The sequence below is a fragment of the Manis pentadactyla genome, chromosome 19, assembly GCF_030020395.1.
Source record: "Manis pentadactyla isolate mManPen7 chromosome 19, mManPen7.hap1, whole genome shotgun sequence".
Taxonomy (NCBI): Eukaryota; Metazoa; Chordata; class Mammalia; order Pholidota; family Manidae; genus Manis; species Manis pentadactyla.
The window spans coordinates 27,142,406-27,214,494 of NC_080037.1; positions in this window are offsets into that span (position 1 = coordinate 27,142,406).

A 72,089-nucleotide genomic window follows, 5' to 3' on the forward strand; every position below is an offset into this window, starting at 1 on the left:
ACAATGTGGGCTCTAGCCTGTCAGTGGAGCTTGTCATTGATCCTTGAGGAAGTCAGCCAAACCCAGAAGGAGTGCCCTGCATGTTGTGCAGATCAGCAAACCACCAAGAGGGGCCTAGAGCATCTATTTGTAGCCTATGGCTGGCCACAGGTGATTAAGAGTGATTGAAGCACCCACTTTTGGGACATGTGTTGCAAGGATGGGTGCAGCAATTAAGAAGAAAATGGATGCAGCCCTGGATATTTCGACACATGGTCCAGCAGTGGCTGGCTGTTCTGGCACCTTGGGGAGAAGGCCTGGAAGCTGGCCTTCTGTGTATTCCTGGAGTAACAGCAAAGTGGCCCCCCCACAATCATGGTTATTTGCTTCTACAGTCCTTGTGTCCTGGATGTGCCCCCTGCTGCAGCTGCTGCATGATGACTGGATGAGCTTTCGATTTAATATATACAGGACTTTGAACCTAGCTGAACCCTCTGGATTGAGAATTACCATGATTGTGTTGCTGTTGTCAAGAAAAAATGCTTAAAGAGAGGACTGACTTTGTCTAATGTTTGGTAAAAGTTTTGTGAGCAATCTAGCATGGTTGTTAGGAATGAGTAAACAAGTATAGAAACACATTTTGTGCTTAGTGAGAGACTGTGCTGCAAAGTACCTTTACTTAATCTGCATAGGCTGAATCCTGTGGTTTAAGGATTATCAAGATTTTATTGCTGTTGCTATTGCATGTTATTATATTGGTCAGAAGAAGGGGAATGAGTAAATTGTAAGTCGAGATTTCTGGAGGGGTGGCCTGTGGGTAAAATTGTAACAGTTCCAGAATATTATCACCTGGCTATAGTACATCTACCTACTAATAGGCATTCAGAGGTGGAGAGAAGTGTGGCTTTCGTGCATTTGCATCATTCCTCAGGGGTGGAGAGAAGTTCATCTCCATATCAATAGTAATTATTTGGGCAAAGGAGGGCTTATCTGTACCTGAGAAGAGAGAGGAGGGCCAGTTTTGCTGCTGCTGCTGTAGTAGGAAAGAGAAATGGGCCAGACTGCAGTTTTGTAAGCAATAAATGGGTTTTAAACTTTATTTTTCCCTTTGACTATCTTGGTTTTTAGAGGTATTTTGCCCCAGGATTTCCTTTCCCCGGATTTACAATAATAAAATTGAAAGAAATTGAATATATTTATAACATAATCTTCTAGACAACTTCTAATCATAATACCTTAATTTTCATTTACGAATATTCAATTTGTGTTATGTACAACTCACTCTTCAAGTCTCAGATTAATCCATATTTCCTCTGTGAAGACATTTCATTTTTTTCTTAGAAAATATGACTATTAAGTTTTAATTAAAAATTTACATTATTATTTTTACAATAACTTGTAGTTATTTATTTTTTTGAGCAGTGGGGTATAAAGGATGCTTATATTCTTACTAGTAGTATAAACTACTGAGCCAGGAACCCTGAATATCAAGTATTTAGTAGAAAGTATATAATATACTCAACTTTCAAATTTACATACACTGATTGAAAAAATAAATGAGAAGTGGAATAATAGAGTAAAACTTGCAGGTGAATGAGATAAGAGCAAAATGTTACATAGAGTACTATAAGAAAATGAGTTAAATTAGTGGAATGTGAGTGGGAGAATAAAGGAGAATAGGTATTTATTCATGTAAGAGAGTGGACTTTAAATATTCCTCTAATTTATACATAAGATTATTTAATTCACCTTCAGTCCTTTTATCTCCCCCTACTTACTGACTCCTTCTCTTCCCAACTCTTGAAAAAGTCTTAACACTATTTAAGAAGTGCCTGAAACCTTGTACATTTTGTTGGTATAGGTGGATGCTCACAGACTGCTACAATAAGGTGATTTTATTAGGCAGGAAAATAGATATGAGTGGTGTGAAAAGATAATAAGGGCAGGAAAGTCCACTAAAAGACGCTCAAAGAGTTAACCAGTTAAAAATAAAAAGCTTGAAGGCCTGGAGTAACTTGTCCTGCAATGTTTGAATATTCCCCAGATAAAAGAGGGTACCTCAGCATAGCCCATGTCTTTATTGTGTCAATTAGAACATGCTATTGTAAGATTTACTTTAGCCTGCTAAAAGGCCCAACTTATTTTTTTACTTTACCCAGATGCTGCTTTTCCTCCTCCAGCCCTAATTAAGTAATTTACAACCTGGGCAGTTAACATGGCAAGCAAGTCCTGTCATAAACAACAGTAAAAGCAAGAAGGATTCCATCTTAAAGATAAGACTGCATTTTAAAACCCAATTAGTTGAAAAGTAAGTTTCTTAATATACTCACTAGCAAACAAACAATAACTCAACTCATCTTGGGGGCGGAGGACAGGCAGTCTTGTTTGAAAGCTCCCAGACTAAGATGCAGTATCTCAAAGAGGACTCAGAGCAGTAAATTCCTTGTGTTAAATTAAATCTGCACCCCTAGCCCTTTATCACATTCCTGAAAAATCCTCAAAAGGGGGAACCCTAAACCTTTCAGCACACTCCTCTCTCTGAGGTTGCCCACACTTTCTAAGTGCATAGACTTTCTCTCTTTCAATATGACTTAAAAACTTTCAAGGTGCCTCTCCTCCCTGAGGTCACCTGCTGCACTTTTTCTCTCTTTAAGTGACTTTAAATAAAACTTTTACGCCGCTTCACTACTGTGTCTCTGCCCTTCAATTCTTTGTTGCGGTGGGGACAAGACCTGAGGGAAATACACCACGTTTCCCCAACAATTTAACTTGAAAGTTCTTGCCAGGCCTAAAATCAGGATATAATCTCTATAGACCAGGGAAAAAGAGTTTAAATGACTTTTTAATGCTAAGGGGGAAAAGGTACACACACACACACACACACACACACACACACACACACACACACAGTTGGTTCTTTTGACCTTAGAAAAACCTATGGAGGTTGCATAATGAAGTCTATTATAACATGAACAACAGTTAAAAGGGCACTTATGATCCCAAATGACTTCTTTTGTAAAGGGATTCCATTGTCTGTTCTATGTTAATTACTCTTTGATTTGCTTGCTACATAGAAGATGGGCTTTTAATTCTGTAGACTTTCTATACTTGAACATTTAAAGAAAATACGGGCTTCAGATGTCTTTGAATTAAATCGAAACTGTTTGAAAAGGAGAAATTGATTATGTAAAGGATATTAATGAATAAAGACTATAGCTATGTGATATTTACCAGATATTTGATTAGTGTAAATGTAAGCATGTTTCCCAGACTGCCACCTATCGGATTTATATTAAATAGGATTTCATTTTCTGGGCTCAGTCATGGAATTGCCTACAATCCATCAATATTGCTTTGTCCTAGGGAATTCCTTTGTGTGTGTTTCTCAGAAAATATATCTTGAAACAAAACTTAATGTTGACGCTTTATTTATTGTGCATTAAAATCCCAGGACAGGAAAAAGAGTAAAAAGGAATAAAGCAGAGAAAGCTGGAAAGCAAACACAAAGTTGCAGGTTTCTGAGCTGTTTTTAGGGCAGGCTGGTTGTTAAGCTTAAACTAATAATCATCTACTCTCTCATCCATCACAGTATTCCCTTGTCTTTAACCAGTAACTTGGCTGGTTGGGTTACTTGCTGGTGGGGTGAGCTAGAACTGCAATGCCTTTGTTGGATTATATGGTTATTACCATTGTCCATTAACAGCTGTTACTGAGAAAGACATACTAAGTGATAGCCCAAGGGCATCTACTGGGCTGCAGACACAGAGCCTTTGCCCCATTTTGTATTTAAAACCCTCGATTCATTTTGCTATTTAGTATGAAGATCCCAGTCAATAATGTAACTCCTTTTATATATTGATAAATGGCCAAGTGGTATTTGATAAATGGAGCTCTGAGTGGCACTTGCAATTTCCAGGCAGTGACCTCTTACTGTTCCTTGTCAGAATCATTTACTTCTAGAAAACAGGATTCTAAGTCTAGCACCAATTAATGTTGCGGAAAATGAGGATCACTAATGGAGAAGTGAGTCTGTGGATGCCAGGGTCCTCTCCTTTGATATTCTCTCTTTAATATTATTGGGCACAGAGAACCATACATTGCCTCTCAACAATTCACTGTGTTTTCTACATTCTGAATAGTAGTACCCCAACCCCACATAGAGATATTCAAAAGGCAATGTCTTAGCTCAGTCTGGAATAAGTTGTTCCATCATTCTAACAGGGAATGTGCTTCTGGAAAAGATAAATGAATCCTTTGTCATGAACCAGTTATACCTTTTTTTCATTACTCTAAAAAAGGTTTGGGTCAGAGTGGACACAGTTTGTGCTCTCCTATTTAATTTATAACAACCTTATATAAAGCTTTTTAATGTGAAACTAATCCTCAAAATGGGTTTGTCCCATAATCTCCTCACTCTTCTAGTCCTTTTTGTTAAAACGAAAAGATCATCTTTTAAAGCTATCAAACCTTCTCAAAATCTACCAAAAAAAATGCACTGTTCCATTTTTTTTTCAAGCCATTTGCTGTACATCTGTGATAGTCATAGTTTTGGGATGGGATTTTAAAATGAAACCAATATTTACATTTTACCTACCTTGGAAATAAATATGGTGTTTTGTTTTTATTATTTCAAAAGTTATTAACATGATTTCTATTTTCTAAACTCACCATTTATATATTACATCATAACTGCCTGGACCAGCTAAGAACTGGAGTTCAATACTCTGCTTAAAAGTATCCTAATATTTTTATTTTAATCAGGATCACAGCCTTAAATTAGAAGTGAAAAAGCTCTGGTGATGGACTACTGCAGGGAGGGCAATGAATTCTCCTCTTTCCTAGTACATTTAAATAAAACATCACTTGGTTTATGTTTCTTTTAATGCCTAAAAGTAAATCACAATATTTAGGTTTCTATTTTTCAAAACCTTTTACAGACTCAATCTGATTTAAATTAGCCATTAGGTTATGTTCCATGAATAAGTAATAGATTTCTAAAACTATGAGTGGATAAGGAAATACAGTTGGTCCCTGGTCAACATGGGTTTGAACTGTACAGGCCCATTATATGTAATTTTTTTCAATGAATATGTTGGAAAAAAATTAAGAGTTTTGCAACAATTTGAAAAATATTTTATTTTTCTGTAGCTTCTTTTTGTAAGATACAATATATAATACATATACAAAATATGTGTAAACATGCTATTTGTAAGGCTTCTAGTCAACAGTAGACTACTAGTAGTTAATTTTCTGGGGAGTCAAAAGTTATTCATGAATTTTTGACTGCATAGGTATCAGCATTGCTAACCCATGCACAGTTCAAGGATCAACTGCAGTGTGTGCCCAAAGGTGCATTTTCTTACATATTATGCAAAGTAGCTATGAACTTAGTTTTATGAATATTAAAAATTGCTGACTAGATATTAGTAACTATAGAGAATATGATGTTGGTCTTCCAGCAACTTATATTTAAAATAAGACAACACCAGAAATCATCCCATTTTTATTTAATTATTTTAAACTTTTCTCCTAAGCTTTATGAAGTTTGGACATTAATCAAAAGAAATATTTGGGAAAATTTTGGGAATAATATTTTTATAGAACACAAATTTGCAAATCTGTTAATATAGGATTTAATGAATAATTGTATTAATTTAGAAGAAACAGCTTTGAACCAGCCATTGTTTCTAGTAATGTCATAGGAACATTTAAGAATTATATACTTTCATGGTGAAACAATGGTTTTTCTATATATTTAAGTAGATGCATACACTTTAAAGAAATTGGAATAAATGCAGAAGATGTATTTCCTAGTTGTCACTTTTATTTTATTCTCAACAAAACTTTTCCAATATTTCATACTTAGAAGTAATTACGCATGCCCATTATGAAAAAGGAAATGCTATAATGAATATTCCAATAAAAAACAAAATAGTCACATATATATGTAACTTAATACTTATGTTACAGAAAAACGAGACTAAAATAGCTCAGAATTTTTCCTCCTGAGCCTATAATTTGTTGAAGCATAGTTTTATTATGAAAAAGAAGTGAGTTTAGCCCTATGTTGTAGCAATTCAACAGGGAGTACAGTGGTTTTACCCCAACCTTTTGTTTTACCCACACAGTTAATGGAATTAGGTAAAACTGTGTTGACAGGAACATCCTAACTCTGTGCACTAAATTAATGATACTCTTTTCAGTTGTGTCTGATTTCTGCCTGGAGATTATCAATTTAAAGATAGGCCTAAATTAACCTTTGAATATGAGTTCATGGCTCCTTGCTCACTCTATTTCTTACATATTTCCCAATGTACAATTGTGACTCCGCTGATTCCTTAATGAATTTTGTTAGTTTAGTTATTCCTGTTGAACACAGGAAGTTGATATCTCAAAGACACATTGGACTTATTTAATGGAAGATTGCATGAAATAATCAGGGTCAGGGGAAATTATTCCACAATATCTGCCATCCCAATGTATTTCTGAGGTACATGATTCATGGCATATCTCAGGAAGTTTAGGACAAGTAATCTTTCTTTGTGTATTTCAAGATTGTTCTGTTGTGAACTGGCCTGCATCACTTTAGTATAAAATAAAAGTAGCCTGTGTTTAGCGATAGGTCTCTAAAATTTCTGCTAGATACTAATGAATGAGAGTTGAGGATCAAACCCTTGCACCATGCTGGTATTTGCTGAGCACACATTACATTTGTTGGCAAACTAGTATAAAACACTACATACACTCTGTTCCAGAGGCTTGATTAAAATAAAATAAAGAACTCTGTTCTTTATGCAATCTAACTAAAATTTACTTAAATGATTCATTCTTACAAGAGAAAAAGTATTCTACAGGCAAAAGTCTCTTATTTTTAGGATCAATATCAAGCTACCAACACTTTAATCTGATGTTTGGACACAGACAAGTAGTCATCCAGCTTTGGGTTTTATCCCTAAAATTACATGCTACCTAGCTTGCAAGATGTGTAAGCCCTGCTCATTCAGGAACAAAGAGTACTTCTAATTATTTTAAACAATTCATCTATATTATTAATCTCAACATAGAGATATCATTTTACAACTCATATTGTTATTTATTTAGGAAGCCAATAATTTCACAGTTGGATACCCATTCATTATGCTAAGCATATTAGCAAGTCTTCTTGTAACCAATTAAAAATGCAACTAAAGCACATGAAGTAGCCATATCTGAAATAATGAGCTTTCCATTTAGGATATTGGCAGACACTCCAGGCATATAAACTAACCTAATACATACGTGGTGGCACATAAAACCCATACCAAACACATATTTTTGTAATTAAGTATTTGATCACTTGTGATTCAGAATATAGCACAGAGAACTGGGTTTTTTTTTTCCTTTTACTTGAACTACATGAGGGAAAACAATCACGGGGCATGAACATTTAATATTAGTAAGCAGATTTCAAACAGAGAATTAAATGAATTAGGAAAAAATATATTCTAAGTATGCTGAGTTTAGAAAATAGTTTCTTTTACTTTTTATTTCAGAATGAGGTAATTACAAAGCTGGTCAGTTTAAGTCAAGAGTATATGACTAAATAGAACTGCAGCTAAAGTGTGCATTTGAGGCCTTAGAGGTAAAAAGAAGTCTTGTAAGGGAGCCACAAATATTTCCTTCTTAGAAAGTATATTTTTCTGTGCATTTTTATCAAAGACCAAGGAAGAACCTATAGTAAAGGGAGCAGGGAAATTGACATTTTGGAGAGAGAAGCATGAAATACTGCACTTCTTTCTATATAGTTAGTCCAGTTTATCAGTTTAATGAAGCAATCAGGAATTTAGATTCCACTTTTAGGAATACATAAATTCATATGACTGTAATGGCAGAAGCTATTTATCATTACAGAAATTAAGAGTGCCTCTTGTTTCCTCCATGAGTCATAGCAGAAGCAGGAAGAAAGTGATAAGACAACAATATAGGAAATTATCTTGATTTATTTCTATATAAATGTAAATATAAATGTATACTAAATGCATCATATATATATAATTTTTGCATATATATGTGTGTGTCTGTGTCTGTGTGTGTGTGTGTCTGTTTGTGTGTGTATATATGTCATTCTTTTTGAAAACTGAAGATGTATTTAAGAGATACTGAAGGGGGACTCCAGAGTCCTGGTGATGTTACCTGACCTTATCAATGACTATATATTTTACCTCAAGCAAGATCTTTAGACTCTGGGACTCAATGTCCATTTCAGTAAGATTGCAAGATCGCCCAGATTCTAGTATTTTTGATTCTCTTTATCTTCAATTTAAAATTTACTTTTTAAACTTTGGGCTTTCTGCAGATTATCATTGATGGTTGAAACTCAGAGAAAATAAAGCTTGGTATTCAATGATAGCTTTAAAATTGTTCCCTTCTTGGAGAGTTGTAGCTCCAGAAACATACAGCAGGAAACTATTGTGCTTTAGTTCCTACCTTAAGGAAGATAACACTTTGCTACTTCAGAAGGTATGAAATGTGATACATGGAGGTATGTAATTTTTCTTATCCAATACTGTTCTGTGGCAAAATGTAATTTTTAGGTTTTAACACTTTAAGTAACTGGATTTTTTATGAAAATTTGTATGTGCATATATGTGTATCTTATTTACACATATGTGAACTTGCAATTTATGGGATTATGTTTATTAAAGTTAGTATTAATTTTCTGGAAAGTAAAGGAATAAAATAATGAAAAAATCATTAATAAATAAGAGTGCCCCAATTTGGTCTGTAATTACAGCTCATTCTTGACATATGTTACTTTTTATTTAGCATTTTAAATGGATTCATGGCAGTTATCTGCAGAGAGCCTTTGTTTTCATGGAATGACAAATTGAATGGAGCAGGCGGGGGACGGCCTGCCGGTGTCACTTCCTTTGCCCCCTACTACTAACATGATTTCAGCCCTTCCATCCACAGAAAGTTTAAAAACTTACCTCTGTCAATTTGCTATGACATTATTCTAATATAACCCTTATATGATTATCACAACTCAATGTTTTTTAGGAAATTTAAAAGACTCTTTCTGTCTGTTTTATAAAAAATAAAACCTGCATTGGTCCAGGAACCATCTTACAATTGGTATTTTAGAGATAAATATATAGCTTAACTGAATTCCTCATTCAAAAGTGTGCTCTTTATCTACATCAAGAGAGATCTTCATACCATATTTTAAATAAATGAATGTCTCTGTAGAAAAATCAGCCATCAGCATCTCATTTCAACAAAGATTTCCCTGTCTGGAATTTTAGTTCATGTCATGTTCATTGCTTACATAGCTCTCTGAGGCTGTTAGAATAATGTTTTTAAATATGCAATTATTTGATTTATTACAGCAAAAATGATATTTTGAGAACCGTTCAACCACATCTCAAGTGTATGCAAAATTACACATGAATTTATCTTGAGAATATGTAATTCAGTAATATCTGAATTTTCAGGGCAGTCACTGCTCTGGAAATTAAATACAATCTTTTTACCTAATCTCTAGAAGAATGACATCTGAGCAGTTAGGAATATAATCTGGAACATATATTACAGTGATTAAATAGGGATTTAGCTGCATAGTTTATTTACTGCCAATAATTTGTTTTCATTAACATTTGTATGCATTATGTGTATGATTCTTCTTAAAAACTGCAGAGAAGGAATTTGATCAACTTTAACTCATATTCAATAAAGAAACTCTTACTCTAAAATTGGAAGAAAATGTCCTTAGTGTAATTAATACATAAAATTACTCTATAGCAAGTATACTCAAAGGGTTAAATATTGGGGAAGAAATTCCCTGAGATCAACTGAGAAATTAGGTACACCTCTGTGCATCTCTTGTTATTACCACATGTCTGTTGGTGAAATATATATTGAGATATATAATCATAAAATGTGTGCTTCCTTCTATATTTGATTTAATTCAAAGTTAAAATAAGAATAATTAGTAAAATATTGAAATGTAATTTATGTTTTTCCAAATTATTATAGAGAAGAAAGTGTAGAATGTTTTATTGATATTTAACCAGAGTTCCTAGAAGAATGATAAGGCAAGTGCAATAAATAACATAAATATTGGACAGAAAGACATATTTCAAAGATAGTAAAAGATAGTAAAAACATGTATTGAAAATCTCTTCAAATTTATGAGTGAATTGAATAAAGTCAAGGATTTGAGTTACGTTTAATATTGATAGTGTGTATTTATTAGTGTATATGTAATATTTAAAATGGAAAATTAAATGTACAAAAGCAAACTAATAGCAATACCTAATAAAATAAGTACACAACTTCTATACTGGAAACTAAAAAAAAGCACTGCTGAGAAAAATTAAGAAAAACACAAATGGAAGGGAACACCATATGAATGGATTCAAAGACTCAATAAGGTCAAGAATAGTTAGTGATCTTGAAGATAAAAGGAACACTCTAGTCATGGTAATCAAGACAGTGTGTGCTGGTAAAAGCATGTTGAAATCAGCTAAGGAAATAAGATACAGACTATGTACCATAACCTATTTATGGCAAAGATGACATTATGTCCAATGGTGGAAGCATGATCTTTGCAATAAATTATTCTGGGTAACATTGGAAAAAATAGATCTTAGTCCCTAAACCATACACAAAAATCAAACTCAAAGAACTGCACATTTAAAAGCAAATGTCCAAGAAATAAGTGTTTATATCTAAAAAACCATAGATGAAAAATTTTAGAACATTGAATGAAATTGAAGTAAGAAATTTGTTCACCAAACACATTATTAGAAAACTGAAATATAGCCCATATAAAGGGAGGAAATTATTTTTAATCCATGTATAGTGAAGGAATTTATATCCAAATACATATGAAGAAATTTTATAAATCAATAATATTTTAAAATATAGGTGAGGGCATAAAGACGCTCTTGATAATAAAAGAGATCCAAGTGGTATTATGGTAATGTTCTGTTTCTTCACATGGGGGCTGGTTGCATCCATATATTTACTTGTGAAGATATATTGATCTTTGATATTGTTATAGTTTGTTTTCCTCTGTGTATACTGTACTTTATTTAAAAAATAAGAAATAGCAAAGAACAAGAAGAAGGAAAAGGGGAGGAGGAAGTGAATTATTGATGCAGAAAAGCAATATATATTTTACATATAATTTTAGAGAAGGGATGATAGAAATATAAAATGTTTTATCAATCTAACTGAAGGCAAACAAAGGGAAAATACAAAGGTAAATGAGAAAAGATAGCACTATTCAATGGCATAATGATTAAAAGATGAACAGACATGCCTAATTTCAAGCCAAATCAAAAGAAAGGAAATCTATTCTAAAACAACAAAAACTCATCACAGTATGTGGTTAAAGAAATGGTTTGGTAACAGTTTTAAATGCACATAATCATGAGGTTTACTAGTATCTTATAAGTGTAATGATTATTCTGGTCATCTTAGGGTAGCTTTAATCAGACTAATCATATTGCTAAAAATGCAAAGTTACCTTACGAGCTGAAAAAAGAGGCTCTAGAGTTTGAGTATTCCAAAGTATCGGTATGTAAGTGAGGAATCTTAGGAAAACTTCTCAGAAAGCAAAATGCCAAAATCCATATACAAATTCCTTTACTTTTTCATATAATTCTTAAGCTGCACTTTTTATGCTAATAATTAAAGATGCTTAGAACCAAAAACTCTGGGAGATTTCATTTGATGAGTAGTGGGGAGAAAAAGAGTTGAATTTAGACCCTACCAATATTTAGGAGTCTTAGGTCTTGGTAAACATCCTAGGTAACCAGTTATGATTTAAGGCTCATAATACTCTGCAAGGGCTGATTAAACACACCTGGCCTAACAGAGGCCAAAACCAAGTCTCAAAGGCATCAAGCACATCTGCTTGCAGCAAGAAAAAAAGCTCACTGAGAGAGATAGTAGGCAGAGATTGCAGTTTTCATTCAAAACATCTGTCACCCAATCAAAACGTCTAAGGCACACACAAACACACACAAAGGACCAAGGAACGATGTACGGAAAGCACAGAGAAAAACTGGAAAATGAAAGCAGCTGTGAAGGTGAATCATGTATTGAAGTTACCAAACATGAATTTTAAAATAATTCTGGTAGACACAGCCAAGGATGTCTGCTGCTATCATACCTACTCTACTAGAATTAGTGAGTAAAATAAAAAAAGAAGCCAAAGGTATAGATAGGAGAAATAACTAAATCCCTGTCATTATTTGCAAATGATGATTGAACACGTAGAAAATTTAAGTCTATAAACAAAACAGTAGACTTTATAAGTGCTACTGGATACAAGGAAAATTTTTTTAAAATATATTTTTGTAACTGGTAACCACACTTTGGTAATTAACTGAAACATGTGCCACTTAAAATAACATTGACATTATCAAATACTAAGGAATATCTCTAACAAAGGTGAGCAAGTCCAAGACACTACCAAGTATTACTGAGATTAAATAAAGGAAGAACTGAGTAAATGTAGAGCTAAACCATATTAATTGATTGGAACATTAAATATTGTTAATATGTAATTACTCTTTATTGATCTGTTGATTCAATGGATGTCCTTTCTAAATACCAGCAGAATTTTAGAGGAATTTGACAAAACTGAGGCTAATACACATACACACACAAACACATACACTCAGAAGACATATAGTAGATAATACTGAAAGAGAACACATTTGGTGGAACTGTATTTCTGGAAATGTGTTAGTGGTTCAAAGAAAGAAAAATGGGCTAATCAGACAAGAGTCCCAAACATTCACATAAACATTCAATCACTGAATTACCAATAAACGTGCCATTCAGTTCAATAGAAAAAAGGATGATGTTTATGCTAAATAATACTGGAATAATGGAGTGCACTAAAGAAAAAATAACTATAGGAAAATATTTTATGACATTCAAAATTATATGAAAATACCAACCATAAAAAATCAATTCATTTGACGTATTAAAAATAATAGACTTTATTCAAAGATAGAAATTAGAAGGGAATAATTAAGCCACACATTGGTAGAGCGTATTTCCAACACGAATGTGTCCGGAATATACATAGAACTCCACAAAAAAGAAAAAATAGAAAAGAAATATACAGAAAATATTTGCTATTGTAAATGGGCAAAAGAATAGAGCAGGCACTTCCAGGATGTTCAAATGATAAACAAATAAAAAAGTGATGAAGATTAGTTGTTCTTAGGAAAATGAAAACTGAAAACAAAACTAAAGCATTGCAGATGCACTAAAATAACTAAAATTGGTAAGATTTAAAATATAATTATTGATCAGTATGTGGGGCAACATGTTGGAGAGTTTATAAATTGGCACAACCATTTTGGAAAAACATTCAATGGTATACAATTAAGCTAATCATACTCCCTCCTCTCCTTTGTCTTGGCAAGCTAACATTTAGGTTTATGCTCAAAAAACCTTAGTGCAAATATAAACCAGAATGTGTTAAAAAATGTCTAGAGCATAATATTAATAATTGGAAACTCAAAAATCTGTCAATAGTGGAATGGATAAATAAATTGGAGTGTTTTCATAAAACAAATTATTACATTCCTAATAAAAAATGACATTAAAAAATCCTACTACATGTAACATGGAAAAATCTAACACATAAAACTGTTGAAGAATGCCAGAAATAAAATTAAATACCCTGTGTAATTTTATTCATTTCTAATTTAAGAATAAACAAAATTAATCCATGGTTATAACAGCTCCCCAAAAAGAAGTTACATTTGGGTTATTGATATTTACTGGGAAGGGGCAACCAGTGGAGACTATGAGACCCTATGCTTTAAATGGTTGTTCCACAGGTGCATATATATGTAAAAATTCATTGAGGTTCACACTAAAGTCAGTTCCTATTCGTTTTTAATGAGGTGTATTGTTCCTCAATGAAATTCACTAAAGCAGTGTTTGACTAATAAATATGAGGTACACCCCTAAAGGCTGAATGTTTCATAAATTAATTCCAGCATATGATGACAATAGGTCAGATATTTCAAACCTCTAACTTTGGTAGAAAATAAATTAATGTAGTTATGCTTATTTTCAATAATAAAATTTATGGATTACAATGATTGAATATTTTCAATTTTCTGAAGCAATTTCACTTTTTTGCTACTATTTGATCAGTATTATCGATAACAAATCATTACCTATTCATTTCCATCAGAGAAGTCACTCAAAATCACCATGCAATTTTTTTTTGAAAATTTTTATATTTTGAAATATAGTCGATATACAATCTTACATTGTCTTCAAGTATACAACACAGTGGTTCAACAGTTACCTACATTATTAAATTCACAGCTCCGCTAGTGCAGTTACTACATGTCAACACAGGAAGATACTACAGAATCACTGGCTATACTCTCCATGCTGTACTGCTCTCTCTGTGGCCAACTTATAATATAACTGAGAAGTTTTGTGCCCCCTTTTCTCCCTTACCTTTCCCACCCACCCATCACAACCTCTCCAATAGGGTAACTACTAGTTACTCCTCAGCGTCTATGAGTCTACTGCTCTTTTGTTCATTTTGTTTTGTTTCATTTTGATTTTAGATTTCACAAATAACTGAAATCATAAGGTGTTTGTCTTTTTCTGCCTGGCTTATTTCACTTAGCATAATACCTTGTAAGCCCATCTATGCTGTCACAAATGGCAGGAATTTTTTCTTTATATGGCTGAATAATATTCCATTATGTATATGGATCACATCTTTTTCATCCTTTCATCTATTGATCGGCACATTGGTTACTTCCTTATCTTGGATGTTGTAAATAATACAACAATAAATATAAGGGTATATATATTTTTTTGAATCAGGGATTTTGTTTTATTTCAGTAAGTTCCTAGAAGTGGAATTACTGAATCATATGGCATTTCTATTTCTAGGTTTCTGAGGAACCCCCATACTGTTTTCTACAGTAGCTGCACACATAAACATTCCCACCAACAGTACATAGGATGGTTCCCTTTTCTCCACATGCTCCCCAACACATGTAATTTCTTGTATTTTGAATAGTGGCCATTCTGACTCATGTGAGGTGATGTCTTTTGTAGTTTTGATTTGCAGTTGCCTGACGCTTAGTGATGTGGAATATCTTTTCATGTTCCTATCATCAATCTTTGCTTCTTCTTTGGAGAAATGTCTGTTTAGGTCCTCCACCCATTTTTTAATTGGGTTATTTGTTCTTTTGGTGTTGAGTCCAGTGAGTTCTTTATATATTTTGGATATTAATCCCTTATTGGATAAATCATTTATGAATATATACTCCAATATTTTAGGTTACCTTTTTGTTCTGCTAATAGTATCCTTTTCTGTACAGATTTTAGTTTGATGTAGTTCCACTTATTCATTTTGTTTCCCTTGCCTGAGGGACTGTGTCAAGGAAATATGCTAATGCTTATGTTCAAGAGATGTTTTGCTATGTTTTCTTCTAAGAGTTTTATGGTTTCATGGCTTACATTTAGGCCTTTAATCCATTTTTGAGTTTACTTTTGTATATGGAATGAGAAAGTAATCCAGTTTCATTCTCTTGTATATAACTGTGGTTTCTTTAACAATAGGTACTGAAAAGACTGTCTTTTCCCCACTTTATACTCAAGGCTCCTTTATCACTTATTAATTGACCATAAATGTGAGTGTTTATATCTGGGCTCTCTACTCTATTGCATTGATCTTTGGCTCTGTTCTTGTGCCAATACAATACTGTTTGACTACAGTAACTTTGTGGTACAGCTCAAAGTCAGGGAACATAATATTCCCAGCTTTGTTACTCTTTCTCATGATTGCTTTGACTGCTTGAGGTCTTCTATTGGTTCCATATGAATTTTAGGATTATTTGTTCCAGTTCATTGAAGAATGATGTTGGTATTTTGACAGAGATTACATTGAATTTGTAAATCGCTTTGGGCAGGATGGCCATTTTGACAATATTCATTCCTATCCTTTAGCATAGGATAGATTTCCATTTATTTGTGTATTCTCTAATTTTTCTCATCAGTGTCATAGTTTTCAGAGTACAAGTCATTCACCTCCTCAATAGGTTTATTCCCAGTTATTTTACTCTTCTTTGTAAATGAAATTGTTTTTCTGAATTATCTTTCTGCTAGTTCATTGTTAGTATATAAGTATGCAACTGATTTCTGTGTATTAATTTTGTATCATGCAACTTTGATGATCAGTTATTAATTCTAATAGTTTTTTAGTGGAGTCTTTAGTGTTCTCAATATATAGTATCATGGCATCTGTGAATAGTGGCAGTGTTACTTCTTCCTTACCAATTTGCATACATTTTATCTCTTTATCTTGTCTGACTGCTGTGGTTAGGACTGCCAGTACTTTGTTGAATAAAAGTGGTGAGAGTGCACATCATTTTTCCAGATCTTAGAGAAGAATATTTCAGCTTTTCACCATTGAGTATGATGTTATCTGTGGGTTTGTCATATATGGCCTTTATTATGTTGAAGTACATTCTCTCAAATGCATTTTGTTAACAGTTTTTCATATGAATGGGTGTTGAATTTTTCCAAATGCTTTTCAGGTATCTATTGAGATGATCACATGCTTTCATTCTTTCTTTGGTAATGTACTATGTCACACTGACTGATTTACAAATATTGTACCATCCCTGCATCCCTGCAATAAATCCCACTTGGTCATGACAGATGATCCTTATGATGTATTTTTAAATTTGGTTTGCTAATATTTTGTTGTGGATTTTTGCACCTATGTTCATCAATGATATTGGTCTACAATTTAAATTTAGTGTAGTGTCTTTGTCTGGTTGTGGCATTAGACTGATGCTGGTCTCATAGAATGAGTTTGGAAGTATTCCTTTCTCTTCTAATTTTTTGATGCTTTAAGAAAATGGCTATTAACTCTTTAAATGTTTGGTAGAATTCAGCTATGAAGCCATCAGGGTGTGAACCTTCTTTGTTGGGAGGTTTTTGATTACCAAGTTAATTTCATTTCTGCTTAATACTAGGTCAGTCTTGGAATGTTGCACTTTTCTCAGAATTTGTCCACTTTTTTCTGTATTGTCCAATTTATAATCATATTTTTTCATAGAATTCTCTAATAATTCTTTCTATTGCTGTGGTGTCAGTTTAACTATACCTTTTGCATTCTGACTTTGTTTATTTGTGCTCTCTTTTTTTCTTGATAAGTCTGCCTAGGGGTTTGTCTATTTTGTTTATCTTCTCATAGAAAACCAGCTCTTGGTTTCACTGTTTTTTCTTCTATTGTTTTATTATTCTCTATTTTATTTATTTCTACTTTGATATTCATCTTGCCACTCCATCTATTAACTTTGGGTTTCATTTGTTCTTCTTCTAGTCTCTTTAGTTGTGATTTTAGACTATTTAGGATTGTTCTGTTTCTTGAGGTAAGCTCTATTGCCATGTAATTCCCTCTTAGAACCACTTTTGCAGTATTTCATGTTTTGAACTTCTGTACTTTGTTTTCATTTATCTCCAAGTATTGCTTTATATCATCTTTGATTTGTCCATTGATCCATTGATTATTTAGAAACATATTGTTTAGCCTTTATGTGTTTGTGGGTATTTCTGTTTATGGTTATCATAAGATTCATGGATAGTTTCCTAATTATATAACAGTCTATATAAAGTTAATGTTTGCTCTTTATCAAACACAATCTAAAAGTATTTCTTTTTGTTCTTCCTCATTCACACTTTATGTGTTACATGTCATAATCTGCATTTCTTTCGTCTCCCTTGATTGATTTTGTATATAATTGATTTTACTTCTTTTGATTTGTTTTGTTTTAATTTCATACTAACTTACTATGTAATAGGTCTGCTACCTTTACTATGGGTTTATTTTCACTGGTGAAAATATTTAGGCTTAAGAACATTTCCATCTACAGAAGTTCCTTTAATATATAATGTAATGTCTATTTAGTGTTGATGAATTTCTTTAGCCCTTGTTTATCTGAAAAAATTTTAATCTCTCCTTCAATTTTGAGTGATAACCTTGCTGGGTAGAGGATTCTTGGTTGAATGCCCTTCTGTTTAAATATATCAAATAGTTCATGGCACTCCCTCTGGCTTGTATAAATTCTGCTGAGAAATATGCTAATGGTCTGATGTGGTTTCCCTTATAAATAATTTGTGTTCTCTTTTTGTGGCTGCTTTCAATACCATCTCTTTATTCTTAATCTATGTCATTTTAATTATTATGTATCTTGGTGTCATCACCCTGGGTTTCCTTTTGTTAGGGGTTCTCTGTGTTCCAGGAATTGGGTCTCTATTACTTTCCTCAGATTGGGGAAATTTTCAGCAATTATGTTTTCAAAGAGACTTTCTACTCCTTTGTCTCTCTTTTCTCCTTCTGGTACCCCTATTTTGTGAATGTTCTTTCATCTGGAGTTGCCACACAGCACTCCTAGCACCCTGTTATTTCTAGAGACTCTTTTGTCTCTGTTCCTCAGCTTCATTGTTTTCCTGTTCTCTAAGTTCTATATCACTCATTGTCTCCTTTACTTGCAGTAATTGGAGAGATCTACTATGTTTCCTCAACTAGAGAGTAATGACTTTATGAAGAAGATATCCTGTGGTGCCCAAAGCTCAAGGCTCTTTACTCACCAGTTTCTGATTTTCCTTTGTGATGGAGCCTTAGTTGCTGCTGGTGGTGTATGGACAGGGTTGCCTTTCTGCTTGTCTGCAGGCTGTTGCTGATCTCATTCTGCCATAGGTGGCATATTGCCTCAGCCAGCCCTTTGTGAGCTGAGTATGGGGCTTTGCTGGGATTGCTGTGGGTTGGGCCACACTCTGCCTGCCTGGCATAGATAGTGCCGGTGGTGGGCTAAAGAAGCGGGCAGGGTCGTCACAGTGCACTGGTCTGGGCAGCCAGCTAGTTGTATGGAGGCTTGGAGTTGGCTCCCATAGACCCAACATTGCCTGTCAACAAGGTCTTCCTTTGCCTGCCAGGCAGAAAAGTCTGACAGCTTCTGGGATGAGCAGGCTGGGTGAGCTGGTGTGTGCACAAGGAAGCCCCTTGGCCTTGAGCCACCAGCAAGGAGGATGGAGTGTTGGGGGCTGGCTCCTGAAAGTGCCTAACTGCTTGGGCTTATGGAGGGATGGGGAAATGTTGTCTACCTGCACTTTCTCCTTCTGAAAGATCTCCATCCAACACTCATCCCTCTGGCACCCTTCCCTCTGCTGGTAAATCTCTCAAACTGCTGCTTCTATGTTTGTTCTCGGTGGGACCACATGAGCATGCCTGTCCTCCACAAGCAGCATGAGTCTCAGTCTTCCAGAGTTCTCTGAATCTCTCTCATGTCCAGCCCAATTAGTCACCAAAGTCCAATTTAATGTGGACTTTTGTTTCCAGAGCAAATCCCCAGGGCCAGATATGCAGAGTTCCTGAGCATTTATCCCCTCCCAACTCTGTTCTTCTCCCTCCTGATTGTGGTCTGTGATGGGCAAAGGTCTTGGATCCCAACTGATCACAGCTTTGCCCCTTTACACTTCTCTATATGGTCTTCCCTTCTTCACCATGTGTAGGTGGTCTGTTCTGCAGTATTCAGGTTATTTTCAGGGCTAGTATATTTGTTATAGTTCCTTCCTTGGTGTGTGAGAGAAGGTTTTCACTTTCCATCATGTTTTTTTTTTATTCCAGCATGTTTTTTTCCTCCTCCACATTTAAAAAGTACATAAATGTTATTAGTTCTCAGGCACACTACCTGAAATGGTCATAAGAAATAGAAAAGTAGGAATATTTTTTATACTGTTGACATGAATATGTGTTCATAAGAGCTCAACACACTTAACAAGAGCTATTTTCTACCACACCGATTAATTCTACATTTATGATGTACAGATTATTTTAGTTTGTGAAATAATGTCTAAGTTTCTAATTAAAATTTGTGGTAAATTAAAAGTAAGAAAAAAATTGGAGTGGATCTTCTAAAATATAAGTTGACTTCCAATGGCTTAGCAGTTTTCTTCAGTAAAGTACCTTGCTTCTTTTACATTGCAATTTCAGTGTTTGGTGTAATTTTAGTTACCTGAATTACTGAAAGCCTTGTCTCTGTGTAGCTGGGTAGTCACTGTTATGTTATGAGAGAATATACCTATAGGAGCTGGGCATTATGTGTTATTTTCTAAATCCCATCTTAAGACAGCCCGTTTTCCTGAATATTCATATGTGTATTTTTTATTATGTTGTGGAATCTATAGCTACCATGTAATTTGTGATTAGAGACAGTCTTTATAATATATTTGAAGAGACTGCCACAGTAAGATCATCTTGCTCTCTACAAATATCAATGCTTCATATTTCATCATAAATCAGATGAAAGTTTAGTCCTTTTTTTTATTTTGAGAGGGCATCTCTCATATTTATTGATCAAATGGTTGTTAACAACAATAAAATTCTGTATAGGGGACTCAATGCACAATCATTAATCCACCCCAAGCCTAGATCTCAACAGTCTCCAATCTTCTGAAGCATAACGAACAAGTTCTTACATAGTGAACAAGTTCTTACATGGTGAACAGTACAAGGGCAGTCATCACAGAAACTTTCGGTTTTGATCACGCATTATGCACTATAAACAATCAGGTCAAATATGAATATTTGTTTGATTTTTATACTTGATTTATATGTGAATCCCACATTTCTCCCTTATTATTATTGTTATTATTATTATTATTGTTTTTAATAAAATGCTGAAGTGGTAGGTAGATGCAAGATAAAGGTAGAAAACATAGTTTAGTGCTATAAGAGGGCAAATGTACACGATCAGGTCTGTGCCTATAGACTAAGTATTAATCCAAGCTAAACAAGGGCAACAAAACATCCACAGATGCAGAAGATTTCTCTCAAAACAGTGGGGGTGGGGTTCTAAGCCTCACCTCTGTTGATCCCCAATTTCTCACCTGATGGCCCCCCTGCGACTGTGCCTGTCTTAGGTTGTTCCTCCCTTGAGGAATCTTACCCGTCTCTGGCTAACCAGTCATCTTCCGGGGCCATACAGGGAAATGTAAAGTTGGTAAGTGAGAGAGAAGCAATATTGTTTGAAAAGGTAAGCTTTTTACTTCTTTGCAGATTTATGCCCTGTGGCTTCTATGCCCAGCATTTGTCTTGAGTTATCTTTACCGCTTGGAAGAATTATGATACTCGGTAATTTTGTTATGAGGCACGAATTCTACTTAAGGGTTGTAATTAGGAAGGAAGAAGAAAAGCTATAGAAGTAGCAGATGGAAGAAAACATGGGAAGATTGATTATTTCTTTGACATATCTTCTTGTAGAGTAACTTCAGCATGTATAGGTTTTAAACTACTAATTAAATTGCGCACACACATTAGCATAATAGGAATACAGCTACATAACCAAAGCAGACCTACAATTACCAGCCATCTCCAGTGAAACCAAGAAAACCAGTTAGGCACCCTAGGCATTTGTGAAAACTTATCAATGATATGATAGATATTGTCTAACTGAATTTGAATAGTTTGAGAAAAATCAGACAAATTAAAACAACACATTCCTGGGAACTGTTCACATCCCATATGTTCTTTTAACAATAGATAGTCTATAGTCGCAAGATTTTGGAGCACTGCAACTTGCACTTCTCCTAATTCTTGGTTGAGTTCCGACAGTATAGATCCAGTCAAATTTGTTGTTTTACTGTATGCACAGGCCAGCTTAGATATCTCCTTCCTCATTCCCCTGGCAAGTCCAGGAACCGGTGGGATGAGTGCATCTACAACTGCAACAGCGCCAGGATCTTTATTGAAGTTTTTTGATGTTCATCTTCTGGAATGACTCTTCCAGAGAATGTTGATGTTGGAAGTTCTTCTTGATATCGTATCTTAATTCGTTTTCTGGGTAGACAAATTAGGCTTTGATCCTCTGTATAAACACAAACAAGAAAGTTTAGTCCTTTTATGAAAATTTTAAATCTTACTTTATGTTTATAATTATCAAGAATGTATGTAACAAAAGATTTTCTGACTATAACAAAGGACTATGATTGACACAATTTATATTTTATGTTGTCAGCAATGTGATTGTTGAAAAAGGAATAAAGGGATCTATACTAAAAGTTTTGCAAGTACAAATATTAGATAACTCTTGTTACTGCAATGGCATTTTTATTGTATATCACTTTTTATTATAGAACTATTTTGTCTGCTGTGTCAAAATATTTTGAATGCACCAATTCCCAAATTACCTGTTTTGGGGCAGTGGAGCTTATGTATATGCTCATAGTGAGACTTTGAAATAATTTCCTCAAAGTAAGTAGATAGGAATTCTCTTAATTAAAAAAGCCAGGTCAGAATTCATATTTATAGTACTGGTTGCACTTGAAGGTTGCAAATAATTCTGCTAACTGTTAGTTTTTAATAAATCTATGCTTTATTATATGCATACATCTTCTTAATAAACATAGACCATGATATTTTTGAAAAATAGTATTTGATAAATTGTGGCTATGATCCCTAGAATTGGAGAAATAAACTAACTTTGTTGGCACAGGAAGAAAAGGGGTATCAATATGTGACTTGAACTGTATCTGAATATACTAAATCATTGGCATTTTATGGAAAAAGTTTTGGTCTGTATGGATAATTACAAACATCAAATAATATTGGAGATGTTAGCTTCCTCAAGTATGAGTCCTAACAATTCCTAGTTATTATTTTATGTCACATATTACTTGGTAAAATATGTTGAGTTAATATTATAGCAGAGGGAAATTAGCATGTATATTCCACATCTATAAATCATGGGAGTGAAATCTTAAGGCAATTTTAAACATAGTCCTCTTGGGCCAGGGCACCAAAATGAAGATTCTTCAAGTTGTCTTTATGTTAATTTCCATGATATATTTATAATCTGAAGAGATAAATTCAGAGTGAAATCCTTAAATTTGAAACTTATTTTATTTGATAAACCCAGCTAGAACTTCATCAATTGTTCTCTCTCTGTTAAAATTAATACCTTAGATAACTTAACTCATGTAGCACAGTGGAATTTTAGTCTCCAATTTTTTTTTTTTCACTTAAATAAGGTCAGTAGATCTCTAGAAGCCTGGATATTTAAGTCCCGTTAAAGGACCTCAGATCATTTCACAGAAATTAATAAATAAATTGTTGAGAATACAAGAAAAAAATACATATATAGAGAGAAAATAAGAAGAAAATATATTGTGATGTAGTTCTCTTAATGAGACAGACATGGATTTTTGTTCATTCAACCTGTTCTATTACTGGTTCAAGTCAGGAAATGATTATCTAATGAAATTATGCAGTCACTGATCATCAGACCTAGGGATTTTGTAATACAAGTAGGAATTTTTAGGTACTCCATCTGTTTCAGACTTTAGTACATCATCAAATAGCCACAGACAAAAATTTTTGCAGGTGAAAATGCTGCTTACTGAGCCAGCCCCATTTTCCATTATGCTAAACAAGCCTATGTATCAAGTATTTAAGGTTTTCTCTGTGATTTCAGGAATTTACTCTATTGAAATAAGTAAACCTGTTTGAGTAGGGCCTCTGTCACAGTCATTCCCTGCTTTCAGTGGGCAGATATTGCAAAACTTCTCAAAGATATTATCCCCACAGGCTACCAACCTCCAGTGCATTTATCAATGCCTTTTGAAAAAGAGTGTTTTCTGCACAATCCAAGAGAAAATGCTTTTTTGGGGTGTTAAGCAATTTGCACACATATCAATTTTCCTATTTCCATAAGCTTTGTATTTACTTCCTATATATTACATGGAGTGGTGCTATTTTAAGCTCATTTAATATAGGCCATTTTAAATTCACACTTTAATCAAAAAAAGAAAAAGACAACTAATAGGTAAAGCCACTTCCAGGTATGAACCTAACAAATAAATCCAGAATACTGAATCTATATAAGTGAATCCATTTTGACAAGTTCAGCCTCATTCAATGTTATGCTCCTTCTTTCCATAATTACCATCCTTAGAATTTATTCCTGCTTGTGTTCCCAAGATTTTGATAACATAACTTGCTGTAATCATACTAGATTTTTGGTGTATGTGCTGTACTCTTACGCAGACTTTCTACTGGCACCCATTCCCTAAATTACATTTGCTTGGACTTAAATCTAATATGGGTATTAGAGCAGTAAGCAATGTTAGAAGTAGGTTTAAGGAAAGTTGTTCATAAGGCCACTGCTTAAGCAAGACCACTGCCCAAGTGAGATCTAAAGTTAACAAAGGTAATTAACTTTAGAATGGGGAAGCGGGATTGTTTCTCTCGGCAAAGGGGTTCAACTTAGCTAGTATTAGGTTCAAAGCACACAGATTCATCAGAATGCACCATGTGGTCTCACCGCTTTCAAAACCTAACTTCTTGATTACAGAACTGACAAGTCTGTGAATTGTAATTGGCACACTGCAGGCTTATAATCTGTGACTGATTCTCTGACATATTTGTACTATAACTAATAAGAGCTGAGACAGTATTTCAGGGAAGTTATAAAAGTCTGCACAATATCTGATCATAACTCAAAATGGAAATTTAAATTCATGAGATTACCCTTTTCTTTCCATAATATCTCCAAGGCATTCAAAAAAAGCTAACTCAAAACAAAATATTTTAATCATTATTTATATCTTATTGAATTAATCACTTGTCTCTTAATACATGGATTTCAACAGAAGCTTTATTTCATTCACCTTCAGGTAGAAATTTATTAAAAAACACTCTTTGTTACTGCATGCCATGCTCTTCAAGACTATTATTCTTCACTGCTCATTTAATTCTTGCCTTCAAATCTCTTCAGGTCATTTAACCAACCCTAAATTCCTATCTTTGTAGCTATTATTTTCCTGAGTCTATTTCCATTCCCAAGTAAATTTCTCAGTCTGTCTGTGACTGCTCAGTAAAACAGAATACACTCTATTTTGAGAGCCTTATATTTTGATGTGAGAGTTCACATAATTGAGAAGACTTTCAGTTGTTTCCTGAAGATATGAAATTACTTTTTACTTAGCACCTATAGTACATTCAGCACTACAAGAGGAACATCACCATCTTCAGATTTCTTTTCAGAATTGAAAACAGCAAATTTACCTACATTTAAATGCTACAAATTACATCGAAGTTTGTTTTGCCTCACTTCAAAGCTAATTATTCCTTGATAAAATTAAGTCTAGTGATCATATTATGTTCTAGTTCATTATCTTCTCATGTCTCCTATTCCTTCCTATTCCTACAAAGGGACTGTAATTCTATGAAGTATTAAGAACTTCCAAATAACTTTAATGATTTGGAGCAATATGCAGAAAGACTAGAAATAGTCATTAAAACTATAAAAATAATCAACGCATAGACAGAATTATACACAGAAAGTCAGAAATAGAGTCAAGACCTGAGCCTTGAATCAGAGAATTCTTAATGGATTAGAGCTAAAATGAGTTTGATTTTATATTCTGTAGCTATCTACTTAACTTTCAGCTACAGAAAGAGAAGAGGTTCTGATTATAATATTGCACCCTAACTGTTGTATATTTAGGTAATACAAAAATTCACATTAAAATAAAAGTGTATACAATCAAATAAAGAAGGAAAAAAAACTGAATATATTTTCATGCTCCCAAGCTTAAATTATTTCATAAGCATTTCCCTTGAATGTAATACTCATTACAGATAATATCATATACATATTTTTGCATCATATTTGTAGAATGCCTTCTACATGCTTAGCACTTCTGTGGTGTTAGTGGAATTTATGCTCCATTCTTATTAAACCATAGCACTGGTTCAAATATTTGTTCCAACTTATGCATATCTAATTATGATAATTTTAGATGTAAAAATGTTTCAATTCCAGATTCCAATTGCTTATTATTATTAAATACACCTCTTTCCAAAAAATGTTTGCAACAATTTATACTTTCATACTCTGAATATCATCTATGACTGAATAGTTCACTGCAAATTTCTTATCCAAGAGAAACTCGTATATCTATACAAGAAAATTCATAGTATTGTTATTTATAAGAACAAAAAATGAGAAACAAGCAGATATATATTTTAACCAGTGGATATATAATAAATCCATACAGTGAAATATCATAAAACAGGAAAAGAAGAAACCGTAGCTAGGTACACAAAGCACCATAGAATTGTGAATGAAAAAAAGTATATGTTGGATGCTACTGTACCAACCAGGGTAACTACTGGGAACAGAAAGTACTCTCAAATTAGAATTTCAGGCAGATGTCCTTACAAAACTGGGGAAGTGGGCCATTTAATGAGGGAGGTGATAACCACTGACATGGCAGGCACCAGGCAGCCAATGCCCTTGGGGGCAGTCTCTGACACTTGTATTCAGTGCCCACTGGAAACTTCTGTCTTGAAATCTAGTGATAAAGCTCAACTTTTAGAAGTAAATAAAATGATAATTTAGACAATAATTAGCCCTCACACATTTTACTTAGATTTAAGGAAATATGTTTTAGAAGGTACATTACAAAAGTCAAAAAGACTGCTTTGAAAAGAAGTAGATATTTTTTACTCAAAATGTTAAGTGTTTTGAAATATTTTTATACTTTTCTGTGAAAAAATTATTTTACAGGAATGGAATATAAATTCTTGGGAAAAATATGTTAGTTGCTCATGTTATATACAACAAGCAGAGAAATTTAAATTCAGGATTTGTTTTCACTTTAACATTGATATTCAGTCTGCATAACATCACCAGCAAAATTTAAAGAACAAGCTCAAGTTCGCAGTATTTTAACCAACTTCTGATATTTTAAAAAATATTTAATACTTTCTTTTGATAAATGCCATTAGATTCAGAGGTGATCAAATTCATTTATTTCCATTCTGTAAGAAAAATTTAGTTATTCACATGTAATAACTAATTCATACCTTTTGTAAACCTAACAAAAAATAAGGAATTTGAAGAGAGGCAATGAAATCAAACCTGTGATTTTTGTGTTTTGATGTAACTGCACTACATGCATTACCTAGTCTCATAAGAAAATGGGGTTCATATAATAAATATTACATATGCTTAAATAAGTTAGTTTAAGAAATGTGTATCCTTTTCTACTTCATCACTCTTACACATTTTAATCTTTCTCTAAAAAAAAATCTTTTAGGACATGTAGTAAAACCAGAGACCAATGGTACAAACAGTAAATGAATCTGTCAATATTTGGCAGTTAAATTGATTTCCTCAGTCTAATTACTAGCTTTAGCCACCCCACCCACAGTCTGTAGATTTGTTTTCCAAATATACACATAACTAATGATTCTAAAATGTGTGCAGGATTACTTCATAGAATTCTGCATTATGATTCAACATTATCTATGCATAAGTTTCTGGGATAATTATGCAAGTAAGCATTTTCAATTAACCAGTGAGCTTTTAGAATATCTTGCCACAGAAAATCTCATTCACTGAATTCAATTAGATTCCACTTTACTTTGATTATTTGTATAAACAAAGAATATCTGTGTTAACTTTTTACAAATGAAAGATACTCTGGCATAGCTACTTTTTAAATGAAAATTTTTATTCATAACCCTGATAACAATTCAGTCTCTTCGCAGCCTGTAATATCCAAAGAGAAATGCCTAAAAGTGGTCTTTATTTCAAAATTGACAGTGAAGAAATGACTCTGCACTTATTTATATAACTACTGTAATTTACACACACATATATATATGTATTTGTATATGTATTCTTTACCCAATATATCCATTTAAACCCTCCTAAGTCCACCCTGCATATTCCTAACACGTTTCTTTATTTATGTATTTATTCATTATTCAACATTTTCTTAAGCATATACCATATTGTATGTATATGTTAAGCATATACTATGTATCCTGCAAGGTGTTATTAAAGATACTGAGGTGAATGAAATACTGTCTTTGTATGTAGTGTGATAGAGAGATTAAATAAACATACACAATAGTGACCTGTAACTGTTGAATGGATGCATAGCATGGGTGAATGGATGTATAAAAAAAAACAATCTTCTACATATTAGGAATTTCTTAGCTAATGGTATAATAAAATCATTCATTTACTTCCCCGGTTTCTGAAGGACAGAAGTCTGGTCATGGCATGGACGGATGTCTGCTCAGGAGCTCACTAGGCTGAAATCAAGATGTTCAAAAACTGTACTTTTATCTGGAAATAAATATGCCCTTCCAAGATCATTTACATTATTAACAGAATTAACAGCTCTGTGGCTACAGATCTGAGATGTTCATTTTCTTAATATTCTGTTGGTCAGGAGTTGCTCTCAGTTCCTAGGGGCTTCTCCTAAGTCTTAGCCAAGGACTTGTGGCCATATGGGGCCATTCTATAAGATTCCAGCTTACTTCAAGGAAAACGGTAGAACCGCCCTCCAGATGGCCACAAGGGAATGTTATATAACATAACCATAGGAGATGGTAATTTTTTATGAGAACATACCACATGATTTATTTTTCCTTACATTTAGAATTTTTAAAGTTTTCTATTTACTTTAAATTTTGAAATACAAATTGCAGTTAAGTAATTTATTTAAAAGCTTTAATTTTGATATAGTTGATACATATCAAATTGACACAGTGTTCTGGAAAAGAGTGATGTGAAATATTTCCTTGCTATACATAAATCACTGTATTTACAATATTTCTACTTTTCATTTTTAGCTAACTTGAAGTAATATATTGTACATCTTGCATTGTACATTGAGATAGTGTTCATACTGTATAATTTTGAGAAAATAAACTATTAATTTCCAATTCACTTGTGCATTAAGCCTAACTTTTTAACCTCTAAAATGTGCTGAGGGATTAAGTTTCATGATTAGAAATAAATTTTATGTCTCAAAGGTTTAATCTTCTATCCAGAACTTATTTTTATTCAAAGCAACTAGGCAAAGTATAAATGTTGTTTTCATGAGCTGTCCATCATTTGCATTACATGAATGGATAAATAAACATAAATCTGGAAAATTGTACAAAATCAATTAACCAAACAAATCATGCAGAGAACTCAAAAGATGTAAATTTTGAATGCTAAAAATGCATACAGCCAAAAATTCTAGCAATTTGCTAACATAATAATTATTTTTATTTAATATTACTTATTTTTATTATGATCTTTTAACTTAATTATCAATTTCAGTGTCAAAGAAGATAAATGTGAGAAGTCTAACTGCAATTCCAGGAGGGGAGATCCCAACGCAAAATACCTTTAAAACCAAAATCAATCAAAGGGAGAAATAATGTGGGAGAAACCCATTTATTTCCAACAAACAGTCATTCCACATCTATCTCCAATCAGCTGCAGAAGAAGAGAGCACCACCCAACCTCTCTGGTCCAAATATGCCCTTGCTCGCCCTTGTAATCACCTATTGATATGGAGATGGACTAAGGCCAGGTGAGAGATTCTGGCACTATCACAATTTCACCCACAGAAAACCCCTCCAGAAATCTCTCCTCACAATCTACACATTCCCCATCTTCCAAAATTGCCCCTGTTGAGAAAAATAGAGCACTGTAACCAGATTAATAACATACAATAACAATAGCAATAAAATCTGGATAATCCTCAAACTGGAGGATTCAACTAGGTTCAAAGTCCTATGCAGGTTAAGTCCATAGCTCACCCATTCCACAGGCAGACAGTAGCTGAACAGATTTTTTCGAATGCTTTTTCAGCATCATGGAGATGATCGTGTGGTTTTTGTCCTTTTTGTTGATGTGGCAGTGATGTTGATGGATTTTTAAATGTTGTGCCATCCTTGCATCCCTGGAATAAATCCCACTTGATCATGATAGATGATCTTTCTGATATATTTTTTAATTCGGTTTGCTAATATTTTGTTGAGTATTTTTGCATCTATGTTCATCAGGGATATTGGTATGTAATTTTATTTTTTGTGGGGTCTTTGCCTGGTTTTGGTACTAGAGTGATGCTGGCCTCATAGAATGAGTTTGGAAGTATTCCTTCTTCTACTCTTTGGAAAACTTTAAGGAGGATGGGTATTAGGTCTTCAGTAAATGTTTGATAAAATTCAGTGGTGAAGCCATCTGATCAAGGCATTTTTTTCTTAGGTAGTTTTTTGATTATCAGTTCAATTTCGTTGCTGGTAATTGGTCTGTTCAGATTATCTGTTTCTTTCTTGGTCAGCCTTGGAAGGTTGTATTTTTCTAGAAAGTTGTCCATTTCTTCTAGGTTATCCAGTCTGTTACCACATAGATTTTCATAGTATTCTCTCATAATTCTTTGTATTTCTGTGGTGTCCATAGTGATTTTTCCTTTCTCATTTCTGATTCTGTTTATGTATGTAGACTCCCTTTTTTTTCTTGATAAGTCTGGCTAGGGGTTTATCTATTTTGTTTATTTTCTCGAAGAACCCCCTCTTGCTTTCATTGATTCTTTCTATTGTTTTATTCTTCTTGATTTTATTTATTTATGCTCTAATCTTTATTATATCCCTCCTACTTTGGGCCTCATTTGTTCTTCTTTTTCTAGTTTCATTAATTGTGAGTTTAGACTGCTTATATGGGATTGTTCTTCTTTCCTAAGGTAGGCCTGCATTGCAATATACTTTCCTCTTAGCACGGCCTTGGCTGCATCCCACAGATTTTGCGGGGTTGAATTATTGTTGTCATTTGTCTCCATATATTGCTTGATCTCTATTTTTAGTTGGTCATTGAGCCATTGGTTATTTAGGAGCATGTTGTGAAGCCTCCATGTGTTTGTGGGATTTTTCATTTTCTTTGCATAATTTATTTCTAGTTTCCTTTGTATAGTTTCTCAGACCTTGTGGTCTGAGAAACTGGTTGGTACAATTTCAAACTTTTTGAATTTACTGAGGCTCTTTTCGTGGCCTAGTTTATGATCTATTCTTGAAAATATTCCATGTGCACTTGAGAAGAATGTGTATTCTGCTGCTTTTGGGTGGAAAGTTCTGCAGATGTCTGTTATGTCCATGTGTTCTATTATGTTGTCCAGTGCCTCTGTCTCCTTACTCATCTTCTATCTTGTTGACCTGTCCTTCAGAGTGAGTGGAGTGTTGATGTCTCCTAGAATGAATGCACTGCATTCTATTTCCCCTTTTAATTCAGTTAGTATTTGTTTCACATATGTGGGTGCTCCTGTGTTGGGAGCATAGATATTTATAATGGTTATATCTTTTTGTTGGATTGAATCCTTTATTATTATGCAATGTCCTTCTTTGTCTCTTGTGACTTTCTTTGTTTTGAAGTCTATTTTGTCTGATACAAGTACTGCAACTCCTGCTTTTTTCTATTAGTTGCATAAAATATCTTTTTCCATCCCTTCACTTTTAGTCTGTGTATATCTTTGGGTTTAAAGTGAGTTTGTTGTAGGCAGCATATAGATGGGTCTTGTTATTTTATCCATTCAGTGACTCTATGTCTTTTGATTGGTGCATTGAGTCCATTTACATTTAGGGTGATTATTGATAGGTATGTACTTATTGCCATCGCAGGCTTTAGATTCATGGTTACCGAAGGTTCAAGGTTAAATTCCATACTATCTAAGAGTCTAACTTAACTTACTTAATATGCTATTACAAGCACTATCTAAAGGTTCTTTCTTTTTCTCCCCCTTTTTCTTCCTCCTCCATTCTTTATATATTAGGTATCATATTCTGTACTGTTTGTCTATCCCTTGATTGACTTTGGGGATAGTTAATTTAATTTTGAATTTGTTTAGTAATTAGCTGTTCTACTTTCTTACTGTAGTTTTATTACCTCTGGTGACAGCTATTAAACCTTAGGAACACTTCCAGTAGTCCCTCCAAAATAGACTGTAGAGATGGTTGTGGGAGGTAAATTCTCTCAGCTTCTGCTTATTGTTTAATCTCTCCTTCAAATTTAAATTATAATATTGCTGGATAAAGTAATCTTGGCTCCAGGCCCTTCTGCTTCATTACATTAAATACATCATGCCACTCCCTTCTGGCCTGTAAGGTTTCTGCTGAGAAGTCTGGTGTTAGCCTGATGGGCTCTCCTTTGTATGTGATCTTATTTCTCTCTCTGGCTGCTTTTAATAGTCTGTCCTTATCTTTGATCTTTGCCATTTTAATGACTATATGTCTTGGTGTTGTCTTCCTTGGGTACCTTGTGTTGGGAGATCTGTGCATCTCTATGGCCTGAGAGACTATCTCCTTCCCCAGATTGGGGAAGTTTTCAGCAATTACCTCCTCAAAGACACTTTCTATCCCTTTCTCTCTCTGTTCTTCTTCTGGTATCCCTATAATGCGAATATTGTTCTGCTTGGATTGGTCACACAGTTCTCTCAATATTCTTTCCTTCTTAGAGATCATTTTTTCTCTCTGTGCCTCACCCTCTTTGTATTCCTCTTCCCTAGTTTCTATTTCATTTATTGTCTCCTCCACCATATCCAACCTGCTTTTAATACCCTCCATTGTGCTGTTCAATGATTGGATCTCTGACTGGAATTCATTCCTGAGTTCTTGAATATTTTTCCATACCTCCATTAGCATGTTAATGATTTTTATTTTGAACTCCCTTTCAGGAAGAGTCATGAGGTCCATGTCATTTAAATCTTTCTCGGTAGTTGTATTAATAATTTTATTCTGGACCAGTTTCCTTTGGCGTTTCATGTTTGTATATGGAGCCCTCTAGTGTCTAGAAGCTCTATTCTGGGGCTGCTCAGCCCCTGAAGCAATGTCGGGGGTCACAGGGGAGCGGTACTGGTGCCTGAGGGGAAGAACTGTTTCCTGCCTCCTGGCTGCTATGCCTGTCTCCACCACCTGAGCCAGTGGGCCGGGCACACAGGTATAAGCTTTTGTCCCAGAACAGCTGGATATGGATGCCTGCTTTCCACAATTGTCTGGGATATCAGTCTCTCCAGGAATTCTTACTGTCTTAGCTTTCCAACCCAGTAATCAGAAGCAGCTAAATAACCATGACTCTCATGAAAGCACCATGAAATGTAGGTTTGTGCCCCCAGAGCATATCTCAGTTCTTTTGTATTCAGCAGTCCCAGGCTTGCACTCCCTCCCTGCTCTGTTTCTCTTCCTCCTGCTGGTGACCTGGGGTGGGGGAAGGGCTCGGGTCCCGCCGGGCCACAGCATTGATACATTGCCCTGTTTTGTGAGGCCTGCCCCTTTCTCCACGTGTATGCAGGCTGGCACAGACCTCTTTCCTGTTGCTTTCTCAGGTTTAGTTGTATTAATTATATTTTTGTATTATATGCGGTTTTAGGAGGAAGCCTCTGTCTCACCTGTCATGCCATCATCTTTAATCCTCTCCTCTTGGCTACCAATATCTCAAAAGCAAGTTCTTCCTGATATCCACTCGTATAGGTCACTGGCCCCAGTAAGCATTGGAGTTCTCCACCTAAGGGGCTAGTAGAGAGGGTGCTATGCTGCTGCAAATATACACCACATTTGGCCAGTGTAGGCATCTGTGCCATGCCACTCTGTGGCCTTTGGGTCCAGTCTTGCACCCACCCCATGATAGGGTAGTTGGTTATTACCTTGGTCAGAGTGAGGTGTTCCAGTGATGGGCTCCATAGCCAGCAATGCATGGTACAGAGCAGCCAGTTGCTTCTCTATTAAGGTGTACCAGACCTCTGCTCCTTTCCATAGTTGTGACCAAAATCCAATAGGTTTGCAGGTCCATTCAAGCCACTGCCAGAGACGCTCTCCATAACCACCTTCAGTTACATGAACATCTAGCTCAGAGGGCCTTGATGAGTCCATGACACTCAAGGCCTGTACAGCCTTGACTGCTCACTTAGTAGCAGTAAAAGCAGCTGCACATGTCTCATCCCAGTCCCACCTGATGCCCTTTCATAATAACCAGTATAAGGGCTTCAGATTTTCTGCCAAGTGCAGGCTAAACACTCTCCAGTAGTCCAACAACCCCAAAAACTCTTGTAGTACTGCTGAAGTGGTAGGGCTGGGGTAAAGCTGGACCTAATCTATGACTGTGTCTGGGATAACTTTAGTTTTACTCAACCAGAGAACACCCACGAACTTGGCAGACAAACCAGTTCCCTGAACCTTGGTGCTGTTCACAGCCCATCCTTTCTCCTGTAAATGTTGCAGCAGTCCAGGAACTACCCCTTCTAAATCTTCAAGAGAATCATATGTGAACATGATATCATCAGTGTAGTAATACAGCCACACCATTTGCAGTTTCTTCCATGTGGCCAAAACCTGGGCTACAAGTCCATGACCACTGGTGGGACTGTAGAGGTATCCCCATGGAAGGACAGTGAATGTCCACTGCTGGCCTTCCCATGTGAAGACACTTTGCCTCACTTTCCTGTGCTATGTCAATAGAGAAGAAAGCATTAGCAAGGTCCACAACATAATGATACATCTCTAGTTCATGACTGAGTGTGTCCATAGTGCTGCTATAGAGGGGACAGCAGCAGGCAAAGGGTGTGTGACTTAATTCAATTTCCTGTAGTCCATGGTCATATGCCAAGGGCCACCTGGTTTTTTCACTGGCCACACTGGGGGAATTAAAGGGACTATGAGTGGGCTTTATGATGTCTACATTCTCCAAGTCCTGTAGAGTTTGTCCAGTTTCCTATTTCCCCTCAGTAATAGAATCTTTCCCCGGCCTTAGTGCATATCCATATCAATAGGTGTTTCCAAGGAGTGGAGAGAAGTAGTCCATCTCTATATCAATAGGTAATTACAAGGGTGACCAATGGCATATCTGAACCAAAGAGGTTGGGTGGAGTTCTGCAGCTGGGTCACAAGAGACATGGGTGAGTAGAAGTGGATGACTGCTTGTAAGAAATAAAGAATTTTCTCCCACTTATTTCTTCCTTTGACTGATTTTGGTTTTGAAGGTATTTTGCCCCAGGATTTTTCTCCCAGAGTTACAGTCTTTATTAATAAAATGAATTCTCTATCATGATTCTTTGCAAGGAATTGCACTATTAAAAGTAGAATTTTGAAATTGCTCTAAAATTTAATATCAATATATGGCTTTTTGTTAAATATGTCTTTGCCTTTGTAATTTTACTGACTTTGGTCTAGTTGAACATTGTAAATGAATAAATTAAGGAAATTCCATTCTGAATTCAACATACTTGGATGTTTTTCCATTTAGCAAATTGTAAATATAGCTTAGTTGTAGAGGAGGTAATTTGAAATTTTATGACTTTCTTGAGCCTTACATCTCACTCAGTACTTTCTTATCCTAATTATCTCCATCATGACTGTGAGTTACACTTAATGAATCAGGACTTTGAATAAATATTTTTTTAAATCTTAACTCTAAGGTACCTACTCAGCTGTTAGTAAGTAGCCTCTGTCTCAGCTGACTTACAAAGGTTGTTAAATGTCCATAAATCTAGTCAGTTGCCAACAGTTGTCCCCAGTACACTTGAGAATTTGATTCTCCACTAAACCGGGATTTGCATTTCTGAGTAATATAGTAAGTGCTCAGTTTGAGACAAGGACCATTGGTTTAGACAGAGTAGAGTGAGGGCCTCCGGAAGAAGCAAGACAGGATAATTATGGTCAGAGCAATGTAACTATATGCAAAGAAACTCCTTACCAAAACTTCATGCGAAACATTAAGCTCTAGAGTCATTCTTCAGTGAGATCAATTAATATTCCCCAGATACTCCGTATTGCCTATGTTTTTATTATGCTAATCATTTGTACTCATGTGTAAGATTCACTTTAGCATGCTAAATGGCCCAGGCCTAAACGCTGTTTTTCTGCCTTCAGGCCTGATCATGTGATTTGCAACCTGAGCAATTAATAATGGCAAACAAGCCCAGCCACAAACAACATTGTAAAAGCAAGAAAGATTTCATCTTAGATTTTAAAAGATTTTAGATTTAAAAGATTCCATCTTTCAAACTCTTTAACAAAACTCAGCCCACGCTGAGGGCAGGGCAGGCAGTCTTGATTGATGATTGATATGCTCCCAGACCAAATAGCTGCTATTCTGGGAAGGAATTTGCTATAAATTTCTTATTTTAATTTTTGCAGAATTACCTGGAGGACTGATGAAAAAAGGGTCTTAATGTCCCATCAAGGATAAATATTCTAAGACCACTTAACAAGTCCACACCCCTAAGTCCTTTATCATGGTCCCCAAAATCCCCAACTGTCTATAAATCCCGTAGACAACGTGCAACTCCGGGATCTCTTGTTCCCCCCTGGCATAAGCCAGGAGCTCTGTCCTCTCACTATGCCTCTAAATGAAAGCCTCTCCCTGGCTCTCCTACCTTGGGTGTTTGCTAAGGTCATGCTTTGACTCTGTAAACAAAAACTCCAGCATCAAGTTTGATAAATTATTAATAAAGATATCTTATTAATAATATCATATATTCAAGACCTCTTTCATCCAAAACAGAAATAAATTCCCAATTTAAAACAATAAAAAGGAAGTTTCCACAAACGTGCCTTCTATATTATTTCATTTGACTTTTACAACATTTTACTGAAGGCTACCTAAGAATACTTATTTACTTTTAATTTCCCTGTAATATAATGATTTAACCCACCAATTTAAATGGCTGAAACTCATTTCTTTACATCGTTTTTCTATCCCCTTCTTTATTTATTTACTTATTTTTTTGAAGTGAACGGATTTGTTCCACTGCCCATCAGGGAATATTGTTCATATTGTCCTGTCATCTTTTATGTTCAAGGTCTATGGCTGCAGATCTCTGAAACATCACCTGAGAGATAATTTCCACTGCAGGTTCTAAACTGAGTCCTTAGGTAGAGGGGAAATAAAAAAGCTTCTGAATCTGTGATTCATTTAGTTGAATATTTTCAATTTTGTTGTTTGAGCTGCTGAACTAATTTATTCTAGATTTATAACCAGTTGTGTCTACTTCCTTGTTTCTTTAAATCTCTGTCATATCTGTTATTTTAATGCACTTGTCATTCATAGTCCCTTGCCTTAACCTTGGCAATATGCTCAGTTTCTCTTGTTGCCTATCTCAAGTCCATTTATCACTGCTTGGCTCTCTTTGATATTAATTTAGCGTGATTCAAGCTGTGCAATAATTTGTCAATTACTTCCATCAACAACTGCCAGTCTACCTGATATCAGATGACTTTGATACCATTTTTGACTACTTTACTTAGTGATTCAATTATTCAAATTCCAGGACTAATTTCTGGGCCAAAGTTTATCAAATGACTGTAAGAATGCATCCTATTGAGTTTTTATATGTGTGTCTACTGTCTGGGACCTTTCTTGATGTTTTGTCCAGACTCAGTGGAACTACTGTGCTTATCATATCATTATATTTTATCACATATTATTTTAAATGTTAAGAAATGGAAATATTTAAGTATCCATACTTAAGGGAAAATTAATCTCTATATCATGGTAAGAGGATTATTAAATAATTTGTGGACATTTGTTAAGGTTACCACAGAAATTAACATATCTTTTGAGAGAGATACTTTGGGGTCATGCAAATATACTGTTTTTCTTTCAATGTTTTTTCACAAATTTTATCATTCATCACTTGTCATGCCTACAGCAATTATTGTTGAGGTATTCTAAGGGTGATTTTCTTTTTCCTGCACTCCTATATTTGCTATTTGAAATTGTTTTGTAAGGAGGATTTGTCCTTTATATTTTTATGTAAATCAGATGGATTCATGGTTATTGTATTCGTTTCTGTTGATACTTTAAAAATATTGCATAAATTTAGTAGTTAAAATAACACCATTTATTTTCTCAATTTCCAGGTGTCAGAAGTCTGGGTATAGCACAGTTCAGCTGGTTGCTGTGCTCTTGGACCTGCTAGACAGAAAACAAGGTATATACAGGGATAAATTCCTTGCAGTCACGTTCAGGTTCACTCAGACTGGTGGTGACATTCAGTTGCCTGTGATTACAGGCTGAAGTTTACTTGTGGGATGTCAGCTAGGCATTACTTTCTGCTTCTGGATATATAACACTCACTCCGTTTGTAATCTTACACTTTTGAGTTTCTCAGATTGCTATAAAAATTATGTTAATCATAGGGAGGTCTGAATAAGGGCTATCCTTCCAACTACATCATAAGCTCCATTACTATAGGAGCCACACTTAGTGTGATGTTTAGTTTTATGTATTTTCTCATGACATTTGGTTGTCAATAAACAATCATTTAAAAAATAATAACAAAGTATTTTCTCTAAAACACAGTTTAGCCAATATGAGAAAAAAATACATTATAATATTTAAGTAATGCTTTATCCCACTTTCCATATGAAGTTTTGTTTGTTTTATAGCTTTGTCATACTTTTTATTCAATCAGTATAGAATAAGAATTTATTTTCCCAGAATATTAACTTCAAAAAAATGATTCCATAATTTAGAATGGTCATACTGTCTTTCTTAACCAGAAGGATAAATTCCACTTATATTAATACAAAAGAAATGGAGGAATATTGGAATGCATGAAGCTATTCATTTTTCTTCTTTTTTTTTTTTTTAGATAATTATTTTTTTATTGAAGGGTAGTTGACACACGGTATTACATTACATTAGTTTCAGGTGTACAACATAGTGATTCAACATTTATATACATGACAATTCTAGGTACCAGCTATCACCATACCAAGCTGTTAAAATATCTTGACTATATTCATTACATCCTGGTTACTTATTATTTTACCATTGGGAGTGTATACATTTTTTTTTTTTTGTGAGGGCATCTCTCATATTTATTGACCAAATGGTTGTTAACACAATAAAATTCTGTATAGGGGAGTCAATACTCAATGAACAATCATTAATCCACCCCAAGCCTAATTTTCATCAGTCTCCAACCTTCTGAGGCATAACAAACAAGTTCTTACATGGAGAACAAATTCTTACATAGTGAATAAGTTCTTACATGGTGAACAGTACAAGGGCAGCCATCACAGAAACCTTCAGTTTTGCTCAAGCATTATGAACTATAAACAGTCAGTTCAAATATGAATACTCATTTGATTTTTATACTTGATTTATATGTGGATACCACATTTCTCTCTTTATTATTATTATTTTTAATAAAATGCTGAAGTGGTAGGTAGATGCAAGATAAAGGTAGAAAACATAGTTTAGTGCTATAAGAGGGCAAATGTAGATGATCAGGTGTGTGCCTGTAGACTATGTGTTAATCCAAGCTAGACAAGGGCAATAAAACATCCACGTATACAGAATATATCTCTCAGAACAGGGGGGGTGAGGTTCTAAGCCTCACCTCTGTTGATCCCCAATTTCTCACCTGATGACCCCCCTGTGACTGTGCCTGTCCTAGGTTGTTCCTCCCTTGAGGAATCTTACCCGTCTCTGGCTAACCAGTCATCTTCCGGGGCCATACAGGGAAATGTAAAGTTGGTAAGTGAGAGAGAAGCCTTATTGTTTGAAAAGGTTAGCTTTTTATTTCTTTGCATATTTATGCCCTGTGGCTTCTATGCCCAGCATTTGTCTTGAGGTATCTTTACCACTTGGAAGAATTATGATACTCGGTAAATTTGATATGAGGCACGAATTCTATTTAAGGGTTGTAATTAGGAAGGAAGAAGAAAAGCTATAGAAGTAGCAGGCGGAAGAAAACATGGGAAGATTGATTATTTCTTTGACATATCTTCTTGTAGAGTAACTTCAGCATGTATAGGTTTTAAGCTACTACTTAAATTGTGCACACATATTAACATAATAGGAGTATAGTTACATAACCAAAGCATATCTGTAATTACCAGCCATCACCAGTGACACCAAGAAAACCAGTTAGGCACCTTAGGCATTTGTGAAAACTTATCTATGATATGGTGGATATTGTCCAACTGAACTTGAACAGTCTGAGAGAAATCAGACAAATTAAAACAACCCATTCCTGGGGACTGTTCACATGCCATATGTTCTTTTAACAGTAAATAGTCTGTAGTTGTAAGACTTTGGAGCGCTACAATTTGCACTTCTCCAAATTCTTGGTTGAGTTCCAACAGTATAGATCCAGTCAAATTTGTTGTTTTACTGTATGCACAGGCCAGCTTAGATATCTCCTTCCTCATTCCCATGGCAAGTCCAGGAACTGGTGGGATGAGTGCATCTTCAGCTGTAGCAGTGCGTGGATCTTTGTTGGGGTTTTTGATGATCATCTTCTGGCATGAGTCTTCCAGAGAGTGCAGATGTTGGAAGTTCTTTTTCATATCGTATCTTAGTTCATTCTCGGGGTAGCCCAATTAGGCTTTGATCCTCTGTATAAACACAAACAGACCCTTTGCCTACACTTTTATATGCCCTTTATACCCTTGTGTAGAACTCGTTGGAGGTTACCACACAGGAACTGCCCTTTTTTTTTTTTTTTTGCTTTGTTTTTGGTATCACTAATCTACACTTACATGACGAATATTATGTTTACTAGGCTCTCCCCTATACCAGGTCTCCCCTATAAACCCCTTTAAAGTCACTGTCCATCAGCATAGCAAAATGTTACAGAATCACTACTTGCCTTCTCTGTGTTGTACAGCCCTCCCTTTTCTCCAACCCCCCCATGCATGTTAATCTTAATACACCCTACTTCTCCCCCCCTTATCCTTCCCTACCCACCCATCCTACCCAGTCCCTTTCCCTTTGGTACCTGTTAGTCCATTCTTGAGTTCTGTGATTCTGCTGCTGTTTTGTTCCTTCAGTTTTTCCTTTGTTCTTATATTCCACAGATATCTGAAATCATTTGTTATTTCTCTTTCTTCGCTTGGCTTGTTTCACTGAGCATAATACCCTCCAGCTCCATCCATGTTGCTGCAAATGATTGGATTTGCCCTTTTCTTATGGCTGAGTTGTATTCCATTGTGTATATGTACCACATCTTCTTTATCCATTCATCTATTCATGGACATTTAGGTTGCTTCCAATTCTTGGCTATTGTAAATAGTGCTGCAATAAACATAGGGGCGCATGTGTCTTTCTCAAACTTGATTGCTGCGTTCTTAGGGTAAATTCCTAGGAGTGGAATTCCTGGGTCAAATGGTAAGTCTGTTTTGAGCATTTTGATGTACCTCCATACTGCTTTCCACAATGGTTGAACTAACTTACATTCCCACCAGCAGTGTAGGAGGGTTCCCCTTTCTCCACAGCCTCGCCAACATTTGTTATTCTCTGTCTTTTGGATGGCAGCCATCCTTACTGGTGTGAGGTGGTACCTCATTGTAGTTTTAATTTGCATTTCTCTGATAATTAGCGATGTGGAGCATCTTTTCATGTGTCTGTTGGCCATCTGTATTTCTTTTTTGGAGAACTGTCTGTTCAGTTCCTCTGCCCATTTTTTAATTGGGTTATTTGTTTTTTTTTGTTGAGGCGTGTGAGCTCCTTATATATTCTGGACGTCAAGCCTTTATCGGATGTGTCATTTTCAAATATATTCTCCCATACTGTAGGGATCCTTCTTGTTCTATTGATGGTGTCTTTTGCTGTACAGAAGCTTTTCAGCTTAATATAGTCCTACTTACTCATTTTTGCTGTTGTTTTCCTTGCCCGGGGAGATATGTTCAAGAAGAGGTCACTCATGTTTATGTCTAAGAGGTTTTTGCCTATGTTTTCTTCCAAGAGTTTAATGGTTTCATGGCTTACATTCAGGTCTTTGATTCATTTTGAGTTTACTTTTGTATATGGGGTTAGACAATGGTCCAGTTTCATTCTCCTACATGTAGCTGACCAGTTTTGCCAGCACCACCTGTTGAAGAGACTGTCATTTCGCCATTGTATGTCCATGGCTCCTTTATCAAATATTAATTGACCATATATGTCTGGGTTAATGTCTGGATTCTCTAGTCTGTTCCATTGGTCTGTGGCTCTGCTCTTGTGCCAGTACCAAATTGTCTTGATTACTATGGCTTTATAGTAGAGCTTGAAGTTGGGGAGTGAGATCCCCTCTACTTTATTCTTCTTTCTCTGGATTGCTTTGGCTATTCGGGGTCTTTGGTGTTTCCATATGAATGTTTGAATTATTTGTTCCAGTTCATTGAAGAATGTTGCTGGTAGTTTCATAGGGATTGCATCAAATCTGTATATTGCTTTGGGCAGGATGGCCATTTTAACGACATTAATTCTTCCTAGCCACGAGCATGGGATGAGTTTCCATCTGTTAGTTTCCCCTTTAATTTCTCTTAAGAGTGACTTGTAGTTTTCAGAGTATAAGTCTTTCACTTCTTTGGTTAGGTTTATTCCTAGGTATTTTATTTTTTTTGATGCAATTGTGAATGGAGTTGTTTTCCTGATTTCTCTTTCTGTTGGTTCATTGTTAGTATATAGGAAAGCCACAGATTTCTGTGTGTTGATTTTGTATCCTGCAACTTTGCTGTATTCCGATATCAGTTCTAGTAGTTTTGGGGTGGAGTCTTTAGGGTTTTTTATGTACAATATCATGTCATCTGCAAATAGTGACAGTTTAACTTCTTCTTTACCAATCTGGATTCCTTGTATTTCTTTATTTTGTCTGATTGCCGTGGCTAGGACCTCCAGTACTATGTTAAATAACAGTGGAGAGAGTGGGCATCCCTGTCTAGTTCCCGATCTCAGAGGAAATTCTTTCAGCTTCTCGCTGTTCAATATAATGTTGGCTGTGGGTTTATCATAGATGGCCTTTATTATGTTGAGGTACTTGCCCTCTATTCCCATTTTGCTGAGAGTTTTTATCATGAATGGATGTTGAACTTTGTCAAATGTTTTTTCAGCATCCATGGAGATGATCATGTGGTTTTTGTCTTTCTTTTTGTTGATGTGGTGGATGATGTTGATGGACTTTCGAATGTTGTACCATCCTTGCATTCCTGGGATGAATCCCACTTGGTCATGGTGTATGATCCTTTTGATGTATTTTTGAATTTGGTTTGCTAATATTTTGTTGAGTATTTTTGCATCTACGTTCATCTGGTATATTGGTCTGTAGTTTTCTTTTTGGTGGGGTCTTTGACTGGTTTTGGTATTAGGGTGATATTAGCTTCATAGAATGAGTTTGGGAGTATCCCCTCCTCCTCTATTTTTTGGAAAACTCTAAGGAGAATGGGTATTATGTCTTCCCTGTATGTCTGATTAAATTCCGAGGTAAATCCATCTGGCCCGGGGGTTTTGTTCTTTGGTAGTTTTTTGATTACTGCTTCAATTTGGTTGCTGGTAATTGGTCTGTTTAGATTTTTTGTTTCTTTCTGGGTCAATCGTGGAAGGTTATATTTTTCTAGGAAGTTGTCCATTTCTCCTAGGTTTCCCAGCTTGTTAGCACATAGGTTTTCATAGTTTTCTCTAATAATTCTTTGTATTTCTTTGGGGTCCGTCGTGATTTTTCCTTTCTCATTTCTGATACTGTTGATTTGTGTTGACTCTCTTTTCTTCTTAATAAGTCTGGCTAGAGGCTTATCTATTTTGTTTATTTTCTCGAAGAACCAGCTCTTGGTTTCGTTAATTTTTGCTATTATTTTATTCTTCTCAATTTTATTTATTTCTTCTCTGATCTTTATTATGTCCCTCCTTCTGCTGACCTTAGGCCTCATCTGTTCTTCTTTTTCCAATTTCGATAATTGGGACATTAGACCATTCATTTGGGATTGCTCTTCCTTTTTTAAATATGCTTGGATTGCTATATACTTTCCTCTTAAGACTGCTTTTGCTGTGTCCCACAGAAGTTGGGGCTTAGTGTTGTTGTTGTCATTTGTTTCCATATATTTCTGGATCTCCATTTTGATTTGGTCATTGATCCATTGATTATTTAGGAGCGTGTTGTTAAGCCTCCATGTGTTTGTGAGCCTCTTTGCTTTCTTTGTACAGTTTATTTCTAGTTTTATGCCTTTGTGGTCTGAAAAGTTGGTTGGTAGGATTTCAATCTTTTGGAATTTTCTGAGGCTCTTTTTGTGGCCTAGTATGTGGTCTATTCTGGAGAATGTTCCATGTGCACTTGAGAAGAATGTATATCCCGCTGCTTTTGGATGTAGAGTTCTATAGATGTCTATTAGGTCCATCTGCTCTACTGTGTTGTTCAGTGCTTCCATGTCCTTACTTATTTTCTGCCCAGTGGATCTATCCTTTGGGGTGAGTGGTGTGTTGAAGTCTCCTAGAATGAATGCATTGCAGTCTATTTCCCCCTTTAGTTCTGTTAGTATTTGTTTCACATATGCTGGTGCTCCTGTGTTGGGTGCATATATATTTAGAATGGTTATATCCTCTTGTTGGATTGAGCCCTTTATCATTATGTAGTGTCCTTCTTTATCTCCTGTTACTTTCTTTGTTTTGAAGTCTATTTTGTCTGATATCAGTACTGCAACCCCTGCTTTCTTCTCGCTGTTGTTTGCTTGAAATATGTTTTTCCATCCCTTGACTTTTAGTCTGTACATGTCTTTGGTTTTGAGGTGAGTTTCTTGTAAGCAGCATATAGATGGGTCTTGCTTTTTTATCCATTCTATTACTCTGTGTCTTTTGATTGGTGCATTCAGTCCATTTACATTTAGGGTGACTATTGAAGGATATGTACTTATAGCCATTGCAGGCTTTAGATTCGTGGTTACCAAAGGTTCAAGGTTAGCCTCTTTAGTACCTTAGTGCCTAAGTGAGCTCGCTTATTGAGCTGTTATATACACTCTCTGGAGATTCTTTTCTTCTCTCCCTTGTTATTCCTACTCCTCGATTCTTCATATGTTGGGTGTTTTGTGCTGTGCTCTTTCTAGGAGTGCTCCCATCTAGAGCAGTCCCTGTAAGATGTTCTGTAGAGGTGGTTTGTGGAAAGCAAATTCCCTCAGCTTTTGTTTGTCTGGGAATTGTTTAATCCCACCATCATATTTGAATGATAGTCATGCTGGATACAGTATCCTTGGTTCAAGGCCCTTCTGTTTCATTGTATTAAATATATCATGCCATTCTCTTCTGGCCTGTAGGGTTTCTGTTGAGAAGTCTGATGTTAGCCTGATGGGTTTTCCTTTATAGGTGACCTTTTTCTCTCTAGCTGCCTTTAAAACTCTTTCCTTGTCCTTGATCTTTGCCATTTTAATTATTATGTGTCTTGGTGTTGCCCTCCTTGGATCCTTTCTGTTGGGGGTTCTGTGTATTTCCGTGGTCTGTTCGATTATCTCCTCCCCCAGTTTGGGGAAGTTTTCAACAATTATTTCTTCTAAGATACTTTCCATCTCTTTTCCTCTCTCTTCTTCTTCTGGAACCCCTATAATACGGATATTGTTCCTTTTGGTTTGGTCACACAGTTCTCTTAACATTGTTTCATTCCTGGAGATCCTTTTATCTCTCTCTATGTCAGCTTGTATGCGTTCCTGTGCTGTGGTTTCAATTCCATCAATGGCCTCTTGCATCCTATCCATTCTGCTTATAAACCCTTCCAGAGTTTGTTTCATTTCTGTGACCTCCTTTCTGGCATCTGTGATCTCCCTCCGGACTTCATCCCATTTGTCTTGCATATTTCTCTGCATCTCTGTCAGCATGTTTATGATTCTTATTTTGAATTCTTTGTCAGGAAGACTGGTTAGGTCTGTCTCCTTCTCTGGTGTTGTCTCTGTGATCTTTGTCTGCCTGTAGCTTTGCCTTTTCATGGTGATAGGAATAGTCTGCAGAACTGGGACGAGTGACGGCTGGAAGGACTTCCTTTCTTGTTGGTTTGTGGCCCTCCTCTCCTGGGAGAACAGCGGCCTCTAGTGGCTTGTGCTGCGCAGCTGCGCGCAGACAGGGCTTCTGCTTCCTGCCCGGCTGCTATGGAGTTAATCTCCGCTGTTGCTGTGGGCGTGGCCTGGCTCGGGCAGCTACTCCAAAATGGTGGAGTCGCGTTGGAGCAGGAGCGGCTGGGAGGCTATTTATCTCCGTAAGGGGCCTCCCTGCTCCCTGCAGCCCAGGGGTTAGGGTGCCCAGAGATCCCGGATTCCCTACCTCTGGATTAAGTGGCCCGCCCTGCCCCTTTAAGACTTCCAAAAAGCACCCGCCAAAACAAAACGACCACAAAAAAAAAAAAAATTTAAATTAAAAAAAAAAGAAAAAAATTTTTTTTTATTAAAAAAAAAAAGTGGCTGCTCGTTTTTCTTTATTCTCTGGCGCCAGCCTCAGGCATCTGCTCACCGGTCTTGCTGCCTTGTTTCCCTAGTATTGGGGTCCCTATCCCTTTAAGACTTCCAAAAAGCGCTCGCCAAAACAAAACAGCAAAAAAAAAAAAAAAAAAAAAAAATGGTCGCGCGCTTTTCTTATGTCCTCTGTCGCCCAGCCTCCAGTGCCCGCTCACTGTTCTTGCTGCCCTGTTTTCCCAGTATCGAGCGCCCTGCACTCTGGCCCGGATGGCTGGGGCTGGGTGCTCGGCAGCCCTGGGCTCCGTCTCCCTCCCGCTCTGCCTGCTCTTCTCCCGCCGGGAGCTGGGGGGAGGGGCGCTCGGCTCCCGCGGGGCCGGGGCTTGTATCTTACCCCCTTCGCGAGGCGCTGGGTTCTCTCATGTGCGGATTTGGTCTTGATATTGTCCTGTGTCCTCTGGTCTTTATTCAAGAAAGGGTTGTCTTTGCTATATTTTCATAGATATATGTGGTTTTAGGAGGAGATTTCTGCTGCTCTACTCACGCCGCCATCTTCCGCCCCTCTACACTTGATTTTTAAATAAGGAAACAGACACAGTGAGGCTCAGGACTTGCGCATAGTCAGGAAGCCAACGGCACAGAGATGCAGTGTGGGGTCAGTCCAGTGAGCCCTCTGTGGCAGTCAGCCTCTGACTTGGAGTTGTTATCAGAGTCACCCGGGGGGCTGGCTAAGTCACAGGGCGCCTGGCCGGCACCCCCGAGTGTCTGATTCAGCAGCGCATGAAGCTATTCTTATATTTAGATTATTTTTGGAGGCTAGATTCCCATCATTTTAATCACGAGAGCTGAGAAGGAACATTGGCATATTGAAGTGGGATGCTTTTCAGATCATGTGAAATGCTTCCTACAGGCATCTCCCATGTAATGTTAATAAGTCATATAAGGGTTACAATTATAGTATTTTGCCATAGGAAATGTGGAAATGCTTTATGAGAAAAATCACATTTTAAAAAATCATATTTTATTGCTGTACTTTTCTTATGTCTAAATGTGTGTCTAAATATAGTCTACTTGAATTTTTGACTGATTCCAGTATTTGCAAAAACAATTCACTCATAAGAAAACCACTCATGCTTATTATTGTATGCAATCATGATCAGGTTTCTGTCACTGTATCTCTTCTACTGTTTCATCTCATATCACATCAGAGTTTAGATTGGAAGGAAGTTACTGAATTTGGGGGGGTCCAAAAGCTGTAGAGTTAAAATTTATAGTTTTCTTTTCTCTATTCTTTTATATGAGCAATTCCTAGCGTGTCAGTATAAACAAGTGGTAGAAATAGAAACATTCTAGGTATAAAAAGCAGAAATGGAGTTAATGTAAGGAAGTGTAAGTATTACGAAATTGACAGATGGCTCTACGAGTGAGATTCAAGATCCATCACTGGACTTAAGGAGTTCAAGAACAAATGGTCACGCACAAAAAAATGAAAACAATAAAAAGATCAGTGGTTACCAGGGTTTGGAGTGAGAGAGAGATGAATAAGCAGAGAACAGAAGACTTTCAGTACAGTGAAAATACTCCATATGATATTACAGTGGTGGATACATGCCATTACACTTTTGTCTAAACCCATAGAACATACACCACCAGGAGTGAGGCCTAGAGTAAACTGTGGACTTTCACTGATCATGATGTGACAATATAAGCTCATCGTTGGTACAAATGCACCATTTTGGTGAGTGATGTTGATAATCGGGGAGGCTGTACATGTGTAAGGGCAAAGGTATTAAATAAACCTTTGCACCTTCCTCATAATTTTGTCATTAACATAAAACTGCTCCCCAGAAATGAAAGTTAAACATTTTTCCAAATGTATCTGAATATTCTTTTAGTTACTTTAGCCCTCCGTGAGAATCATTATTGTAATTCAAAGCTCAGCGAACAACCTCTGATGCGCAGCTTCTTCATATGACGTGTGTAGCGGGTGTGGCGAGGGTGGGAGGAGGGGGCAGGAAACTGTTGCTACAGTTAATGCAACTGGTCATAGTTAATATTTTGAATTTATTTTTTCCACCATACTTCCTATGTTCCATGCATTTTGCAAATAGCTAGAGTTGCTTATTTGGGGGTAGGGGAGGCCAGAATCTCTATTCCTGAGAAGTCTAGTTTTATTGACATATGCCTACATTAGCATTCTGTATTCAGTCTGTTCTTTAATCACTTGGGCATAGCAGTTGTCAGGAAGTGCCTTAGAATAGTGGTCACCGAATATTGTGGTCTAGATACATTGTAGAAGAAATTTGAAATAAAATGTCGTTTTAAAATTCACGTCTATAAGCTGTTGATAATTAAAACAAATCCAAAGTGTGTAGTTTCTGAGGTTCTGGATTTATTCAGATTTTAAAACAAAACGGCTTTTGCTTAGGATATAGTACAAGAGAACTCTCTAGCACTCAAACATGAGCAAAACATCTTATAACTTATTTGGCAAAGAATCTAGTTAGTTAAAATTCAAATAGTGACAAGTCTATCTTGGCGGAGGAGTGACCCACAGCAGCTTTCATTCTTGGCAGAGCAGCAGGATGTAAAAGAAACTGCCATAGTTACAAGTAAGAACACTGATGAAATTGATCAAATTAGTAAAACCTGAGGGTGGTCTGACATGCTAGTTTAGAATCCCTGGAGGCCCAGACACAACAGGAATCCTCATGCAATTTCCACTTTTTTATATAGACTTCTACAGACAGCTTGTGAGCATGATTGCAGCATAGCTGGGGCCTGAAAGAGACTTCCTCTGAGAAAAAAGTGCTGCAGTCCGAGGACAGAGCAGAAGTGGAAGACAGTTTCTGGGCACTTCAAGCCTCAGTCTGAGAAGGATGCAACAGCTTTCTCCCTTTGCGGGGGTGGAGGAAAGCTGAGAGAGGCCTCAAAAGATGAATACTTAATCCTGCCAAAATCTGGTATTAGAGAGGCAGCCAAACCCGTGAACATTCTAAGCCATGTGCTGAGCAAAGGTGATCAAAGAAGCTGAAAAAAACTGCCCACTAACGATTCAGCACAGAAGGTCTGCTGAAGTCTAAAGATAAATGGTAGTAAAGAGAAACCCTTAAAGGTGTCCTGGGCCTCATATTGCATACCAGACAGGGACACGGTTCACTGGGGTGGTCAGATGATGTGACAGAGGCCCGGACGTGCAGCTGCAGGGATTGCTGGAGGCTGAGCATTAGGCAGGAGATGTGCAGTTCAAATCACTAAAGGAAGATTCGGCTCCCGAACAATGCAGCCCAGACCCAGCTCAAATCCAGACTAAATTGACTTCATCACTCATACTAACAGCCTGACAAAAGGAGAGACATAATCTTTTCTGAGCATAAGTATTATTATTACATATTAACATTATTTACTTGTCTCCATTGGTCTTCTAAAAAAACCCCATAGTCAAACCAAATGTTAGAAAAATTTATGAAAAAAACCCATGAAAGTTTAACACAGTATCAAGAGAGGAAAGAGTCAATGCAACCTGATCTAGAGATGGAAAACTTTGGAATTATCAGGCAGAGATGTTAGAAAAAACTAATATAATTTACTTACAAATTGCAAAAGATAAACAAATATTCAGATAGAGAAGTTTACCAGTGAGAGAGAACAATGAAATAAGGCAATTTAGAATGGTGAAACTGAGTAATATGTTATCAGAGATGAAGAATATTTTGATGGGCTTATCAGTGCCCAAAAGCTGAAGGGAGAATACTCTCTCTCTCTCACACACACATTTCTTGTAATTACTCCAAATATATTCAATTACTCCAAATAAATACAATTCAAACATATAATTAAATTGCTTTAAGGGATTTGTTGCTTGATATAAAAATGCAAGCTATGTTTACTCATGGATTAGTATCCACACATGCATTTCCTCTGTTCACCGAGGTTTAAAAACAGCAAAATTTCATTAGCAATGAACCAGTCTTATATCTTTGTTTTTAATTAACATTCTGCAATGAAAGGAATCAGGGTTACTTGGAGAAATAGAAAATACTAGGGTTGGGACAGCAGAAATAAGTCTGGAACCTCTTGTATTGGTAGAACATAGAATTTCTAAAAAGAGAAAAATGGATGGGACATGTCAAACGGACAAGAGAACTCAGTGTGGAAACCTTCTAATGGTGGAAGTTGGAATAATTTGAACATTAAAATAAATAATCGTATTATTGGTTTATATCCAAAATAATGAAATACACATGTACAATTTATAAAATATTACATCTATATAAATGGAAAATATCAGTGTCAGAATTTTTTCTTTAGCCATTAAGCATATTTGAAAAAAACTTAGGTGAAGAAAGATGTCTACTGCATTGAACATGTTTTTTATCTTTCTGATCCATCAAATATTTTTATAGGGGGCATGTCATGGCTCCCTGCTGCTTGTGAAATTGTCAGATTTTATGAATATGTGTTTCTCTATTGAATGCTCTTAGGACAAATTCCAGAGACATAAATTTTATACATTTGTCATTTTCACCCATAAATGTTCATTTTTCTGGGAAGAGTGTCTGTAGGGCACCTCACACTGTCATTCTGGAAATCTTTGTCCTTTTCACTGTGATTTTGATCAGCTGTAATCTGCCCCATCCTATCCAAAAGCAGAACAATTGCTTATCTTTTTAGTTTCTTAGCTATCACATTTTGCTTCATTTACATAGCTCTTGACCAGCAAAAATGTGAAAATGACAAAAAGCTTAAGGAGAACGTTAAGACACAGTATCAGACCCATCACTTCGGCTCTGATTCCTCTGGGATCTTGACCTCTGAAGTCCAAGGCACCTTGCTGTCCCTGATCCCCAGGGTGTCCAGCTGCATGAGGCTGCCATAGTTCTGATTTTCTGGCTCTCTAAGCTGGTACCAGTTAAGCAGCAGCAAGTGCCTCACGGAGAAAGCTGAGGAGAATGTCAGGATTTCCTGTCTGCGCTACATCGGCCCTTACACATCAGCTGCCTGGGATGCTTTCGCAGGCTTTCAAGTGTCAGCGGGTTCATACTTCATCTCGGTTTTGCAGTTATTCTTACTAGCCCTGCAACAAAGATATTTTTCCTTAAATATGTCACTTTGTAATTAAATCTATAATGTTTAGTGGGGAGTTGGTTAAATGGTCGTTTTCTGTTTCTGGTATTTATTTTAAATGTGTAATTACTGGTGCTGGTATTAGGATTACCTCAGGTGCTTGGAGGACATTGGAATTTGGGAAAGAGATGTAGCAGAAAACAGATATTTTGTGTATTTTAGTTTAGTTTTATTTGGTATTTGAAAATCATGTGAATAATCTGTGAATTTGGTTGTAGCTTTTCACATTGTCCTCACTTCATTTGAATTATATGCACTTTTGGCAATCAACATGTTAAATTGAATTACCATTTAAGTCTTCAATGAGATTGGACTATTTCAACATCACCATAGAAGATTATTGTATAAAAAATCAGGAAAACAGAGCAGAGAAGCACAATTTGATAGAATCAAAGCAACATTCATTTTTAGAAAAACGACTAGAATTCCTTTTATTTTTAAAGCAACCGGCAAGGGTGACTAAAAAAGGAAAACAAATATTTGCAGGTACATAAAAATGGGTTATGTTTATTACTGAGTATATGCACAGAGATTGCCTATCACATGTTAAACAATACAAATGAAGCAAGATGAATTAGAAAATCCATGGAATAAATTTAAAAATAAATTAAAAATAACAATTAGAGAGATAGGAGCAATTCATTAGTTGTGCAGGGTTCTTTGCACTGTATCATACTTTAAAGGATTTTTCTAAGTTGTATAAAAACTAATGGTACATCTTCACAAATGATGACATTTCAAATATATGATATGTGCTGTTGATCTATATTTTCTTCTGTATTTTTGTACGTAGTACCTCGTATGTACCACACACCAAGAGCTTACACATATTTAAATTATGATGTTTCATGCTATTATATGCTAAATATGATTGTTTGTTATTTTGAAATAATTTGTATTACAATTATGTCATTTGAAAAGTTTAAATGGTTAAATTTTTACACATGAGTTTGCATTCTCTATTTTATAAATTTTTGATATTCTGACACCTATGAAGGATTATATTATAATCAAAATGTGTTTCTTAATGGTCTTAATTTCATTGGCCCTGTGATAACGCAATAACTAATAAAGAGAAAATGATTAAATAAACAAATCATTTTGAAAACTAAAAAAAATATATAAAAATAATTTGTAAAAAGCCCAATTTCACTATATTTACTAAAAATAAACCTCTAAGTAAGACCTCAAATTTGAAATAATAACCATTGATAGATAAAAGCTACAAAAATTGCCTTTTATATTGATAGCTGAAGCTCTTGATTGCTTCTAATATTTCTTTGAATATAAAGCCTGGCTTTCACTGAATATCTGAATACAGAGAAATATTTGCCATAAGAGAAATTTTTCATCTTCATGATGGTAGCTAGAAAATATTATTTTGTATAATATACAATGCATCAAATTCCAGTGAAACACTGCTAGATACACTAAAGTGTATAGAAGTTTCATCATTATTTTTATTTTAACAAGTAAAAATGTTGATAAATGAAAATTTGTATTATGCATGCTAATGATCGCAAAGACAATGACTTTGGAGCTTGGGCACTTTCAGCATCTGGCTTCTATCTATATGCCCAGGGCGGCTGCTTTACTTCGGATCATTCCACAGCCAACTGTAAATATGCCAGGGGTCAGAGGAAAAAAAAGGCGATCATGTTAAGCGCAGAGCCTATTTTAAGCACTGACTGTTGCTAGTCATGTAACTCAGTGGCCAGAAATTAGTTTCATAAACATACCTAACTACATTTGCCATGCTAAACTTTTTTTACTATGGAAGAATAAAGCATATGTAGAGTGGGGAGTATGTAACTGCGCCAAGAACCTAGGGACTGTCTTAATAATTTTCTTGCAATTAAAAAATGTACTGGAAATGGTAACTCAAACTCCAGTGGAGAAGATTGAAGGACTAACTATACAACAAATAAGTACCATGTTTTTCTCTAAGTAAGTGATAGTTCCACTATCCAAAACAATTCCACTTTAGAAGGATCTTCAGGACGACTCACCAGGGTCCCACACTAGAAATGCGGTGCCACGAGAGGGGAATCGGGACGCAGGGGCAGTGGCGACTGCTGGCGTTTGGTTCCTGGTCTCACCCCTGCTGCTATGGGAATTCATACAAATTTCTTTGTCTCTTTGTTTATCAATTTCCTTTCCTACAAAATTTAAAGACAGTACTAATATGCCAGTTTGATTTTTGTGATGATTAGATGAATTAACATTTACATTAGTGTCTGGACAATGGCGAGCTTTATGTATGTGTTAGCTACACCTGTATCATGGTATCATTAATTAACATCTCTAAGTTTTGATATCTGCTCTAATTGTATACCTTTCTAATAACATGAATCATTTATTAATTTTCAAGTGAAAACAAGGAAGTGTGAAAAAAATCTCAATGTCCAGAACAGCTTTTACATAAATAAATATCTGAATACAGAGAAATATTTGCCATAAGAGAAATTTTTCATCTTCATGATGGTAGCTAGAAAATATTATTTTGCATAATATACATTATGTGATAGGACATTATTGAGCATTTCATATCATTTTACTGTAACAGGGTGGGAGAGAACTCTGAGTTAAACAGAATAAATATTTAGCTTTTCTCCTAGAGCAAAGAAAAGTTCTATGAAAACACATTAGAAATAATTGAAGTATTTATTTTCAGAAGTGGAATTTAGAACAAGAATCACTAATTCAATGAGTTCACCCATTAAAAATGTATTATTATAGTAACAACATAAAAGTATGCATATAAATTATGGTAATCCCTGGTGTTTATTATGTGAAACACTTAAATACTATTTTTTCAAACTTAAATAGATATAAGTAACAGATAATAATACGTATATTTAAGTTATACAATGTGATTATTTGATATATATACATATTATCAAATGATGATTTAATAAGGTTCATTAACATGTCTGTCATCTGTCACATCACATAGTTACCATGTGTGTGCATGTGTGTGGAGGGGTGTGGTGTGAACACTTAGATCTATTCTCTTAGAAAATTTCAAGTATAAAAACAATATTGTTGACCATCATCACCATGTCACATATTATACGCCTAGAGCGTATTTACCTTATAATTGAAAGTTTGTCACCTTTGACCAACATCTCTCCATTTTCCCCACTGCAAGTCACTGAAACGACCAAATTAACCATATGCTTTGATGAGTTTATTGTTTTTAGATTTCACATATGAGATCATACAGTATTTGTATTCTCTCTCAAAATAAACTTAGCTTATTTTGTGCAATGCCTTACTTCATTCAAATTGTTGCAAATGGCAAGATTTCCTTCTTTTTTTATTAATTAATAATATTCTGAGATATATATATATATATATATATATATATATATATATATATACATGTATAACGTAATCTCACATTTTCTTTATGAATTCATTTGTCAACACTTAGGTTGTTTCCAGGTCTTGGCTATTGTAAATACTACTTCAATGAACTTGGAAATTCAGATATCTCTTCAAAATAGTAATTTGATTTCCTTCAGATAGATATATACCCACAAGTGGGATTGCTGGATAATATGGTATTCCTATTTTCAATATTTTAGGAAATTTCATACTCTTTTCCATAGTGACTGTACCAATTTACATACCCTCCAAAGTGGACAAGTGTTCCATTTCATCATATCTTTGCCAACATTTATTATCTCTTGTTTTTTTGACAATAGTCATCCCATCAGGTGTGATTCATCATCTCATTGTGGTTTTGAACTGCATCTCCCTGAGGATTAGTCATGTTTAACATCTTTTCATGCACTTGTTGGCAAATCTGTATGTCTTCTTTGAAAACATGCTATTTAGATCCTCTGTCCAACTTTAATAGGATTATTTGGTTTTTGTGTCCTTGAGTTATAGGATAACACTTACCAAATATAGTTTAGAAGTATTTTCTCCTATCCTGTAGATTGCCTTTCATTTTGTTGATATTTCTTCTGCTGTACAGAAGCTTTTCAGTTTGATGTGGTCCCAATTGTTTATTTTGCTTTTGTTGCTTGTGGTTTTGGTGTCATAACCAAAAATCACTGCCAAGACCAATGACAAGGAGATTTTTCCCTTATTTTTTACGAGCAGTGTTACAATTTCAGGTCTTATATTTGAGTCATTCTAGTTCAAGTTAATTTTTGTCATTAGTGTAATATAGGGGACAAAGTTTATTATTTTGCTTGTGAATATCCAGTTTTCCTAATAAAACTTACTGATACTATCATTTGTCTCCTTTTTTATTCTTGGTACTCTTTTCAAAAATCAGTTGACCATAAATGCATAGTTTACTTCTGGGCTTCCATAGTGTTCCACTGATTTATCTTTCTGTTTTCATGCCAGTGTTGTTACTCTTTTCATCACTATAGCTCTGTGTTGGCACAATTTAAAGTCAGGAAGTGTGATGCCTCCACGTTTATTCTTCTTTTTTAAGATTGCTTTGTCTATTTGGTGTCTTTTGTGGTTGCATATGAAATTTAGGACTGTTTTTTTCTACACCTGTGAAAAATAAAATTGGAATTTTGATTCAGATTGCATTGACTCTTTAGATATTTTGGGAATATGCACATTTTAAAATATTAATTCTCTGGCTCATGAACATAGGATATCTTTCCATATATTTTTGACTTCCAAAATTTCTTTTATTAATATCTTATAGTTTTCAGTGTATAGGTATTTCACCCTCTTTGGTTAAATTTATTCCTAAGTATTTTATTCATTTTGATGCTATTGTAAATGGGATTTTTCTAATTTCTCTTTCTAGTAGTTTATTATTACTGTATAGAAATACAGTTGAATTTTTCTGTATTAGTTTCCTATCTTGCAACCTCATGGAATCTATTAGTTTTAATTGTTTTTTAGTGTGATCTCTAGGGTTTTCTACATATGAGATCAAATCATCTGCAAACAGAAAGAATGTTACTTTTTTTTACAATTTGGATGGTTTTTATTTCTGTTATTTGCGTAGTGACTCTGGCCAGGCCTCCCAGGCCCGTGCTGACTAAGGATGAGCAGAATGGGCACCCTTGTCTTGCTTTTCATCTCAGCCGTGAAAAGTTGGGTATGATATCAGCTGTGGGTGTGTCATATATGGCCTTTATTACTTTGAGGTACATTTCTTCTATACTCAATTTATTGAGAGTTTTTATCATCTAGAAAGAATTTAAATTTTGTCAAATGCTGTTTTTGGCATACACTTAGATGATCATGATTTTTATCTATCATTCTATTAATGTGGTGTATCATGTGTATTAATTTGAGTATTTTGAACCATCCTCACAACCCAGGGATAAATCCCACTTGACTGATCCTTTTAGTTTGCTGTTGAATTCATTTTGCTAATATTTTGTAGAATTTTTTAAAATTTATATTTGAAAGGATAATAGCCTATAATTTTGTTTTCTTATGTTCCTTTTATATAGCTTTAGTATCAGGGTAATCATTTTCTAAAATAAGTTTTGGGTTGGTCCTTTCCTTTTCATCTTTTTGGAAGAGTTTGAAAAGGATTGGTGCTAATTTTATTTACATGTTGGATAGAAGTTATCAGTGATGCCAGCCATCCCTCGTTTCTTCATTGGGAAGTTTTTGATTACTGATTAAATGTCCCTTCATGTTATTAATCTGTTCAGATCTTCTACCTCTTCAGCACTGGTAATTGTATGTTGTATGTATTATACAGTAATTTATTTATTTCTTCTAGGTTGTCCAATTTATTTGTCATAAAATTATTCAAAGTAGTCTCTTACAATCCTTTGTATTTCATAGTATCAGTTGTAATATCTCCTTTTTCATTTATAATTTTATTTATTTGAGTTCTCTTTCTTTTTTTAGTTCATTCAGCTAAAAGTTTTTCAATTTTGTTTATCTTTTAAAAAAGCCTTTTAGTTTCATTGACCTTTTCTACTGATTTTCTTTTCTATTTCATTTATTTCTGTTTTAATCTATACTATTTTCTCACTTCTGCTAACTTTGGGTTTAATTTCTTCTTCCTTTTCTAATTCCCTGAGGTATAAAATTAAATTGTTTACTTAGGATATTCCCTTTTTTCTTAATATGGTTATTTATTTTATAGCTATAAAATTTCCTCAAAACAACTTTTACTACATCTTATAATGTTGGTATGTTGTGTTTCCATTTTAATTGGTCTAAGAATATTTTTTGATTTCCCTTTGGATTTCTTGTTGACCCACTGGTTCAGAAGTACACTGTTTAATTTCTATATATTTGCACATTTCAATCTTCCTCTTGTTATTGATTTCTAGGTTCATTGTACTGTGGTGAGAAAAAAAACAGTTGATATGATTCCAATTTTTGTTATGACTTGTTTTGAGTCCTAACATATGCTCACCCTGGAGAATGTTCCATTTTTACTTGAGAAGATATGCTCTGCTGTGGTTGGGTAGAGTGTTCTTTACGCCTGTTGGGTCCGTTCGGTCTGTAGTGTTGGTCAGATCCACTAGTTCCTTACTGACTGTCTGTCTGAATTACCTACCTATTATTGAAAGTGGAGTACTGAAGTCCCCACTATTATTATATGATGTTTATTTCTTCTTTTGGTTCTCTTATTATTTGCTTTATATATTTAGGTGTTCTACTATTGGATGCATAATTTTTACAATTGTTATAACATCTTGATTAATTGATCCCTTTAACATTATAATGGCTTTTTGGTCTCTTGTTACAGTTTTGACTTAAAGTCTGTTTGTCTGATATAGGTATAACCACCCCTGCTCCCTTTGGTTATCATTTGCTTGAAGTGTATATTTTCATTCTCTCACTTTTAACCTATGTGTGTTCTTAAAGCTGTAGTGATTCTCTTATAGGCAGCATATCATTGGACCTTGTTTTACTATCCATGCAGGCCGCCAGTCTGTTGTTTGATTAGATAATTTAATTCATTTACGTTTAAACTTATTATTGTTAAGGATTTACTGTTGATATTTTGCTAATTATTATCTTACTATTTTATAGTTCCTTTGTTCCTTTCTTCCTTTGTGATTTGTTGCTTTTTTATGGTGGTGTGCTTTGATTTGTTTCTCTTAATATTTGTTTATTTACTACAGTTTTTCTTTTGTGGTTACCATGAGCCTTATGTCAAACACCTGATTGTTATTGCATCCTCTGATAAGCTGATAACAACTCAACTTCAATAGCTTACAAAACTCTATACTTTTACTTCTTTCCACCACTTATTTTAGTCTACTGAGGTTGTAATTTGCCTTCTTTTAACATTGTGTACCCAGTAACAAATTATTGGAGTTATAGTTACTTTTAATACATTTGTCTTCTACTTTTAAACTAGAGGAGAAAATTATTTACACATTGCTGTTACAATATTAAAGAATCTTATTTAACTATGTATTTACTATTACCAGTTAATTTTAAACATTCATATGCTTTTAAATATTTCTTTCATTTCAGTTTGAAGAGCTCTCTTAAACATTTCTTGTTAGATACACCTGGTGGTGGAAAACTACCTCAGCACCTTCTTTTTTTAGCTTGCAAATGTCTTTATTATTCCTTCATTTCTGAAGCTCTTTGCCTAATACATTATTCTTGGTTGACAAGGTTATTTTTTTCTTCCACCATTTTGAATACATTACCACACTCTCTCTTTCCTGCAAAATTTCAGTCAAAATATACACTTGCAGACTTGTAAGTGATGAGCAGCTTATTTCTTGATGCTTTTAAAAATCTTTGTCATTGATTCTTTACAAATAATGACATTGTATCTCAATCTAGCCCTTTTTGGGTTTACCCTATTTGGAAACATTTGGGCCTCAATGTTAATATCCATTTCTTTCCCCATGTTTGGGAAATTTTCAGCTGTTATTTCTTTAAATATTCTTTCTGTTCCTTTTACTCTCTTCATTGTGAGATTCTTATAATGCATGTAATTTTTCATTTGATGGTATCCTATATGTTCCACAATCTCTTTAGTCTTTTAAATTATTTTTTATTTTTGCTTCTCTGACTAGATAATTTCCAATAACCTATCTTTAAGTTTACTGATTCATTTCTTCCTCTTGTTCAAGGTCTCTTTTGAAATTTTCATTTGAGTCATACTGTTTAGCTCTAGGATTTCTCTGGTTTTTATTTCATGGTTTTTGTCTTTGTGCAACTTGTCATTTTGTTCATGTATTGTTTTCTTATTTTTTTTTAGTTGTCTGTTTTCTTGTAGTTCACTGAACATTTTAAAGGGTATTATTCCTAATCATTTGTCAGTTCATAAATTTCCATTATTTTTGCCAGTTATTGGAACTTTATTAGTTTCCTTTGATGGTATCAAGTTTACCTAATCCTTCATGACCCTTATATTCTTAGATTAGTATCTGTGCATTAGGGAAGCATTCTCCTCGTCTAGCATTTACAGGTTTTCTCTTCCAGGGAAAGTGCTTCAGCAGTTCTTCCAAGCTGGGGTTCTGGGCTGACCATCTGGCATTTTCAAAATCAGTTAGTGCTTTTGGCATTTCTATTTGTATAAGGCTATTGTCCATGATTGGAGGACAGGAGGAGGCTTCTGACTATACTCCTTGGTCAGGTTGTGCAATAACTGAGTTCTGCAATCACCTTCGGCAAGTTCAGCCTTAGGCTGTGCTGCATGATCGCATGGGGCTGCCCACCATGCTCTGCAATTGAGTGGGGCTACAGGCTCGGATCCACTGATAAGCAAAGTTGCTAGCTGGGATCCCTGTTTGGGTGGGCCTTCCAACTACTCCAGCAGTCAGATGGGCCTGGCGTCTGCAGCATAGTCAGGCAAACTTGCTGTCCATGCTTTCTGGTGAGGTAACACTATAGGCTATTGACTGCATTTGGGATGGGTCAGTGTCTGTGTTCCATTCCTGGGTCAAACTTAAGGTTTGCTCAGCAATGGATGGGACTGTGGATATGGGCCACGCAAAGCTGTGTGTTGGGCTCTGTGGCTGAGCATGGCCACTGGTAGGGTTCTACTGCCATGCAGAATCACCATCCAGGACGCATGGTAAAGTGGGGTGACAGACCGTGCTCTTCAGATCTGCAGTGCTACTGGTTTGGATCTGTGCCTTAATGGGGCCATAGGATGGACCTCCATGGATGTCTGGGGTCTTTAACCAGGATTCCTGCTTGAGCAGAGCTGTAGGAGAAACTCTGTGCCTGGAAAGTTTCTCCGGCGAGGCTCCCTGGTTGGGTGGGGCTACAGATTATGCTCCACAGTTGGCTGGAGATGCTGGCTTGGATTCGTGCCTAGGCCTGGCCATAGGCTAGGCTCTGGCTTCCAGGGTCTCTGGCTATGCTCCCTAGTTTGATGTGGCTGGAGGCTGTGCTTAGCTGCTGGCCAGAGCTGCTGGCTTGCCGCCCTGCCCAGTTGAAGTTGTAGGACAGGCTCTGTGGCCAGACTGGATAAGTTGCTGAGGAACTAAACTCAGAAAAACTGCCAACCATTCTCTCTAGCTACTGAGAGCCACCTTTTCAACTCTGTGAATAGTCAAAGCCTCTGCTGTGCTCTGTGGCCCGGTACCCCCTCTTGCAAGAATATGGTCCACCGAGATCTGTATGCTGGTTTCTTTGAGGTCCACTCCTTTGTTTCTAGTTGAGAGTTTATAAAATCAACTCTCAAACATCAGACCAAGCAGTATTTTCCCTCTCAGATGTTACTTTCTGCTCACATCCACGAAGGACTCTGAATTTAAGATCATCAGTCTGTTTTATATGTCTCTTCACTATTTTGTCCTGAAACATTGCATTAACAGTGTAGAAGTTCTCCTTTTTCAGTTTCATCATTTAGAAAATATTCTCCATATTATTATCCGAATCATTCTAAATCACAAATTTAATCAATATTTATCATATTTTAATGGACTTTCCCATTCTTGACTTTTAACAATTCATTTTCACAAAAAATGTACTGCGCACAATATACTTCCTGGTCATTAGTGCCTTCTAAACTTTATGTCAAATGTGTTTAGCCCAAACATATTTGGTCAATTAAATTACTTTTAAAATTTCTATTTCAGATTTTTTAAATGTGAATAATATTATGTATGTTCTGGGTCAAGATACTTTTACTCCCAAAGTTGGCTGCCTCACTGCGAACATTTACCTTTTAAAATTATGGAACGAAACCATGATTACAATGTAAAAAGTAGAATCAAGACTGGAGCTCAGGTCTTTTAATTCCTAATTCATTCTTTATTCTACTGCTAAAAAGGAATAAGTAGGGCACTGAGTTTATAAGCCAAAAGCATCTGGTAGCCTAAATCCAGCTCTTAAATTTTCTAGCTTTGTTACTTACAGTAAGTAAAGTAATTATTTAGAGCCTTACTTTCTTTATTTATAAAATAATATGTTTGTTTTAATAATGATTAGAGTATACATTGTCAGTTAAATGCTAGGTGATCGGCATATTTTAGACAATGATTAGTATGAGAAAACAATCATCATCACTTTCAATAAATATATGTAATTCTACCATAAGGAAATTCTACTGCTTATCTGTAGACCTCTTAGGATTTTCCAAGATAGTAATATACAACATAATTACATATATCATTTCTTCAAATAACTCTTTATATACCAATTGTCATTATCTACTTCTCATGCACTCATTTCCAAACACATAAATAATTACAGAATAAGTTTAATACTTACAGTATTTTTATAGCTTATACTAGTAATATTGCATTTCTTATATAAAACTTTTTATTTTAAATCATCTTTTAATTTCAATTCAAATTTTTTATTTTAATTTTATATTTTAATTTTAAATGGTTATGAATATTTAACACAAAAGATACAAAAATCCAAAAGGTAAATTTTATGCATGAAATTTAAATCTTCTATCTTCTCTGAACATTAATCATTCAGTTCATATTGACAAAGGCAAACACTGATTTCATATTTGTGTATGATATGGTGTGTCTGTTCTTCTGAAGATATATTCTATGAATGTATAGGAATATAAATATATCTTATAAATATATATGTATAAATTCATAATGCCATAATATGTATATTGTTAGGGCTTCTGTTTTATCATCAGTGAAGCTCACTGATCATTCTTTATCAGTACACATAAAGCTAACTATTTAAAAAAATTACTACATAGCATACATCTGGATGTAACTGAGTTTAATCAATCTCCTTTGAAGAATTTTAGTTACCTATTATTTTTATATTTTAATTATTCAAACATATGCAAGCATTATTTAAGGACTAAGCATTATAAGTATGATTGCTTGATCAAGGATATAAGCATTTATTTCTAATTTGGGAAAGTTTGTTAAATTTTCCTCCGTAGATGGTATACCATTTATAATACAAGCAAACTTGCATGAGTTTTTCTTCTTTACCTAATGATTTTAAGCAGCTTTCCATAAACATTTTTTATTTTTAATTCTGATAAATAATATGTAAGAGTAGATTAAATTTAATTATTCTCTTACAATTGAGTTTAAGAATCTTTTCATATATTTATGATTTTATCATACAGATTATATACTTCTATTGAGTTATTGGTTTCTTCTCATATATTTGCATTATCTAATTATTTTCCTTCCAACCAGTTGCTTTAAAGTCCATTCCTTCAGATTTTATCACCCTCTAACCTTTCGTCTGTAGACCTCTTAGGATATTACTTGTAGTTCTTAAATAACACTTCTGCTGTTGCTTCCTTACACAAATAGCCTGTCAATTTTCTTGATTATTTCAGCATGCTTGTCAATACTCGAGCTTCTTAGTTCCTTAATTGCTTTTTTAAAAAAAAATTTCTCTTATAACTCTTTGATTCACCCACCTCCATGGCTGTTAACCAGAGTGTCCTGACCATTGTTTTGATGTAATTATCTTCTCCGCACTTAGGAGAGCATACAAAATGTCAAGGTGTCCAGAGCATGCAAAAAGTCGCCTCTGGGGTTCTTTAAAAGTATGTCTAAGCAGAGCGAGAATGAGGCCATTACACAGCTCCAAAAGTTAGCCAAGAGTACCCATAGCCAGCGTTACTTATTCAACCGTAACTACAAGTGTGGCTAAGAAAACTCTCCAGAACTAGGATACCTCCAGTAGACAGCGGCAGAACAGACAGTGTTCATCACGGAAAAGGCTCCTCTGCTAGGCTGGATTCGTTTATGTTTCAAGCACATAGAGAAGAGAGATCAATGGCGGGATACAACTGCCTGGGAGGGGAACTAAAGAAGCAGGAGTGAACATGTGCATATTACAGTCCCTGATCTTTGCTTAATCTGGCATTTATTTACTCAGTTTGTACTTTATGCAATTTTATATGGCTTACAAGACTATTGCTCTAAATTCTCTTTATAAATTGCAGAATAATAATTTTTAATTATTTCATAGGAATATATTCATTTCCAAATTCACTTACATTATTTAAAAAAATTTTATGTTCATTTCTTAATTGAAAAAGGAAATGATAGTTAAGTATTGTAAAATCATTTAAAAGTATTTAAACTGTTTCAAATTTTGAGTATTAATAAAATAATTTTACATTTTGTATTCCATGAAAATAATATTCTTATAGGTGAAAATTTTCAAAAATTTCAAGTGATCATGATTAGATCATTGTTCAGGATATGGAGAAATACTCATGGAAACTATTTCAGATTATAATTACAGGATATGGAGAATATAATTACAGGATATGGAGAAATACTCATGGAAACTATTTCAGATTATAATTACAATTTTTGAAAATGTATACAAAGTCAATATTTAATAATGTTTAATATCTTCTCCTATCCTAAATATATAGTGCACGTTTTTAATATTTAGCCAAGTCTCCATAAAAAGTCCCCTATGTTTTATCCTCTATGCTATGTAAATATTGATATTATCTATGTTTCCCACATCTGTAAGTTTAAGAAAAACTGCCCTTAGCACATCACTACCAGTAGCTATCTCTGCTCTATAATCTCTCTTCCAATATCCTACCACCTGCTTATGACCTATTTTTTCTTGTCCTGTTTGTAGTACCACAAATATGAAAATTTAAACTCCACAGGGACCCAAAATTCATTGATTGTAATAACTTATTAGAGATATTCATTCCACATAGCCTCACCTCCTTCCACCTAGCTTAGATTTCATGTTCAATATTGTATCCCCTGAATATACAATCAATTTTGTTGGTCCTTATCTCAAGTTCTATTTAAAAAAAAATTAAAACAGATCATAAACCCAAATGCGTCATTTAAAGCACTAAACATTTTATAATTAAGTGTTAAAGAAAACCTAAATGACTTTAATTTCATAAAATGTTTCTTAATACATCATACAATGCATTAAATATAAACTAACAAAATAGAATCAAAATAAAAAGGTTTTGCTTTCATAGATTCTGACAAGGAAAAAAACGAAGTTATAGACTGGGAAGAATATAAGACATGTAACTGGAAAAGGCTTTATATCTAGGATGTATAGAGAATTCCAAGAATTTAATAATTAATACAATAACAGATGAAGATTTGAACCGCCATTTCACAAAAGAAGATATTGCATACCAAACAAATGGAAAAATGCTCAGTGTCATAAAGGAAGTGAAAATTACAATCTCAATATGATAGCATAAAATATCCACTAGATGACTAAAATTGAGGAAACAGCATATATTTAGAATATTTTATTAATACTTAATTGATTATTAGAACATCAAAAAGAGATGCAGATTTTCTTGGATCAATATATGTTCTTTGTTTTTATATTCACAAAGGAAGGAACTAAGGTTAGTATGGCAATAGTTGGTCAACAGAAGTCTCATATCCTAAGAATAAATGGGTTTATTTTCTGAAGATTCTTGGATGAAGGCATCATACACAAAAGAAACTTCAAAAGTAGCAGAATTTGTGACTTTTTTATGGTAATCTTCATATAACAAACGATCATAAGAATGGCATGGTGGATCAGCTCATTTACATCCTTAATTTCTTTGTCGACAAAGTAAGGAATCATTATAATAAAAACATCAGTCTAGGAAAGGAGCAAGTTAACATGATTTTTATTCTTGTTTTCAAATATACACTTTGTATTCCTAAAAGTTCAAAGTTTTAAAGCCTCATTTTTCAATAGTATATCACTTTCCAGAATTGATTTGGGAAATTAGTAGGCAATATAAAAAGATCATCTGCAGAAAATATCAATACATGCTTTTAAATGAATTCAAGTATCATAACAGCGGCAGCAATGGTATGTTTATATTTTAGTAACAGCTATGCAATACACAGTATTCCAAATTACATTTACTCCATTATTTCACTTTTTGCCAAAAAATTACTCTTCTCCAAAGAAAGAAAATGTTATTACAATTAAAAATATCTTCAATAGAGCAGAATTTTTGTAACTTGACTAGGATAGAATAAGATGACAGTGATTCAAGGCATTATAACAATATGTTTAGGTTACAGGTGCTTTACATTTTTTTTTTTAAGAAGGAAGCCAATAATGTTACTTTTTTGTTTAGATTGCTAATATTAGGAATCCATTTATTACTGAGTTTTTGTCTCATGCTCTTTAGGGATTATATTTCAGGGATGCTGAGAACAATCACAGTAGGAATGTATAACATCTCTTATTGCTTGAGTGAGCACAAAAGCTTTAGGAATCACCATGGGGAAGGGTAGGCACTCTCTCGCTGTGTACTTAAAAATCATTTATGCTCCTTGGATTCAACACTCGAGCAGGCCATGCTATCAGTGCAATGCAATTAACCTTTCCTATAAATTAAATGTACAAATGTCATGTGTGTGTGTGTGTGTGTGTGTGTGTGTACACATGTGTGCTAGTTTTTCCTTTACCACATTTCAAAAAATAGGTGTCTTCTCAAGAAAATGAGCTTCAAATATACATTTATTTTTTTAGAATACACTTATATTTCAATGACAGTTTCATAGATGATATTTTTCAGTTATTTGTCCTTACTATTTCAACACATTTACTGAGCACCTTCTTATTTTATTATATTATTATGGTAAGAACACATATTATTAACCCTCTCAACAAATGCTTAAGTGTACAATAAAGAGTTGGTAATAACAGACACAGTGCTGTACTATGATCTCTAGAACTTACTTATCTTTTGTGATTGAAACTGCATATCTGTTGATTAGCAACTCTCCAGTTCCCCTCCTCACAGCCCCCAACAACCACCATTCTATTCTGCTTCCATGAGTTTGAGTATTTAGGTGCCCTTATATAAGTGGAATCATGCAGTAATTTTCCTTGACTGGCTTATTTCACTTAGCTTTATGTCTGAAAACTTCATTCATGTTTTAGCATATTATAGGACTTCCTTCTTTTTAAAGGCAAATAATATTCTATTACATGTATATACCACATACTCTTCATTCATCCATCACTGGATATTTAAGTTGTTTCAGTATCTTGGCTATTGTGAATAGTGCTGCAGTGAATAAAGGAGGGCTAATGTCTTCAAGACCCTGATTTCAGTTTTTCGGGATACACCCAGAAATGGAACTACTTTTATATTTGATAATTTATTTTTTATTTTTAACTTTTTAAGGATCCACCATACTGTTTTCCATTGCTGTTGTATCTTTTTGCATTCCCACCAATAGTGTACAAGGGTTCCAACTTCTCCACATCATCACTAATGTTTACCTTTTGTTTTTTTAATAGTAGCCATCCTGAATGTATGCAGTGATATCTCATTACGGATTTGATTTGCATTTCTCTGATGATTGGTGACATTTAGCATCTTATATTACAAAGCAAGAATATGGTATTGACCTTAAGACAGACATTTGGGAATTTGAAGTTGTTGCCTCACAGGAGTAGAATCCAGTGGAATGAGTGGAACATGGGGCTTTTATTGCTGTTGTTATAGTCCTTTGACTTTTTTCAAGTCTTTAAGTTATTTATTCTTGTTTTTATTTCAAATATCTAAGTATTGTATTATTTTTCTTTTATATAATTTATAAATTATCTATTTTTAATTTTGTTAGGTTTGCTTTCCTTTATTTCCTCTCTTCCCCAGCCCATCCTCTTCATCCAGTAACTGCTCAAATAGTACGCTTTGATTTTGATTACTATTCTTATTTTATCATTTTTCCCATTAAACTAAATAGTCTCTCTTTTTCTTGTGTGCATCTCTCACTTATTTTGTTGTGCTTAGTTTCTATGTATATAACTATCTTTTTTGTCAAACTCCACCAATATTGCAAAATCGCATGGAACTGTGTTTTCTACAAGATCAAATAAATCAAGTAATCTATCAAATTTTGTTTTTTCTTAGTAAAGTACTTCTGGAACTCTTTGTCCATCCCTTTAACCCTGGAGAATTAGTTGTTCTCTTGGTCTGCTTCACATATATTGTATCAGTATCTCCATTTACTTTTCTTGGTTTCCTAGATCCAGTGTCTTCCCTCTTTGGTTTGATTCAGCATATCCTTTTGAAGCTTCCTGAAAGTTCACAAGGGATATAGTTTTTGATCTGAAAATGTCTTTATTCTACCCTCACTCATGTCTTCTTGGCCAAGTAGATAGTACTCAGTTGAAATAATTATACTTAGGTTATAGTAGACACTTTTTCACATTTTTTATAACACACACTTATGTATGCCAAATAAAGAAAAGACAAATATATAGACCAGTGGAACTAAATAAAGAACCCAGAAATAAATCCATGCCTATATGGCTATGATATTTGAAAAGAGTGCCAAGAATAATGGGAAAAGGAAGTGTAGCTCTAGTGGGAAAATATCTTCCCAGCTAGGGCAAATTACCTTTGAAGCCAAAATCAGCAAAGGGAGAAATAAAGTGGGAGAAACCCACTTATTGCCTACAAGTAGTCATCGACTTCTGCTTGCCTGTGTCTCTTGTGACCAGGCAGCAAAAAAGGGTCCCAACCAACCTCTCTTGTTCAGGTATGTCCCTGTTCCTTCCACCTTAGTCATCACCTATTGATATGGAGATGCACGAAGGCCAGGTGAGAGATGCTGGAGATATTGCAATTTTACACGCAATCTTTCAGTAAATGGTGTTTGGAAAACTGGATATCCACAAGCAAAAGAATAAAAGTGGACCCATGTATTATACCATATGCAAAAATCAACTAAGTACCTTGAGTGTGTAAAAGCTCACTGACAGTGCTAATTATGGGAAAATGTTCTCCTTGTCCTAGAAGTACATATACATGTGTATGTGTGTGGTGTGTATAATCTATTGAAAATATTCTGTTTAGACGTAGATTGTCTTATGGATACATTTGTATAATGTACATTGATTTTGCTATATGAAGCCACTATATATATAGGCAATTTACATATATATGTAAGCAAAAGAAACATGACATACCCACAAAAGTAAACATTATTTTTGTCAGTCAGTGGTTTAATCATTACTCGACACTCTACCTTTAACTAATTAAAACACTTTTTTCAATAAATGATATCAAAATTCATAAAAACAAGACTCTATAAAACCATATTAATTGATAAGCTGGGTTCACTATTCCAGATAGGCTACAGTGATGAAACTAGATATTAACTATTCACTGATAAAGAAAGGCATATATAACTGCTGATAATATTTCACTTTTCTAAATAAACTAGTAGTAATAAAAATTAATATAACTAGATAAAAGAGAGAAGTTGAATAGTTTATTTCAGCTAACAAAAGTTACTATGAAATAAATCTAAAAACATATTTTCAACACAGTGCTATGAAAATTAATCCACTGGACTTCATCATGATTAGTCCAATCCAACAGGAAAAAGCACAAGAAGGCAGAGAAAAGTATAAATCCTACCATACCATAACGGTACTTTTTGTGTAGAATAATTCTCTTTTACGCATCACTAATTAAATTTATAGAGGAAAAACACTTGGGGAAATTCAGAATACTTACTGAGATTGCAGATGGAAATACTAAACTTTATCTCTGGATAACATATGGAAATCACTGGATGTTGTGGAAGATTAATTAATAGTTCTTAACTGCAATAAACAAATCATTGCATATGACAATGTGAATCTTGAAAGACTGGATTTTGATTTCTATTGCTATGAAAAATACACACTATGGAATAGGGATTATTTATTAATATGTGCAATAATTAACGTAGAAGAAGGTAGCTTCTTTCCATTATTAGTAATACTTCACTAGCTATGTTAAAATCTGGCAATCTCAAAAATACCAAAGGGAAATCATTGAAGAATATGGTATACACATACAGTTTTCTGATCTTCACATGAGAACTTAGTACTTAAGCAACCCTGAGAAGGAAGAATAAAGCAGGGGGGATCTCACTTCCCAACTTCAAGCTCTGCTACAAAGCCACAGTTATCAAGACAATTTGTTACTGACACAAGAACAGAACCATAGACCAATGGAACAGATTAGAGAACCCACATATAAAGCCACACATATATGGTCAATTAATATATGATAAAGGAGCCATGCATATACAATGGGGAAATGACAGTCTCTTCAACAGCTGGTGTTGGCAAAACTGGACAGCTACATGCAAGAGAATGAAACTGGATTATTGTCTAACCCCATACACAAAAGTAAACTCAAAATGGATCAAAAACCTGAATGTAAGTCATGAAATCATAAAACTGTTAGAAGAAAACATAGGCAAAAATCTCTTGGACATAAACATGAGCAACTTTTCAACCACTGACAGAGGGAAGGGTGAGTTCTTAGGGAAGCCAGTCTACCCATTTCAGAACCTGACATTACACTCTTTTCCACCCCCATATCCCAGAGATTCAAAAGCCATGTAGGCAGAGGTTCCAAGGGCTTCTGCCTATATTCATGTTCACCAGCTCATCCTGGTTATATTGGTGGAGTGTGGAGTGCTGCACAACCTGAGAAGGTGGTGGCTCTTTCCCTGGAAGAGCTCTTGGTTATTGCATTTTTATTTTCTTAATCACAACTGGGCAGGCCATTAATATGGGAAAGGCTGATGCCATGGACGGTGGTCTGTCCAAAACATGGGCTCTTGGCCCCACCTCCTCATCCTTGCCAGACCTCTACCATCTCCAGGGCTGAAGGCACTGCTCTTTCCACCCCCTTCCCCATGGCCTCCTGCAACACGGATTCTCCTTTTGCCTCCAGCCTTGCTGCTAAGCTGTCTTCCAGGAGCATGACCTGTCTTCTCAATATCTGTCTCTCTTTCTTAACTGCATGACATAGGTCATTGCCTAGCTCTCCCAGGTAATGCCGAAATGTGTCTCTCTCCTCAATAGCCCTTTCCACTATCTCGAGAAATGTACATCCCCAAATTCTGGCTGCTTCATGCCCAACTCAGGTAAGTCTTCTGTCTCAGGGAGGGCTAATTCCACAGCTTCTGGTGTCTCCACTTTTCCCCAGTTCTGGGGAGGGGCCCGCCCCTCTAGGTGGTGCTTTACCCCAGGCCAGTTCTCTACTAAGGGCTCTGCAATTGGAGCCCCACAGATAGGGAGCACCCAGGTAAAGCTGAACCCTCTACCACTGCAGCCACCGGACCTTCGCCACCTTCCACAGGGGGTGTTCCGGGTACCTCCCCACCATCTTCAGTGGAAGCCCTTCCAAGGCCTCCCATGAAGACAAATTTTGGTTTCAGAGGTCCTGTCAACTACTGCCACATGTAACTTCAATGGGAAAATATCTCCCCAGCCTGGGGCATAATACATTTGAACCAAAATCAGTCAAAGGGAGAAATGAAGTGGGTGAAGCCCATTTATTCCCTACAAGGAGTCATGCACTTCCGCTTGCCCATGTCTCCTGTGACCCAGCTGCAGAAATGGACCCCACTCAACCGCTCTGGTCCAGATATGCCCTCATCCCCCCTTGTAGTTACTTATTGATATGGAATGGGACTACTTCTCTCTACCTCTTGGAAACACCTATTGATATGGATGGAGATGGACTCATGCCAGGCGAGAGTCCATTTCCATTTTGTAAATGTTGCAATTTTACCCACAGTGTGTGTTTTGATTGTTGGTTTATTTTTTCATTTCTATCTTTTTTTTATTGATGAAAATCTTAATTGTTTTCTACTGTATAATACTGTGGTTCAACAATTACCCATATTATTAAATCCTCACCCCACCTTGTTCAGTTACTCTCTGTCAACAGAGGAAGATGTTACAGAACCATTGTCTATATTCTTTATGCTGTACTACCATCTTCATGAACAACAATATATTAGAAGTGAGAATTATTATGCCTTTTTATCTCCCTCACCCTTCCCACCCAGCCAGCCTCCCACCCCAATCCCTCCCCCATGGTATCCAGTCACTCCTCAGTGTCTCCAAGTCTACTGCTATTTTGTTAATTTGATTTTTTTGTTTTTAGAGTTGACAAGTAAGTGAGATTTTATATTTGTTTCTCTCCATCTCGCTTATTTATTTTTAGAAAATACCTGTAGGTCCATCCCTGCTTGACAAACAGTCAGATCTTTTCTTTTCTGGGGCTGAATAATATTCCACTGTTTGTAAGTACCACATCTTCTTTATAATTCATCTATTGATGGACACTTTGGTTGCTTCCATATATTGGCTACTGTAAATAGTATGGCAATAAACATAGGGGTACACATATCTTTTTGAATCAGGGATTTTGTTTTCTTTGGGTAAATTCATAGAAATGGGATTACAGGCTCTATGGCATTTCTATTTTTAGTTTTTTGAGGAGCCTCCATACTACTTTCCCCAGTGGTTGTACATATTTACATTCCCACCAAGAGCATAGGAGGTTTCCCTTTCCTCAACATCATTGCCAACACTTGTCATTTCTTGTCTTTTGGATAAAGGCCATTCTAACTGGTGTGAGGTGATATCTCATTGTGGTTTTCATTGTGGCCTTTCTCTAATGTTGAGCAATGTAGAGCATCTTTTGATGTGCCTGTTGGCCAGCTGTATTTCTTCTCTGAAAAAATTCGGTTCAGTCCTCCACCCATTTTTTTCATTGGGTTATTTGTTTTTTTTGCTGTTGAGTCCTGTA